At 35.9% G+C, this 60,948-nt stretch overlaps 1 protein-coding gene across 1 annotated transcript; it reads left to right on the top strand.

The window, feature by feature from the left end:
- The first annotated feature begins 6,838 nt into the window (after nt 1-6,838).
- Nucleotides 6,839-38,877, top strand: MYBL1 (MYB proto-oncogene like 1). Its single transcript, XM_054590044.1, has 16 exons — nt 6,839-6,905; nt 18,044-18,149; nt 18,485-18,556; nt 21,228-21,320; nt 22,428-22,648; nt 24,218-24,383; nt 26,747-26,818; nt 27,403-27,507; nt 30,662-30,895; nt 31,949-32,317; nt 34,102-34,244; nt 34,766-34,880; nt 35,699-35,815; nt 35,908-36,012; nt 36,465-36,644; nt 38,743-38,877. The coding sequence occupies exons 1-16, from the start codon at nt 6,886-6,888 to the stop codon at nt 38,869-38,871; spliced, it is 2,247 nt and encodes a 748-aa protein (XP_054446019.1). The 5' UTR covers nt 6,839-6,885; the 3' UTR covers nt 38,872-38,877.
- Nucleotides 38,878-60,948: the final 22,071 nt, after the last annotated feature.

Here is a 60,948-nt window from a genome sequence, read left to right as displayed (position 1 = left end):
GAAAGAAAACATCAGCAAAATGAAAAGGGAGCCAACCCTATGGGAAAATATATTCGCTAATGATACATCAGATAGAGGTTTGATCTCCAAGATACATAAAGAACTCACTCGACTCCACTCCAAGAAGACAAACGATCCAATCAAAAAATGGGCAAAGGACCTGGGCAGATACAAGGAGGAGATACAGAGGGCCCAGAGGCATTTGAAAGGATGCTCTGCATCACTAGCCATCAGAGAAATGCAGATCAAAACCACCATGAGGTACCACCTCACACCGGTCAGAATGGCCATCATAAACAGATCAACAAACAAACAACAGGTGCTGGCGAGGCTGTGGACAAAAGGGAAGCCTAGTCCACTGTTGGTGGTAATGCAGACTGGTATAGCCACTGTGGAAGGCGGTGTGGAGTTTCCTCAAAAAGCTGAAAATGGAACTGCCTTTTGATCCAGTGATTCCTGCTGGTACTATACCCTAAGAACACCAAAACGCCAATACAAAGAACCTATGCACCCCAATGTTCATAGCAGCACAATTTACAATAGCCAAGTGTTGGAAGCAACCTAAGTGTCCATCAGTAGATGATTGGATCAAAAATTATGGTACATATACACAATGGAATACTACGCAGCAGAAAGGAAAAAAGAACTACTAAACTTCGCGACAGTATGGATGAACTGGAGAGCATTATGCTAAGCGAAATAAGCCAGGGGGCGAAAGACAAATACCATATGATCTCACCTATAAGCGGAACCTAACCAACAATACAAAGATGCAAGGAAAATATGACCAGCAACACTGAAAGGAAAAGAAATCAATAGAGACAAGAGGGAAGGAGGGAGGGGTGGGCAGGGAAAGGGAAGGGAAGGGTAAAGTCAAGGAACATATAGCAAGAACTCATGGACAAAACCAAAGGGGAAGAGCTGAGGGAGGGAAGGAGGGAGGGGGCAAGGGAAAGTTTTGAGGGGGACGCAGAGACAAATGTATTTAAAAATAAAGAAAGAAAGAAAGAAAGAAAAAAAATAAAAGGGAGTAATGGAGTCAAATGCTATAGAAAGTTCAGGTAAAATGAAGATTGATTTCTTTCTTCAATGTCCATTGGACTTAACAGGTGAGTTTTTGCAGCCATGATTTCAATGGAATGGTAATAGTAACAGTTAAACTACTAGAGGACAGAAGACTGATTGGGTAGTGAAGTCAAGACAGCTTTGAAGAAGTGTAACTTAAATAGAAGAGGGGAGATAGCAGGTACAAGGTTATGGAAGGGATGGATGGATGAATGGATAAATATATTTTGATCAGTATTTTGAACTCTACTGGAACCAATATCTCTTTTTAAATAATAATATATTCTATTCTCTATACCCTATTAAAATCAAATTCATGGGTAACTTACACAAAATTAAAGCCAATTTGGCCCTAACTGGCGTGGCTCAGTGGACTGCGTGCTGGCCTGCAAACCAAAGGGTTGCCAGTTCAGTTCCTAGTCGGGGCAGATGCCTGAGTTGTGCGGCAGGTCCCCAGTAGGGGAAGCACAAGAGGCAACCACACATTGATGTTTCTCTACCTCTCTTCCTCCCCACCTTTCCCTCTCTCTAAAAATAAATAAAAATCTTTTAAAAATCAACTTAATACTCTACCTATATTATGGAAGAAAAACAAGAGATATACAATAAAATCATTCTCGGGTACAAGTAACCCAACTGACATATACGTAGAATCACTATGGACTCAATAACTACAAATACAACACAGGTATCAGTGGGCTGTATTAGTGTCTTAAAACCTCGAGCTGTGTAATATTCAGTGATGTGATTTTCTAAAATGGGTAACAATTCTTGATTAAGTCTCAACAAAATAAAAATATAATCTCCTGGTTAACATAGCAGCCACATGTTTGGAAATTATGTTTGAAAATGGTACAAAACCCTCACAACACTTGTGCACTTGTGAAAAGGAATTGGTTCTAGGCTTAAACACAGAATCAGGTTTTTCACTTACATAACTGTCTGGTTGAACACTGAATGGAACTCAGGAGAATTCTGCTTTATGCAGGACTGTCTCAAACATTGCCAGAGTCTCATGTTCCAAGAACCAGCACACTGAATGCCAGTACATGACCTTTAATAACCACAAAGTCTCCTAAAATTTCCCAAAGTCACTATTCCCTTTGGGAAAGCCAGGACATGCTAGGCCAGAAGAGGAGAGGCTAGGAAAAAAAAAAAAAGACAGATTATTGTCCCTGATAAAGTTGAAGGTGACAAAATTGAAAGTAGAGGTCTAAAGCTTAGAATTTGAGAAGGCACAGATACATTCATGTCTTGGTGGATGTCACATTTCCTACAAATGAATGATAATCTTGCTTTAAGGATTTTGTGGTAGGCTCATAAATTATTTCTCTGTTTTCAATACCTCAAGTACCCTCTCTCCTAACTTGGAGTACCTACTTTTCATTTTGAACCCTCATGTTAGGAGGCTCATTTGCTGAAAACAAAACAAAACAAAAAAACCCCTCTATTTTAAACACTATGAAAGATCACTTTTTGAAGAGGAAGCACTACTTCTATTATTACAGGCCAAAAATGTGGAACATTTCAGAAGTGTTATTAGTTTCCTATTACTGCTATAACAAATTACCACAAGTTTAGTGACTAAAACAATACAAACTTATTACCCTAAGCTCTAGAGGTCAAGAGTGCAAAAGGATTTCCTCGGGCTTCAATTTTTTTAAACCGAAAGTGTCAGCAGGGCTCTGTTCCTTTCTGGGAGCTCTAGAGAATAATACAGTTCCTTCACTTATCTAGCTCCTAGAGGCTGCCTGAATTCCTTGGCTCATGGCCCTTCCCTCTATTTTCAAAGCTAACAGCATAGCATCTTCAAATCTCAGATTTGAGATTTGATAATCCAAAGGGAATTCTTGATCCAAGTCAAAATCCCTAATTTAATTACATCTGTGAAATTCCACTTACCATTAAAGTAATATATTCATAGGTCTGGGGATTAGGACGTGGCCATCTTTAGGAGCCACCATTCTATGTGCCACAAAAGAGTAGAGCAAGGAATATTTGGCTGAAATAGGAACACTGTGAACATTTTTTCCCCCTTCTACAGTTTCCTTGTAGTTCACCCACTCTTATTTTTACCTTTAAAAGCCAAGCTAAGGATTCTACAGTTGCTTATCTTTAGACAGCCTGATTCCTATTTACATAATTTTCATCAATTTAAAATAGCAACCAAAGGTAGAGATTAGCAAAATACATTTGGAGTGGGGAGAGAGTGGTTAAAGCAGACATTCATGTATCCAAGATATAGTTCTAAACCTGATTTTTTTCCAGATTGAATGCATAATACATGATTTCATAATTCTGCCAAAGGATTATTTACCATTATTGATGTTAAGCATATTATTTATACACACACACATGCACACACACACCACATTGTGCTATTTCCGTCTAGGATTTTCAGAAAATTTTGGAACTTAGTACTCATTTTTCTAAATTAAAAATATAAAATAAATATGAACTTATGCTTTTATAAGAAGTCATATATGACAAAAGTACATAGGATAAAAAGTTAAAGCCTGCCTTGCTCCCACCTCATTCTTTTACAAGTACAAAAGTTGTGAAGATTATTTAAAATAAATACATGTGAAGCACCTAGGAGATTCTATTAGCATAACAGCCATTTGATGGCATTGCCTTAATATTAAATTACATTGCTCTTACTGTCTGCATAATTGTTCTTTCCTGCTGATGAACCATTTAAACTAGTCTCACAATGTGAATGCTTCCAACCTAGGGTTCTAATGAAATACACTAGTATAAGCATTCAAACACATCTTTCTTACTTGTATTGAATTACATTTTTAAGGTAAATCTTAAATCTTAGGTCTGTCAAAGGATATATCCATACTTAGGACTTTTGCTCAGTATTGCTTTCCAAAGGATTATACCAGTTTCAATACTATTATTCAAACCTTTTTGGCAGGATTTAGAAAAATTTTGCTAACTTAGTAGTCATAAAATGGTATTTCAAATCCACTTTAATCTGTACTTTTTGTGTCTTGTAAACATAAATATTTATGTACTTGTTTGTTTGCTTCCCCCCCGCCCCATTCTACAGTTATTGTATTTATTGAGCATCTGCATTTATCACTATTATAGAGACTCGTGTCTCTATAATATAGCAATCAATAGAAGATACAAAAATCTACTTATTGGACTGGTTTTTATAGGTCTGTTAAAAGTATAGTCTTTTAGGTACCATATTAAACTAGCATAAGCTTTTCAAACTAACATAATCAAACCCAGGGAGTATTTGGCCTTCACAGGAGGATCAGAAGTAGGTGCAGCCAAGTGAAAGATGAAGAAGGTGCACCTTCTTGCTCATTTATCTACTAATAATAAAGTTATGTATTTAAAGATTTAGAGTAAGAAGGTAAAATAGTATACATAACTTTAAAATTAGTTTATAATTAAAAACTTGAGAAACATTAATAAGACTATTCAAAACAACTCTCTGGGGTTGAGGAGTAAGACTATCCCTTTAAGTGTTTTCAGTTTTTGGTGATTACAAATAAAAAGTCATTATAAACATTTGCATGGTATGAAACGTGTGTTTGCTTAGTATCTTCATCTTCACCGATTGTATAGTCAGTGGTTTTCCCCCCATTCTAAGAGCTATGTAGCCATATCTCATTGTGGTTTTTATTTGCATTTCTCTAATGACTGATGATGTGGAGCATCTTGGCTTACTTGTCATTTGTGTATCTTTTTTGGTGAAGTGTCTGTTCTAACCCCCCCCACCCCGCACCCCGCTTTGTTTTTTTTTCTCATTAGTGAGTCTTGAGAGTTCTTTATATACTCTGAATATAACTTCTTTATTAAATGTTTTGCTAAAAAAAATACAACCTAACTCCCAGGTTGATATATTTGAATATGTGTATTTAAGCAACTGTGAATAACTTTAACACCACACTTTGTCTTTATAACTGATTTACCTGGATTTTCAGTCTTTCTAATGAACTTTTTCTCTACCTCTAAAATGAGGGGAATTTAGCTGTTAAAATCTAAAATACCTGCCTTCAAGCTCTAAGAAGGTATTCTATATAAAACTGACTTAGCTTAAAATACAGCTGAAATTTTGCTTCCTGTTAGGATATTAAATAAGTGGAGTAATGTATGACTCAGGAGTAAATAAGAAAACACTGTCATTACTTTCTAAATTAGGTTAAATAAAAAGTGAACCAGCAACACAGTAAGGGATGATTTAAAAGAAGAACTGTCTGCCTCCCGTCTCAGAAACCATACCTTGAGAAAAAGGAACTATATAAAAAGGCAGATGTTTTAAATTTTGAAAGTAGTGCAAGCCAGCTCCTCTTAATTCACATTTGCACCTGCATCTCTAATTTGCAAAAAGTGATGCGTAAAATTTCAAAATAGCAAAATGTAAGTCTGTTACAATATTAATGTGTGGTTCAGTGCTCTATGCAGTAGAGCATGTTACCTTGCATATATGGATCCTTTACTATTTCTAATGGTTACTGTAGTTAATCTAACGCCACTTGAATCGAGCCGTTCGTAGGTACTAGGTTTGAAACTTCTAAAGTAGTTGCAACTGCTAAAAGCTCCTCGGGTGCCGCTCCTCCTCCTGCCGTCTCTCCTACTGTTGAACACCGTACTCACTTATCTGGGCGAAATTCCCAGCCCGCCCCAGACTCCCAGCGTCGTTCTTCTGGATCAGGGCTCCTTCCCCGCGCACATCAGTTATTTCCTCCGCTTCGAAGACGTGCCGCCCACCTGGATTATTTCCCTTTTCCGTTCCAAGCACGTCTCCAGCTAAAAATTCTTTTTTCACCTGTCATACTCCTGCTCGTTCATGACATTCAGTTTTCTGCCACAGAGTGTTCGCTACCCCAGTAGTTATGCCATCTGGACAAAAATAGCTCACAGTTTTGCTTAAACAGTAACGGCCGCCCAAATTTGATGGTTAGATTTGTCTCACGTCCAAAGACCGCGCCTCCTATAGTGCGGCTTGATAACATCCGAGGAGTGAGGAGCTGTGGCCACTAGAAGGCTGCAGGGACTTGCCCCAGCGAGCCCGCCCAATCCCCCGGGGGCACCGTCTGCGGACCCCTGGAAGTGTGAAACAAGACTTCCAGACTTGTCTCTCGTCTAGCGCAGGCACTCCTTTTCCCAGCAGGCCCCGCGCGACCCTCGGCGCCCCGCCTCCTCGCGGTGCGGCACTCGGCGCGCTCCGCGGCCTGTCACAGCTAAACTCGCGAGCCCCACCCGCGGTCCTACAGCCTGACTCCCAGCTCCTTCCCGACTCCCGCGAGTTCCAGTCGCGTCTTCCAGCACCCCAGCACCGCCCTCAGTCGCGCGCGCTCTCCCCGCCCCGCCCTCGTCCTCGCGTGCAGCCGCCACAACCAATGAGGTTCGGGGCCGCGTGCGCAGATTCAAACGGCGGCTCTTGAGGGAGGCTAGGCGCGAGATTCGGCGGTGGGCACAAAACCCTGCAGGAGGTTGCGAGCCCTGCAGAGCTGCTTGCTGCGGAGGGAGGGCGGGGGTCGGCGCCCGTGGCTAGGAGGCTGAGAGCCGACGGGAGGGGCCGGCGGAGAGCGGGAGCGCGCCTGCTGACATGTTGGGGGCATCCCTGAACTGGCCGGTCCGGGACTAGGAGCGGTGCTTGCGGGCCGGGGGCGGGTCTCGGTCCGCCTTCAGTCCCTTCGACTTGCCCTGCTGGGGTCGCGTTCCGCACTTGGTGGCCTCGGAGAGGGAGCCGGGGAATCGGCGGGAGGGTCGGGGGAAAAGGAGCATTCGCCTGAGGCTGGAGGAGGCTGAACTGCGTCCCCGCCCAGCTCGCGCCTATGCGGTACTTGAAGGATGGCGAAGAGGTCGCGCAGGTGGGTGACATCCCTTTCGCTCAGGCCTGTCGGCACAGCCTCGGCCCAGATTCCTTTTCCTTTACCGCTGCTTCCCCACTAGGCCGTCCCCGGCCGGGGCAGAGGTTTTCCTTCCCGCTGCTCCAGAGGCGCCTCGGCCCGGCTGGCCGGAGCGCAGGCGTGACGTGTGCAGAGTTGGGGACCACTGTATTTAAGATGCGGAAAGTAATGGATACCCAGGTTACTCCTTCGAGTTGGTTTTTTACATAATCTCTCACAGCCACTTCTTGGTGGGGAGTGTCTGCCAGGTAAGTCTGTGCCCTTTGGGGAATACGCTACGCAGAGAAAAGTGGTACTGTCCTGCCAGGATGACTTGAAAATGGTGTTCAGGGGGACTCACTCTCTGAATCACTACCAGTTAAAATAGGAACTCCGTGGTAAACCTGGGCGGGGACCCCTCTGTCATCCTTGCTCCCTTAATGGTTTGGAAAATCTGCTGAGGAATAGTTGAGAAAGAACCTTTTTGATGTTTTCTGTTATTACCATACTCATGTTCTCAGCTGTGTGTGTGTGTGTGTGTATCTTCTACTGGGAAGCTGTTACACTGTTACTACTAGTAACTTGATCTTAAAATAAAACAATGTATTTGATTCACTTAATATTTTGAGTGTCCATGTTTGGCTCTGACCGTACCGAAGTTCGCACAGAGGTAAGGCACATATTTTTGTTGTTGTTGGAAAACTTGCTAGGATGAATTTATGCCTTTGATTTTTACGTCTATGGCACTGTAGTAGCCTTTCCTAAATTATGTGTAGTAATCACTTAGAAGACAAAGTAACTAGGTTGTCTTTTAATTGCATTATTAATAAACTTGAAACGATGTTTGACACAATATCCAAATGGTTTTATTTCTAGATCTGTAACCTAAAAGCCTTATTTCTTAAGTTGAAATTTAGTATCAGGATTCATTAATTGCAGATTTCTGTTAAAATTGGTAAAATACACATAATATTTGTTGCTTTATACACTTATTAAGTGCCTGCTGTACGTAAATTGTTTTTGCAGAAAGCAGAATAAAATATAATTAAGTCCTTGTTAGCTTATTAGTTTGTAGCAACTACAGTATAGGTAAAACTCTTGTGGTGGAAAAAATTTACATACACATACATATAAACCCACATTTCTAGAACAGGGTTTTCAACCTTGGCACTCTTGATGTTGATATTTTGGAAGGGGACTTATTTGTGCTTTGTTAGATATTTAGCAACATTCCTGGACTAAAAACAATTGACACCAGTAACACTCCACTTACCCCAGTCCTGAAAATCAAAGATCTCCAGACATTGCCAAATGTCTGTTGGAAGGGCCAAATCACTCAGGTAAGAATCACTGCTCTAGAATGTTAAGGACCCAATTAGCCTTTTAAGTTTCAGAAAAGATCAATATTAAGAGCTTCTGTAATTATAATTGCTGAGGTACTGGTTTAAGCCTTTTCTTTTGAATATACACAAATTTTAAAGTATCTTTATTACGCAAAATGAGAACTGACTATATAACATGGCATTAACTAATCAGTACTGATGGTAATCTTATTCAAAATAATTTCTTGGCAAATGCTGTCATCAGTATTTAGTTAGATTTAGGCATGGATGTTTGAATATCAGAACCTTGCCTTTTCCAGTTGGTTTTCTGTGTGTTTCATAATAATAGACTAAGAAGGAAGAAATGATTTCATGATTAACTTACCCATATAAGCTTTCTTTTATTGACAGTACTGTAAGCTTTAAGATCTAAACATTAGCTGTACTGTTGACTTAGTTCTTGTTTGCTGTATAAGTTAATTTAAATATATATTATAGAATGATTTAAAGAGGCATAAGTCTACTGTAATTAAACTGTGAAGTTGCACTCCCTATGGGAGTATTCAGGTAGAGGATGAGGTGAGAAATTATCACCTCTGAATGGTGTATTTTCTCAGGGTCTTCATACTTGAATGTTTTGTGTTCTTAATTATAGTTCTTGTATATGGAAATGTGATTGTTTTTTACCTTAGAAGATAATAGAATGTGAAATGTTTTGATAGAAAAATAATCTAATCATTGGGTAAAGTCTAGTCTCAGCTCTTCTGCCTAAATATCTTAATATTAAATGTGAATATATATAGTTGAAAGAGAAAGGAAATAATTCAGTCACTTGAAGATCTCCTCTAGACAACCATTTAAGTATTTGAGTGAAAATTATACTTTGCAATATACAAGTTTTGCATAAGACTATAGGCATAAATCCTGTAATACACTTTTTCTGTAAGATCTGGCAAAAAAAAACAAAGTAAAACGCTGTTACCTCAGGTGTGAAACAGCTGAAGGATGTTGGCTTTTTTGATGTTTAAGATAGCTATATTTATATATACATAAAGGAAAAGGCTTATTTAGTGTTGCAACTTCAAATAGTTTTAGATACTGCTGAGGGTTTTAATGACATAATTTGCAGGCAATACTATAATTGGTATATATGTTATTAACACATATTTGATTTTTAAACATGTTTATTAATTAATTTTAGTTTTTAAAGATGGTTCTATCCGTAAAAATAAACTTAAAAAATGTCATTTAGAAGCCAGAAGGCCTATTTATGTAGTAACAGATTTAGGTATTTACACTTGAGATGACCTGTGACTACACTAAACTAAAAAGATAAAAGCCAGCTCTTGAATTGGAAGATGTTTTTCAGTGGGATATGTGTGTGTAAGAAGCAACTTTACTATGTTGTCTCCAGCCAAATAAGTGTTATGGGTGAAAGAATACTGAAATATGATAACTGATTTTTAAAATCAGCTTTGTCATTAACTAGCAATGTTGTTTTGGGAAAGCAAGTAAACTCTGTATACCAGTTTTTTTATTTGTTGTTATAATAGGTTTGAATCTTATGGTCTGTAAGGTAACTTCTAGTTTAATCTACATCCTATTTTGAACCCTTTTGTAATATTCTCCTCTCATTTAAAAAATACCCACACACTAAAGGAATAAAATTGAAATGTTCTTACATTGTTTTTGCTTTTGAATAGCTAGATAGAACTTTGTTCAGTATTTACTTCAGTATTGCTATAAATAATGGTCCACAAAAGTCAAATTTGTTTCACCATAATGATGCTAGTTGCAGTCAAGATTTGAGGGGAAAAAAATTCATGTATGCAGTGCATCATATTTACCACTGGGTGGCCTGATTTCACTATATTAAATTAACCTGGTAAATTTTTCTATCTTGAATTCAATTGGACTTTAAAAAATACACTGTTATTCTGTCAAGACAGTATAATAAAGTTGTATTTTTCAATTATGATAAAAATTTCAGACTTGATGCAGTTTTTGGTTAAAATATTAACTTGAAGTGATTTTATATTAGAGGAAATTTAATAAAACTACTGATGTTTTTCCAATTTCAAACCTGTTTTCAAATAAAAATAAATTTTAAAAAATTCTCAAATTCCTCCTTTGGCTACCTCATTTTACTTTTTTTAGGTAGTAAAATTGGTGGCTATAAAATTAAACTTCTCCCAAATGTTTTGTCTTAATATTGCCAAGTGTGAATAGTTTGTCTATTATTTCACAAATGACTGTCACATTCTATTAGCTTACACCCCAGTGTGAAGTTACTCTTAACCATCTTCCTTGCTTAATGAGTCATAGTATTTTTTGTGTGTCTGTGTGTTTCATTTTGCTGTTTCACATCACCCTCATCACTTCATTCATAATAGACAAAACTCTTTTCATTTGAATATAGTACTTAGGTAGTATATGAATAGTTATACTATAAATATTTTCTTTGACTAAAAAAATAAAATGGACAGAATGATTCAGGAAACCAAGGCCTGGATGAAGATTTTGAGATCGAATTCTTCTAGTTTTGATTTGTGACTGCAAATATAATTTTACCTTTTTTTGTTCTCTTCTAGATTAGTAAGGCTAAGCTAGAAATGGTTTATCTACACAATTGGAATTTGATTTTATTTATTACATCTTAGCAGCACCAATTGCTACAACACAGAAATGCTAAAAGATGATGTAAAAATCAGAAAAATAGATCAGATTATAGAGCAGTGGAACTTTTTCATTGTTAAATGGTGAAATTGGAATATTGGTGAGGTTTCTTGTGGGGATTTATCCTTTCCCTTATTCTCAGCCATCTTCCTATTGTGATGTTGATAAGTTTCTAGGGTCTTTTTCTGTCACATTTATTTGAAAGTTATATCATCTTTTCAACAATTACTTAAATAATATAGAAATAACAATGCTAAAACTAAGAAGTAGCTAGGTAGATAGACTCTAGGAAAGTCCCAGTGGTAGAGAGATGATTCTAAGAAATCTGCTCTAATCCTCCCTCACACTCACCCACTCAAAAACCCAGCTTCCTGAACAGTGGCTGAGCTGAATAACTGCCTGAAACTGATGACTGTGCTGATGCAAAACAGAATGAAACCTCACATAGAAATAGAAATTTCTCACAGACCAAATATATGGTTAAAAAAAATAAGGGAATATTTTAAAGTTAAAATGAACAAATTTTCAGGAAAATTACTCTTTTGACTCAAGCAGTATTTTTGGATCATAGCCTTAACTTAAAATAGTTTGATAAGAACCTGAAGGTGAATTTTGTGCAGATTAGATATAATGTAGATGCTTTTGTGACTACTTAAGATTTATATGGGCCAGTACCAAAATAGAAAATTGTTTTTATTTATAAATAACCTAATTTTAAAAACAATCTCCAAATGCTGTTGTGGAAGTTGTTGGGATCCGAGGGAAGGGAAGAAGAGGGAAACCTGTGAAAAGTGCAACTGAGGCCTGTTTGGGATGGCAGAGCAGTAATGTTGCTGGGACAGTTCTAGGAATGGTTAGCAACATTAATAGATACCGCCTCCCTCCAAAAAACCCCTGCTGTAATATGTTTTATACACACCCACACAACCACACACATTACTATATATATATATACATATATATATATATATATATATATATATAGTAATGTTTCAGTAGGTTCTGTTTTATATATTCTACCACTTGGAGGTGCATTTGGATTTTGAAAGCCCTTTTTAACAAATGGGAATGCCTTTCATCTCATCCTAGAGACATTTTCATTTGTTAAAAGAAAAGTTTTCTTTCTCATATCCACTTGTGAGTAATTTCGGAATACAGAGCACTTGGAAAAAGTGAAAGAGTAAGGAACATAATTCATTAATTTTATACATACATATTTGAATGGCAGATACTGTATTTGTGCTGCAAGGTGAACATACTCCGTGTGGTCTTTGCACTCCTGAACTTACTGTTTGGTTGGGAAGGTTGGCAGTTGTAATGGACATCAAAAAGGAAGGGTAGATGCCATGGTTATGTACAAATTGCACAGAAAGATTTCAGTATGGTGTTTTATTTGGTTTAGTAGTTGCCTTTGAAATTTATGAAGTCATTGGATCCTGAACAATGTCCAATTTAACAATTTGTAATCTTGGCTAATTAGGTGATATTTCTGAAAGCTGAAGATGGCTGCAACCTGCAGATATTTTCCTTACCTAACCTTTTGTTTTTATTTTAGGTGTGGTTTAATGAAGCAAGTATATATGGAAGTAGGACTGGCAGATTATTGTTAAAAATAAACATTGGCCTTAGGGAGAGAACATTGGCATATTGAAGTGTGTTGAACTCAAGGAGCACACTATGTGTCTACCTTAGGTAGGGGAATAGGGGATCTTTGTGTCTAGCTTGGTCAGATATGAAGAATTTTGGTCCTATGGAATTAACAAATCAAGGGAAATGAGAAGTTCCAAAGGATTTGTAGACAGTATATATTAAATCTAGATCTTTATATGTCAGTTTTGTGAAATTGAAACTATAGGTACTATTAGGAACTACCTATATGTTCTTAAGTATATATATTATAGTAAGGTTAAACAAATCATCAAACTTTTGCTATTTGAAATAAAAATGAATTTTTGGGAAGTTGAATCTAGTAAAGCAAAATACTTTTGAGTATTGTTAGTCAATCAGCCTATACATATAATAATAATATTGAGTCACCTCTCTATGCCACATTATATAAGGTGTTTATACATTTTTATCATTTATTGTTAGGGTAACACTATAATGTAGGTGGTCACATCTTCATTTTACAAACAGGTAAACTAAAGCCCTGAGAGGCTAATACGTTTATGGACACCAAGGGTGGGTAAGTTAGAACTCGAACTTTGCTCTGATTTCAAAATGTACTTGAGGTTCTCATCTTTGGGATGTTCCAGCTTTTTGTATCTCTTTACCTATTTTTCCCAATATGGTATATTTTGTGGTTAGGTAGTAAGTTTTGGAGCTCAGCCATGCTATATTTGGTGTAACTGTGGGCAAGAAGTTATACTCTTCCCAGTTTTTTTTTTATTTTTTTGCTTTTTAGTTTTTAAAATTATATTTTATTGATTATGCTATTACAGTTGTCCTGACTTTTCCTTCTTTGCCCCTCTCTACCCAGCACCCCCCACTCCCTCAGGCAGTCCCCTCACCATTGTTCGTGTCCATGGGTCATGTGTGTCAGTTCTTTAGCTACTCCATTTCCTATACTTTACTTCACATCCCCATGACTATTCTGTAACTACCTATTTGTACTTCTTAATCCCCTCACCTCTTCACTCACTCTCCCCAACCCCACTCCCATCTGGCAATCATCAAAACGTTCTCAGTATCCATGATTCTGTCTCTGGTCCTCTTGTTTGCTTAGCTTTTTAGATTCAATTTTTGGTAGTTGTTAGGTATTTTTTGCCATTTTATTGTTCATAGTTTTGATATTCTTCTTTTAAATAAGTCCCTTTAATGTTTCATGTAATAATGGTTTGGTGGTGATGAACTCCTTTAGGGTTTTTTTGTTGTTGTTGTTTTTTGTTTTGGTCTGGGAAGCTCTTTAGCTGCTCTTTGATTCTAAATGATATCTTTGCTGGGCAGAGCAATCTTGGCTGTAGGTCCCTGCTTTTCATGACTTTGAATATTTCTTGCCAATCCCTTCTAGCCTGTGAAGTTTCTTTTGAGAAATCAGCTGACAGTCTTTTGGGAACTCCCCTGCTGGTTACTAACTTCTTTTGCTGCTTTTAAGATTCTCCCTTTACCTTTAACCTTTGGCATTTCAACTATGATGTGACTTAGAGTGGGCCTCTTTGCATCCACCTTGTTTGGGACTCTCTGCACTTTCTGGACTTGCATGTCTATTTCCTTTGCCAAATTAGGGGAGTTTTCTTTCATTATTTTTGCAAGTAGATTTCCAAATTTTTGCTCTTTCTCTTCTTTTGCTGGCACCCCTATGATGCAAATGTTGGACATCTTGAAGTTATCCCAAGGGCAGCTTACAGTATCCTCATTTTTTTTTTAATTCTTTCTTCTTCTTGTTCTGAATTGTTTTTTGGTTCCTTATGTTCCTAATCTTTGATTTGATTCTCGGCTTCATTCACCCTACTGTTGTTTCTCTGTAAATTGTTCATTATTTTAATTAGTGAGTCCCTCATTTCTTACTGGATCTTTTTTCTGCTGTTGAGATCCTCACTAAGTTCCTTGAGTGTCCTTAAGACCAGTGTTTTAACTCTGCATCCGATAGATTGCCTATCTCCATTTCATTTATCTCTTTTTCTGGAGTTTTGATCTGTTCTTTCATTTGGCCCATGTTTCTTTGTCTCCTCATTTTGGCAGCCTCCCTGTGTTTGTTTCTCTACTAGGTAGAGCTTCTTTGACTCCATGTCTTGGTAGTGTGGCCTACTGTAGTAGGTGTCCTGTAGGGTCCAGTGGCACAGCCTCCCCTCTCGCCCAAGCTGGGAACTTGAAGTGCGCCCTTTGTGTGGGCTGAGTACACCCTCCTCTTGTAGTTGAGCCTTGGTTGCTGTTGGCAGATCAATGGGAGGGATTTACCCAGGCCAATCAATTGCAAGGACTGGCTGTGACCACTGACCACCAACCTCTGCTCTGTGTGGAGGATCAGCTGTGCAGGGGCAGGGTGGTGGTGCTCTGATGTGGTCTGTAGCTGTCTACTCGGTGCACTGGCCTTGGGGTTTCCCAAGTGGTCCAGGCCATGGTCAGCCCTGACCTGTGTGTTGCCTGGGGCCACCCTGCCTGTATTATACAGCAATCTGAGATGGCTGTCACTTGTACTGGGCTTGGAGATTCCCAGGTGAAGCCAACCTGTGAATCTAGGCTGGCTGCCGTTAGTTCTGGGCGTGGAGTTCACTGAGGCCAGCTGTTGCTTGTTTGATAGGATTTAAGAAGTTGTGAAGTGTAAGCTAAGACCAGCCATTCCTATGGAAAAGCAGCTTGGGTGGGCCTATAAGTTGGGTGGGGCAGAGTCTCTGGGGACCTCCAAGGTGGGTCAAACAGTGTTAGTCAGGTTGATAGAATCTCAGATATGGTACCAGCTTGCTGGCTCTGTGTGGGGAGGGTTTAGAAAATGGACAACAGCCTCTGTTCATTGGCCAGAATTTCCTGACACTGGAACCCTGGGCTGTGGAGCCTGGTGTGGGGCTGGGGCTTATTGCTCCTGAGATAGCTCTCTGAAATTTTTATCCACCACATGTGGGTGAGGGACCAGCCCGTTCTGCATCTGCACCTCTCCTTACCAGCCTGGAAGGATGTGGTATCGTCAATTCCGTAGTTGTCAGACTTCCATTCAGCTCGATTTCTGATGGTTCTGAGTGATGGTGGTTCTATATTTTACTTGTAATTTTGATGTGGTTGTGTGAAGAGAAAGCTATGTCTGCCTGTGTCACCATCTTGACAGGAAGCCCTAAGTTTTCTGTTCTGTAAAATGGGCACAATAATAATAACCCCCTTTTTGAAGTTGTTGTGGGGTTATAGGAAAGAATTTTATAGACTTAGAAAGTTTAAATAGGCCCTGGCTGGTGTGGCTCAGGGGATTGAGTGCTGGACTGTGAAGCAAAGGGTCGCCAGTTCAATTCCCAGTCAGGGCACATGCCTGAGTTGCAGGCCAGGTCCCCAGTAGGGGGCATGCGAGAAGCAACCACACATTGATGTTTCTCTCCCTCTTTCTCCCTCCCTTCCTCTCTCTGTAAAAATAAATTTTAAAAATTTTTAGAAAAGAAAGTTTAAATAAATATTAGCTTATATTATTTTCAGATGCTGATGACTTTAGCCTCCTGGCTACTCAAAATTCCCTAATTCAGCTTATTATAAAGACCTACCCTCTTTTTCTGGGGCTTCTTGCTCTCATGGTTTTAATTGTTCTCTGTATTCTGGTGATTCCCAAAACTGTATGTCTACCCTAGACTTCTTTCCTGAGCAGAAGATCCATGTACCCAGTTGCCTTTTACATCTGGTCTGCAGAGCAAGAATGGCTATTGAACTCTTGTAATGTGGCTCATCCAAATAGTGATGCACTGAAACTGTAAAATACACAACAAATTTTGAAGACTTTAGTAAGAAAAAAAGGAATGTAAAACATTTTATGATTATGTTGATTAAATATTGAAATGATAATTTCTATATATATTGAGTTAAATAATGTTTATTATTAAAATTAATTTCACCTGTTTGTTTTTTTAAAAATGTGGCTTTTAGGAAATTACATATGTGGCTTGCATTATATTTCTTTTTATGGTATGTTCTATATATATCTACATGTATATTTCTCATATGGTTCTTTTTTAAAGATTGTATTTATTTTTAGAGAGGGGAGAAAGGAGGGTGAAAGAGAAGGAGAGAAACATTGATGTGCAGGAGAAGCATTGATTGGTTACCTCACACACACCCCCAACTGGGGCCTGGCCTGCAGCCCACGCATGTCCCTTGACTGGGAATCCAACCTGTGACCTTTCAGTTTGCGAGCCGGTGCTCAGTCCACTGAGCCACACCAGCCAGGGCTCTCATATAGGTCTTAAGTTTTTTGAAATTAGCCAGTACAGAATTGCTTACTCTCCCCATTCCCTTCTCCCTCCCAAAGTTCAGTTTCTCTTCTATTCTTTTACTCAGTGAATTGCTCTATTTATGCTCCCAAAGCCAGAAATTTTGGAGTCATCCTTGGTTCCTCCTTTTCCCATGTTTCTCATATTCATTGGTTGTAAAATCTTTTTATTTCTACTTGTTTAATAACTGTTTCATGTGCCTCTTACCATTGCCATTTTCATTACTTTAGTCAGTTTGTTCTTTAATGATTTGATTTTTTCACATTTAGATCTCTTGTACTCAATATAAAAAAATAGAATTCTACCCTATTATAGTACTATTATGATTTTATTTTAAAAAAATGTAAAATATTTGCTTCATCTGATTTTTTAAATTTTGAAGTAGGACTGGATCTTTATTTTTTTAAAAATAGCTATGCAGTGTCTTACCATTTATTGAAAAGCCCATCTTTACTTTACTGATTTGATATGTTACTGTTAAAATTTACCAAATTCACAAATATATATTTTTTCCTGAATGTTCTACTCTGTTTTATTGATGTGTATTGTATATCTGTACATGTCCCACTGCCATTCTGTTTTATTTGTTGTTTCTCTACAGTGTATTTTGATATTAATTTAGGGGGAACGGGCATCTAGAATGCTGTTTTTCCTAACCAAGAATATGGTCTGGATGTTTTTCCATTTATTCATGTCTTTTGTGTCTCAAGATAGTAATTTGTTTTTATTGTACTTTGATCTTATACATAAGTTATTTCTACATATTTTAGCTTTTGTTGTTGATATTATTAATGGATCATTTCTTCCATTGTGTCTTTTAACTGGCTGTGTTTTGTATTTTATCATTACTGTTGTCAGGCCTTAATAATTTATTACTTGGGTTATTGTAAAAGATTACTAATTGGTCTTCCTTTATTTCCCCACACTCCTGCCAGTGATATCTGAAACACAAGATATTTATCTTTCACTCCTTAAAGTCCATTAACTCTTTAGGATAAATGTCGAATAAAGAATAAAGGTCAAGCTCCTTAGCATGACATAAAGGTTGTCACCTGGACCCTGGTAGTATATCCACCTTTATCTCTGGCGTCAATAACTATAGCTCCTTATTTTATATAATATATGCCTCTTAGTCTGAGTGGTTTCTTCAGTCATACCTGTTCAATGATTAAATTTACAAATCTGAATAAAATTCTTTATTTAACAATTGTGCTTTTTTTAGTGAGGATGAGGATGATGACCTTCAGTATGCTGATCATGATTATGAAGTACCACAACAGAAAGGATTGAAGAAACTCTGGAACAGAGTAAAATGGACAAGAGATGAGGTGATTATCTGATAAGGTTTATTCATTTCATACCTTTATTAATGCTATTATAGATGTGAAAAATATTTAAAAACAAAACAAGGAAAGTTCTCTATTAACTTACACATTAAAATGATCTAACTTATACATTATTTCTCTTCAACTCAAGACATGAATAGTGGATTGATATCGAGACTGATGGGAACAGTATAGTAAATGGGAGAACTTGTAGAGGCTTTAGTCCCTCTAAAAATGGCCACCAGATATGACATGAAAGAATTAGAGGATTATTTATATTCAGGGATAGAGAAATAGGGTGCGGGAAAGCTTTCTAATATTCATACCTATTTTAATAGGATGATAAGTTAAAGAAGTTGGTTGAACAACATGGAACTGATGATTGGACTCTAATTGCCAGTCATCTTCAGGTAAGTGAAGCATTATATTTCTACATAGATTGGATGATTTAGGAAATTGGGTTAAATTTGCTGTTTTTTAAAAATGTGTCTATATTGTTTTAGATTTATGTTTCCTTCCTAAAAACCTCTTATTCTGGTCCTACTGTAGTTGCCAATGGCTTAGAAAATCTGATTTTCTAGTAATTAGTTTATCTACAGGGTCTAAAAAGATATCTAAAACAAAAATGATACTAAGTTTGGTTAGGGCTTTAGAAATAATTGCTGATAAATATTAAAACATTTTGAGAGAAGTTAACTATTTGAATATTTGATAGCTAATTAATAAAATCAGAAAAGTCTCTATGGAAAAGTTTGTCATAAAATGCTTACCTTTTAAGGTGTTAACTGATTTTTTAAATGAAAACTTACTGTTCACCGTATTACTATTTACATATTTTTATTAGCATGTAGTTTTATAATTTACAAAGTATTTTCATATATATGACTTTTATTTGCTCCCTTTGGATTTCAGGAACCATGTTACATATGTTCTTTTCATATTGTTATGATGACTTTTAGTATAACCTTAAAATTGAAACCAAATGATGGAAGGAAAAGTTTTTTAGTCAGTCTGAATTGTGTTCAAATGTCAGCTTTACTAGCTTAGAAAAAAAAATTTTTTTTTTTGCTTAGAAAAATTTTAACTTCTTTGATCTTTGGCTTTCTTATCTATAATATGTAAATAATAGTACTGGTTTTATAGTATTTTTGTGAGAATTAGAAATATAAGATGTTTGGCACAGTTCCAGACATTTAGCAGATGTTCAATAATGGAAGCTAAATCCACAAAGCTATTTACATTAATTTTATCAATTTAACTTCAATGGTATAATAGGACATAAGATAAACAGAGAAATGCTACAAGAACATACAGGAACAACCTGATTATTTTGAAGAAACCAATAGCCTTAAAATGCATCAGCATTAATGTACAGAAGCCAAAAATGAAGCTCCATTTGAATAAAAATGTGAAGTCCGCTAGGCACAAAGACAGAGCTATTAGTAAACAAAGTATTTGTATCTATTATCCCTTTATATACTTCTAAATGATCTATAATCATGTATGAGGTCTGTCCAGAAGAAGTCCAGCCATTGTTAATATAACGAGAATTTTTTGTGCAACATCAATGTAACCTGCCAACGAAGGGGAATGGACTGGAATGTGCATGCATGAACAATGACAACTTTACTGTAGTAGTCAGTGGAAGTGATAGACACAATTGAGTGAGCATGTGTACTTTGTGTCTGTCGCATTCAAAATGACTGAGTGAGCAGAGTATTGAATCTGCATCAAAGATCAAGACCATGTTCAGTGTGTTTTTTTGATTGGGAATGTGTTGTCCGTCATGAGCACACCCATTCAGGCCAAACAATAAGGAGTACTACCTCAATGTTCTCCATCAGTTGAGACATGTAATATGACAAAAACAGCTGCAGCTATGGGCAGCTTCATCATGACAAGTGCCCGTTTGTACATCATGTCTTGTGCAGTTTTTTTGGTGAAACATCATATCACTCAGGTGACTCAGCCTGCCAACAGCCCAGATTTGCCACCCTGTGACTTCTGGCTCTTTCCAAAACAAAAATCACCTTTCAAATGGAGGAGTTTCAGACCATCAACGAGATTCAGTGAGGACCCAAAATGCTCACTTTGAAGGGGACTGAGGCATCATTGTTTTATGTACAATGTTCCTTGTATCTTCTTCAATAAATGTCTCTATTTTTCATATTACATGGTAGGATACATTCTGGACAGACCTCATATATTAACGAACATTTTTGTAAACTGTGAATTGCTAATGAAAACATGCTATTGTTATTATTGTCATCATAAAACATAGGAGTTACTGGGTCATGAATTAACTAAAATAAGGCTTCATTTATTATTAATCATTTTTGGAGTTTGAGATGTTTTTATATAAGCTTTTTCATTTTTCTTTTAAGCTTCAACAATTAAATAATTTAACTGATACATAAGGCACATCTCTTATGTATATATGTTTATTTTTTTCTTGATAACTTGGGAGGGTCATCACTTATAAACAATCTTTAAGTACCATTCAGAAGTCTAGCAGTGTCTTTAGGAGTTTTTTTAATTGTATAGAGTTATGTATTGCTGAGTTATATGAGTTCTTTCATTTGCTTTGTATAGTTTTCTGTTTATTTCCTTTATTTCTCAACCTTATATACATTTTTTTATGGCTAGTTTTTGTATTATAGCTTTGCCACTTGCTGTTTTATAAGGCATAGTGTAGAGACAAATACTTCAATTTCAAGTACATATTGTTTTATTTGTAGTCTTAAGTTGTGCCACTACTTTAATTAAAAAAGAATTCGGCCTGGTGACTGGTGTGGCGAGCCAGGTCCCCAGTTGGGGGCATGTGAGAGGCAACCAATCAATGTTTGTTTCACACATTGCTGTTTCTCTCCCTCTCTTTCTCCCTCCCATCCCCTCTCTCTAAAAATAAACAAATAAATCTGAATTTTAAAAAAGAGTTGGGACATAGGCATGTAAAAGAAATACTACGTATTTAAAGAATACTGCTGGATATATTATTCTTGAAGACTGTGTTTTTAAGGTTGTAAGACATAAATTTTGGAAAACAGTTATTCAATAACAAAATCTTCTAAATTCTTTCAGAATCGTTCTGATTTTCAGTGCCAGCATAGATGGCAGAAAGTTTTAAATCCAGAATTGATAAAGGGTCCCTGGACTAAAGAAGAAGATCAGAGGGTAATATGTTCATATTCTCCCCCTTCCTCCCCGCTGTGTAGGTAGATTAGCTTTTTTTCTTGCTTGTACCTTATTCTGACATATCTGACATTTAGAAGTATACATCTAAATTACTTTGATTTTGTTCTCTGGGTGCTCTTTGCATAAGAATTGTAAGTTGTGTCTTGAAACGTAATTTTTAATGAATTGAGTCAAACCAAGTTTATGTAGAATGAATTATTTGTATAGAATTTCTGAGAGTTTGGTTTGTGAGAGTAAAAAATACTATCAGTTTAGCACCTTGTTTAGAGCTTAGGTTAGTAAAATTTAGGGTTTAGTTTGTTTTTAAAAATTGAGTTAACATTTTAAAAACAATTTTATTTTATCTGATAGCATTATGTGTAAGGAAGTCATTCTCAACTTTCCCTTTTGACCTATAATAGACCCTCAAATAAGATAGATAACAAAGCATTACATTTCCAAAGTGTTGGATAATTTAGCCAAAATAACCCTTTGTATTAAAAAAGTCTGAGAAGAGTGCAATAATTCCTGTCCTCCATTTGGAATTACCCTTTAGTTCATGCCCCTATGGCATAAAAATTGTTAATGTAGTTGGAGAATTAGAGTATTTTTATTTCCATTAAAAAAAAAGTTACTTAATTAAGCTCAGAATTGATTTGATTTACCTGATGGATAATGATAAGTTTTAAAAAGTTTGCGCTTGATCCTTTCAATTTGCGAAAGGAAGAAATCAAAGGACAATAACTGTAGATCCTTCCTATTTCCAAACTGATTTATTTGGCTTTCAGCTGAAGTTTCTGTTTTTGTTTTTGTTTTTTTTAAGATGTAAAACTAGAAAATGCATAAGTTTCAACATTTTCACTGCTATTTTAAATGAAAACTATTTAACTTACAAGTTTAATTAGTACCTTGTATTTTAAATAAGTTTGGGATCAGTTTTTGAACTGGGCAAATACTGAAGCAGCATTTATTGGTAAATTGTTTTTTATTTTTAAGTTGTAGTTATGGCTTGGATTTAATGCATTTTTTAAAAAAGTATTTATGTGTTATGTTTTTATCATTCTGTCAAGGTAATGCTTTTTTAAACTTTGTTTTTCTATTTCTTAGGTTATTGAATTGGTTCAGAAATATGGCCCAAAAAGATGGTCTTTAATTGCAAAACACTTAAAAGGAAGAATAGGCAAGCAGTGTAGAGAAAGATGGCATAATCATCTGAATCCTGAGGTAAAGAAATCTTCCTGGACAGAAGAGGAAGACAGGATCATTTATGAAGCACATAAACGGTTGGGAAATCGTTGGGCAGAGATTGCCAAACTGCTTCCTGGAAGGTGCTTATATAAATGTATATAGATTTTGCTGTATTTAAACTTGATCTTTATTATGTTACTGTTAAATATATTTGCAAGTACCCCATGACTTTTATTTATAATTAAAATTGAGACTATATAATACAAGCAACCCTTTGGGTCTATTTATAATATATCTGTGGTAAGGAATATAATTACTTTTTAATGAAATATTTTATAGTAGTAATTCATGCAATAAAATGATAGGCCTTTGAATTATGAACATTTACCACACTCCCCAAATTATGTTTACATATCAACACCAGTCAGGCAGATGGTCTTTTTTCAAACTTGGTTGGAATGGAATCTGAATTGAAGAGATTTCTTTTGTATTGGATTCTGTGCATAAGCCCCCCAAAAATTAACAAATATACTGGCTGAAATAAACTATGAAATTACATGAGAGAAAATGTAATTCTTAATTAATTATGGTATGATCCAAATCATGAGAGTATCCATGTGGCTAAAGTACAGAATTTCCCTCAGGGGTATTGATATGCTGTGTACACTATATGTTGCACTGGGTAAAATATTTCCTAGTAGTACAATAGACCAACAACCTTGGGAAAATCTATGCCTCACTTAGAAGATACGCATTTTTTAATTTTTGTAATCCCTATCTGTATAATACTTCCTTGTTTAATACAAAAACATAAAATACTTGTGTATATATTCTTAATTAATCTTCATATACTTATGAAATACACAGAGCAAACATTGCTATTTTCATAGATAAGGAAATTAAAGCACAGTGGTAAGTTTTTTTTTTTCAAGTTACTGAACCTGGTCTAGGAACTTTTGATGTTTTTAATATCTTACATCTTTTTACTGTGGTGCATAGAACCTGGCCTAGTACCTTGATATAAATTAGGTTCTAAGTAAATGTTTATAGATTTTATGAAAGATGGAATTTATTCTACAAGTATCTGTAGGTTGAAGATTTATATAAGGGAAACTTAGGTAAAAGGGGAGCCCATGAACTTGCTTCCACAGATATTTTATTCTAAGTAAGTGAAAAGTAATACTGGGATTCTGTAATTTGTGGTTGCTTTTCACAACCATGTTTGCTCCTGGCTTCAGGGTCTTTGTCCTCACTATGCCCTTAATCTGGAGTGCTCTTTTTTTCTGTTCTTGTATGGTTGGTTTACCCTCGTCATTCAGATCTTAGCTTCACTGTCACCTCCCAGAGGTTTTACTGGACTACCTAATCAAAATTGCCCTTTTTACTCAATTTTCTTGACTTAGTTTAATGATCTTCATTGCACTGGTATATTTCTTATTATATACTTTTTCTATTCTTCTCCATTCCTTCTGCCTCACTTCCAATGAGAATGTAAATTCCATAAGAAAGGGACTTTCTTTGTCTTCTTTACTGCTATAGCTCCAGTGCTTAGAACTGTGCCTCATATAGTAGACATACAGTTTGTCTTTTTAATTAAACAAGTATCTAATTTTACATAAATGCTGTAAAATGCACTTTATACATTTTATACAGTATTAAAATTTGTGGGATCCCTTTTTCTTTTAAAATTATAAACTTTCATTTTACAGAACTGATAATTCTATCAAAAACCATTGGAATTCTACTATGCGAAGAAAAGTGGAACAGGAGGGCTACTTACAAGATGGAATAAAGTCTTCATCTAAACTTCAACACAAACCTTGTGCAGCAATGGACCACTTGCAAACCCAGAATCAGTTTTACATACCTGTTCAGGCACATATTTTTAATACGCTTATTATTTCTAAAATTTCTAAGTTGCTATATGGGAAGGTGTTTGATTTCTTAATAGGACAAATACAACATATAGTGAGGGGAATAGACATTTGAATTTCTAAGCTGAAAAAATAGTCCATAACTGCTGTTAAGTAATTAGTGGAGGTTTATCTCTACTTGTTTTGATAAATATTTTGGGAACAAACTCATTAAAATGTTTCCTTTTATAGATATATGTAATTTTTATATATAAAAACTTAGTATGTACCTTTCCTAATACTATCATTTTTTGAATCTTTGTTTATGATTTGAAACTAATGATTAAATCTGCTTTAACATCTATTATAGTTTAAAAAAACTTTTTGTAATTGTAGTATACCTTCTCCCTAAGATGTATGTGTATATAAAATGGTTTAAAGGAGAAAACAGTAAAATAATATCTAAGCCATCATTTTGGAGGGTGTGGTAAATAACTGGTTCTTTGATGGCATTCAGTTTTGCTTCCCCCTACTAACCAGCCAGTTGAGTGACTTCAGTCTTCATGTTCATTAGAGATTACCCAAGTTCATAATGGGGCAACTCTATATTCCTTACAGTGCATTTTCCCACCTGTAAGAAATTAGTTTAGTAGCAGTTTTCATAAGGCTTGTTTTACATTTCCCTGTCTAGCCATCTGTCATGCCATTGTTCATGTTGAGCAATTCTTGGTTCTTGCCACAATGTAAAAATTAAGTCAGGAGTTAATGGTACCTACCAAAAGACAAAATTTGGCTAGGTGTTAAAAATTTATGCTTTGTTTGCCTCAGAATTGATTTTATTCCATTAAATGGACATTTTTAAAGACATAATTTTAAAATAAAGTAATGACATCTTAATTTACGAATCGGAAGACATATGAAGACATTTTAGTTATCTGCTGACACTCAATACCTGCAGGGCTGTCCAACCAGCAATCCGCAGGTCGCATGCAGCCCAGCCAGGATGGCTATGAATGCAGCCTAACATAAAATCTTAAATTTATGTAAAACCTTTTTTTTTGCTCATCAGTGTTCATTAGTATTTGGGTATTTAATGTGTGGCCCAAGACAACTTTTCTTCTAGTGTGGCCCAGAGATGCCAAAAGGTTGGACACCCCTGCTAGGTTTTTATTGTCTGTTACTTTACATTTTTCTTTAGTGTACTATATTTCAGCAGCATAAACGGAAACATTCTTCTGTCTTAGAAAGATTACTTAAATTTATTTTTTTAACTCATAGAAAGATAATTTTAAAAAATTATTTGGGGTCAAGGGAATATTTAACAGTCTTAAAATATATTGGAAAGATAAGGATATTTCTTGTACTTTAAGAATTGTTTCCCTTATGTTTAATAATTCTTGAAAGATTTATATATATTTCTTGTATATTTATAGTTCAATTCATTTAAACCACTAAAAAGATAATTCTGTTTTTTACTTGAAAGAAAAAAAGATTGATTTGAAATCTATCAAATTGTTACAGGTTTTAATGAAAAATGTGAGAAAGCTATATTTCTAATCCATTAGAGTTACCAAGTTGATTGATAACTGATGCTAATCAACTATTGTGAAAATTAAGTCTAAGGTTAGAAGTTATGTGTAATGATTCCACATTAGTGATTTAGGGTAGGCCATTATGGGAAATATACAATATCATATTTAGATTTATATTTTAAGGTTTTAATAAATACCTTCTCATATTTCTTTCTACCACTGCATGCTAAATTTGCATGCAACTCCAAAATTCTTATTACAAATGCTTTAGAAAAGAAGAAGAAAAATTCTTTGTCTATTGTCGAAGTATTAAAAAGTACATGAGTGATTCTGATTTTTTTCTAAGACAAGCACTATAAGGAGCCTCTATTTTCATATCTTTCTACCTAGAGGTTGCCATGGGATGGTGGTAGGTGTAAGAGATGTGAACATTGAAAAATTTGTTTTAGTCTCCATCTCTGTGAGTGCCTTATAAGGACTAGTCTCTTCCTCTGAAAGATAGGAACACAATTACTTTGTCTTCTCCAGGAAATAGAGCAGTCCTAATAGCAGATTTTAAAAAGCACTTTGTGGATATTGTAGTTAATAGATAGAGTGATTGGCTGATAAATCTAAGCCGAGTAATTCTCACATTTCATCTAGAAGATAGATCTTTCCTGTGTTAAGACTTCTAATCAGACCCTGATAAAAGAGATGTACTTAGTAGATAAGAAACTATTGTTGGTGTGAACATTCAAAGTTAACAAAAATACTTTCTGACTTTTTAACATTGATATTTTATCAAGAGTTTTTGTGCTTTGTCTCAGATTTTAAAGTGTTATATGTACAACATTAATGATTTAATTGCTTTTAGATTCCGGCCTATCAGTATGTGTCACCTGAAGGCAATTGTATAGAACATGTTCAGACTTCTGCCTTTATTCAGGTAACCTTTATTTATAATAAAACATAGGAAATGATTTCAAACATTTTTGAAAGTCTAATAGTGACTGTTTCCTCATATGTAAAGCAAAGACATAAACAATACTATCTGTCCCATTTACTTTGAGTATTACAACATTAAAGGAGAATGTTTGTTAAGTGGGTTTGAGAAACATACACTATATAAAGGGAAAGTGGGAGACAATACCAGTAAGGTGGTTCTTTTATTTTCCAACTTAATGTAGTCAGGTTGTAAGTGGACATAATTTTGCTAAATTGGTTAAGAATATGTACTAAGATTTAATCAGTTAAAACATACTCCAGATGCAAATTTTTAAATTGATATAGATGATGAAATATATATTTTTTATGCATTTAAATTTCCCCAATATTTTCTCTCCCATTGTAAATATTACCATCACCTCTTTAGATTCCAGAGGGATTGTGATACTAGATATTTGGGATCTCGTAGTATTAAGCTTTAGAAAAAAATAGATTTTATGTTGTGTAGAAGAAAATAAAAATTAGAGCACTAATAATAATAAATCAATTGTTTAAATAGCCTGTTTTTTATTTAACTTATTTTAGCAACCCTTTGTTGATGAAGATCCTGATAAGGAAAAAAAAATAAAGGAACTTGAGTTGCTTCTTATGTCAGCGGAGAATGAAGTTAGAAGAAAGCGAGTTCCATCGGTAAGAAATTAGGTTAAGTGTTTATATTTTATTGTCAGAATCTTTTATATACTTTTATAATTTTCATTAGCATTGACTTTTGTATGTCAAGAATTAGAAAGCATATTCATTATGACTTCAGATTTTTATATAGACTAAAAATAGTCATTCTGATTTGCAGCTTTAAGGTTCCTGTTTTTTTTTTTATTGTATTTTTTCCATTACCATTTAGTCCTCTTATATCCTCTGTAATCACCACACTGTTGTCCATGTCCATGAGTACTTTTTTCCTTTTTACTCAGTCCATCTACCCCTACCCTCCCCACCCTTAGCTGTCATCCTGCTTTCTATGAGTCTGTCTCTATTTTGTGTGTTAGTTTTTGTTCATTAGATTCCACATATGAGTGAAATCATATGGTATTTGTCTTTCTCTGATTGGCTTATTTCACTCTGCATAATGTTCTCCAGGTCCATCCATACTGTCGCAAAGGGTACTTCTTTTTTACAGTCAAGTAGTATTCCAGTATGTAAATGTCCTTTAGTTCTTTATCCACTCATCTACTGATGGACACTTGGGCTGCTTCCATATCTTGGTGATTGTAAATAATGCTGCAGTGAACATAGGGGTGCTTATGTTCTTTCAAATTAGTCTTTTGGGTTCCTTCAGATATATTCCTAGAAATGGGATTCCTGGGTCAAAAGGCAGATCCATTTTTAATTTTTTGAGGTATCTTCATACTACTTTCCACAGTGGCTGCACCAATCTGCATTCCCACCAACAGTGCAAAAGAGTTCCCCTTTCTCCACATCCTCAGTACTTGTTTGTTGATTTATTGATGATAGCTTTTCAGACCAATGTGAGATGATATCTCATTGTGGTTTAATTTGCATTTCTCTGATGATAATAGTGACGTTTAGCATCTTTTCATGTGTCAATTGGCCATCTGTATGTCCTCTTTGGAGAAGTGTCTATTCAGGTCCTTTGCCCATTTTTAAATTGGCTTGTTTGTTTTTTTCATGTTGAGTGTTGTAAGTTCTTTATAAATTTTTGATATTAACCCCTTATCAGATGTATTGGCAAATATGTTCTCTTATTCTGTGGGTTCTGTTATTTTGTTGATGTTTTCCTTTGCTGTACAAAAAGTTTTTAGTTTGATTTAGTCCAATTTGTTTGTTTTTTCTTTTGTTTTCCTTATCTGGGGAGTTATATCCAATAAAAATGCTATGAGCAATGTCTAAGATTTTGCTGCCTATCTTTTCTTCTATGATTTTTATGGTTTTGGGTCTAACATTTAAGTCTTTAATCCATTTTGAATTTATTCTCATGTGTGATGTAAAAAGGTGGTCTAGTTTCATTTGTCTGTGCATATCTGTTCAATTTCCTGAACACCATTTATCAAATAAACTATCTTTAGCCCATTGTATGTGCTTGCTCCTTCTGTCAAATATTAATTGACTATAAAGGCGTAGGCTTATTTTTGGGCTCTCTATTCTGTTCCATTGGTCAATCCATCAGTTTTTATGCCAGTACCATGCTGTTTTGATTACTATGGCCTTATAATATAGTTTGATATTAGGTAGTGTGATTCCCCCAACTTTGTTCTTCTTCCTCAGGATGACTGTTGCTCTGCAGGATGCAGGACTTCCTGTGGTTACATATAAACTTTTGAAATATTTGTTCTAGTTCTGTGAAATATGAAGTATTTTAATTGGAATTTCATTGAATCTATAGACTGCTTTGGGTAGTATGGACATTTTAATGATGTTAATTTTTCCTATACATGAACACAATATGTGCTTCCCCTTATTTGTATCCTCTTCAATTTCTTCAGTGTATTGTAATTTTCTAAGTGCAGGTCTTTTACATCCTTGGTTAGGTTTATGCCTAGGTATTTTATTCTTTTTGAAGAAATTGTGAATGGGATTATTTTCTTAATCTCCCTTTTTGTTTGTTATTGGCATATAAAAATGCTATGAAGAAAAAGAACATTTAGATTTTATCCTCTCTAAAGAAATTTTTATATGGATGTTGGGTTTTGGTTACCAGGTGTGAAAACTGTTGTCTGAGATTTGGTTGCTGAGAACAACTATTAGTATTAAATTAGGATAAATAGTAATCATTATAGCAAAGTTAAACAGGCTATTGTAGATGGATTAAGAGAAAAAAAAGTTTGTACTTAAGTGAAATTTAAAAATTTTTAAATCCTGAGACTTTTTACATTTAAGGAAGGGTTTTCCTTGGTTTGGGGCTGAATGAGGGATGGGGAACTAATACAGAATTACTAAATAGAATAACTTGAGATCTTTGAATGTTATTATGAGTTAATTGGTGATATCTTTATATTATTTAAAAGAGTATTAATAAAAATGATGCTTGTTAGTTGTAATAGATAAGATATATACCATAGGGAGAGTAGTTTTTGTTTTCAAACTGCAAAAACTATGGGCAAATAGGAAGACCTGAAGAGTACTTATTTTAAAATTAATTTTGGTTTTATTAAGAAGCTACAAATAAATAGTTATGGTTAGAGTCACATAATTAGATCATGTTTAAACCATTTTTTTATTTTTCAGATAGTAAGTAGTTTGTCATTTTTAACTTAGCAGGAAAATATAACTACCAAAAAAAATTGACATTTTGCATTAAAAAGGGGAAAGGTTTTTTTTTTGTTTGTTTTTAAAAGAACTAGCTATCTAAAATCCACTCTCGTAAAGATCTGGTTTGTAAGGAGATTGGAGATTCTAGATTTTAGAGGAAAGTTGCTATACCCAGCAAAATAGCCTCCATACACATATAAAGTATTTATTGTTAACAATTATATGCTAATAATAGCTACTGTTTTACTGAGTATCCATTATGGATGTGTTATATGAATTTTTGGTAATCCTTATATTAACTCTGTGAAGTAGGTGGTTTATTGTTAGGGATTTGGATTCACGTGTATATGATTATAGACCTCTATGATTTGAGAAAGAAGAAATAAAGTCAAGATATGAAATTTAATGAAAAAAATTCAATCAATTTTGAGGAAAGAAAGTATATTTGCTATGATATTTTTTAGCTGAAATGTTGTAAAGTATGTTGTTATAGGAAAAAGAACTCTTACTTAAAATACAAATTTTATGCTTAGGTTGAGAATGACAAATAATATTCAAATTTCTTTTGTACTTTTAGCAGCCTGGAAGCTTTTCTAGCTGGTCTGGTAGTTTCCTCATGGATGACAGCACATCTAATACTCTAAATAGCCTCGAGGAGCACACTAGTGAGTTTTACAGTATGGATGAAAATCAGCCTCTGACTGCTCAGCAGAATTCACCCACAAAGTTCCTGGCCGTTGAGGCAAATGCTGTGCTGTCCTCTCTACAGACCATCCCAGAATTTGCAGAGACTCTAGAACTTATTGAATCTGTAAGTTTGAAATTCTGAGATTATCAAAAGCTTGATCTTAGTTACATGGCTTCATGTTTAGAAACTCAGTTTAATGGGCACTGACCAGTTTTATGTTAAGCATTACTTTGTCATGCTTAATTTCACTCTTATATTTTGCAGTGACTTCTGGAAAAAATATATAAATCTTTCTCAAGTATGTACCTTGTATAGAACTTTTTTTAATTTAAAATTTACCATTTCATTCTTCGTTATACGAGTTGTATGAATATGCTAGAGATAGTTGGGAACTAGAGAAAACTGTAAGGAAAAAAATTAAAATCTTCCATAAATCAAGAATTAATAATCTGAGGTATTTCCTTTCAGGCTATGTTCTATACATATGAAACATACATATTCATATATTTTAAGAGCCCAATATACACTTATGTATCTGTGGATTTCCCCCCCCACATATCATGAGCAGATATGTTTCCTTAACTGTTTTCTTAAACTTGAATTTTAATGGCTTCATAGTGTCCTGTCCTTTGACTGTGACAAAATTTTTTTACCCATTGTACTCTTCTTATTGGTAATGGTGTACAGTTTTTCAGTATTACAAATTGCAGAATGTATTATGTAAATCTTTGTGCAAAATCATTGTTATGTCCTTGGGTTAATGAATTTCTGGATCAAAGTGTATGACTATTTTGAAGATGTCCCCTACACATTACCAAATGATTATGTAGAATTTAATGGTATTTTTCTGATGTAGAATAGAGTGTGAAGTTTTATGATGAATAGTACTCTTTGATAATAACAAAATAATTTGTTCCTTTTATTTATAATATGTTGACAGTAAGCTTTAGCTAGTGAATTAGATGGAATATTATTTTGGACTATTCCAAATTGGAGTCGTGGTAAAACCATAATCTGTTCCTCTCAAATGATCCTGTTTAAAAAAAGATGAAGAAGGAAAGGAAAACCTGTTCCTATTGATAAAAATGAAGTTAATTATCTGTGGAAATCATCCCAAGTTCAAGATCAGATTTAACTAGTTTACGACATTAACTTTAAGAATTTAATTTATTGCAGGATCCTGTAGCATGGAGTGATGTTACCAGTTTCGATCTTACTGATGCTGCTGCTTCTCCTGTCAAGTCCACTCCAGTTAAACTTATGCGAATTCAGCACAATGAAGGTGCCATGGAATGTCAGTTTAACGTCAGCCTGGTACTTGAAGAGAAAAAAAACAGTTGTAATGGTGCAGAAAATGAGGCTGTTCCTTTAACATCCCCAAATGTGGTCAAGTTTAGTACTCCACCAACCATTCTCAGAAAGAAGAGAAGAACACGAGTGGGCCAGTCCCCCAGCAGTGAACTTAGTGATGGTTCATTCAGTGATGGCAGTAATGCAGCATTAAAACACACACCAGTGAAAACACTACCATTTTCTCCTTCACAGGTAGTAGTGTTGTTTCTATTTATCTTTCCAAATATTGATGAGCTACATTAAATTACATCTTTAATATCCTTGCTAGCAGTTCATTGCTTCCATATCATATAAAAATGGATAACATACTTAAAATGAATACATGAACATGCTCAGCTCTGATAAATCAGAATATATCTCCCAAAGTGTAGTAGTGCCATTAGAGTGTCTTATAATTTTTAAATGTGTAGTCCCACATCTTTAATGGGACTCATCAGGAAATAGGCCCAGAAAGGTAAAATGTTTTGCCCAAATTATCTAATGGCAGAGATGAGCTTGATATCAAGTATTCTGACTACCCAATATAGATAGATAGATGATAGAGAGATAGATAGATAGATACTGTTCACTGTAAGAATTTCACGTCAGATTTTTCTAGGGGTATCAAGAACTACGTGCTTTTTCCTATAATAATGTTCCTGGCTGCAGATATTTATATTAGGGCAAACTATACCTCTCTTTTTTAATGAACACTATGTTCTAGGCTGTGTGCTAAACACTTTTCTTATAGCATCTCAGTTAATCCTCTTTCAAAAAATCTTAGGAGGTAGGTGCAATGAAATTCAGAAGTTAAGCAAGTTGTCCTGACATAGGTTAAAAAGTTTTATGGGAGTAGGAGGTTTAATGGTCAAATAAACTTGGAGGGTGCTGAGATATTACTGGAGATATTTTGATGTTAGGAATATGAGGAAGATCTGGCAGGACACAATCACTATGTTTTCTGAAAATTGTGCCTTCCCTGCCCTTCAGGAGCTGTCATTTACGTAGGTTGCAATGTGAATAGTGCGACCCCCCACCCCACCCTTGCCCTCAGTTACACAGATCCTAGAGGAAGAGGAAATGGGCTTGGGCACACTAGCAATTTTCTATTTCTAGAGCTTTACACACTAGCGATTTTTGTTGAAGTGTAAAATCCAAGGTTGAAAAGGTGAGGCATGATTATAAAGACCTTATATCCAATGGCAAAGAGCTTGAATTTTATGCTGTAATTGATGGGCATTGCTGCAGGGTTTTACAAGGGCTTGATTGCTAATCTTAGGGGTAAGTATATTGCCAACATTAGGACTAAAAATGATAGAGCTAGGACTCATTCCAGTTATAAATAGCCTTACAGCAATTTCCACTTCTTCCTACCACTGCCTCTAATCTGTTGGCTTCAAAAATAAATTACTATTTCACAATTGCACATAAGTTAAAATCCAATGAGTAAAGTGTGTCATTTGGAAAATGGACTATACGATACCAATTTTGGCTGCTCAGAGGTTCTGAGCTGTATTATAAGTAAGCACATTTGCCAAAGAGCTGTATTTCTCATCAGCAAAGCATTATTCTGAATCCAAAGTATTCTCATAGGAAAGGACACTGAAGATCATTTACTAATAAACTAATAAAACTTTTTTTCGGCTATACTGTTGTAGAAATCTGTTACATTTAACACAGCAGCTATTTATAGTTTCTAGATTCCTATTTGATAATATACTGTTTTAAAATTTTTTACTGTTTTGTAAATTTTAAATATGCGTTAAGTGACTATTTCTTGAATGCCTGTTCTAATTTCTAGGAAGGCAGTAATGAACAAAACAAAAATTCCTGCCTTCCTGGAGCTAATTTTCATGGAGTGGAGTGTAAATGTGTTATTATTGGCAATCCTTTTCTAAGAGAAATTGGAACATAATTTGAAAATATTATCAGTTTAATTTGTTATGCAGGGATATTGATGCTCTAGAAATTGTCTTTAAACTCTCTTTTGTTTTTAGTTTTTCAACACATGCTCTGGAAATGAACAAGTGAATATAGAAAATCCTTCATTTACATCCACCCCTATTTGTGGGCAGAAAGTTCTCATCACAACTCCTCTTCATAAGGAAACAACCCCCAAAGATCAAAAGGAAAATGTAGGGTAAGTAGGTATTAAATAATTGTGTTTAAAAATAAGCCCAGAAAGCACAATTTCAAGAGTAGATTATTAGTTTTTTGTCCATTTATGCATATATCATAATCCCTATCTACATGGGACTTAGAATTGAAAACAAAATCGTAACCTTATGTTTTATCCCCAGGAGGCTGCAAACCAGCAAAATGCATTTGTTAAAACTTTGAACTCAAGCATAATGATGTTTTTACTGCTTTTTTTCCACATTAGTTCTATTTTCTGTTTTAAGATCCTTGAAATACAGTCAACTAATTATAGCCTTTAATCACATCTACAAAATACACAGGGGAAAATAAAGAACATTGATTGGAATAAGAATTAGTTTAAACAGGCATACTTTACAGTAGGACTGTAATGTTTAAATGAAGTGTATATATATATATATATATATATGCAAGAAAAGTATGTGCTTTTTATCATGACTTTGCCTTCCTTAATTCATATGAAGTCAAATTTTGACTGTAACAAATATCTAAATGATTGAATAGGTTTAGAACACCTACAATTAGAAGATCTATATTGGGTACCACACCAAGAACTCCTACTCCTTTTAAAAATGCACTTGCTGCTCAGGAGAAAAAATACGGTCCCCTTAAAATTGTGGTATGTATATTCTTTTTATTTTTAAGAATTTTCCTAATGTAATAAAAACACAGATTTTGATTTTTATCCTTTATTTTTAATATTTTAAAAAAGATATTCACTGAAACTGATAAAAATTTTATCTCTTGATTTGTAAGTTTGAATTTGTGTTCATCTTTTTTCTTGTAGATAAACCTTGGCTTGGCTTGTTTGAATTTTTACTTTCTATCTTCTAGAGAAGGCAAATCAAGTGTTAGTGGAGCTCTATTTTTAACACTAAAACCACCCTTTTAGTAGCTTCAGTAGTGGTTACCTGTAATGGAATAAAATAACTTTAATATTTTGATATACAAAGCACTTTCTAAATAATATTTTTTAAACTGATCAGGATATCTCTTTAAGGCTTAGTTTCCTCTTCTGTTCAACGGAGATCATAAAACACACCCCAGGGAGTTCTTGGTGAAGATAAAAGAGATAATAGAAGTAAATCCAGTGAGGCTAAGTTTCAAGTACAACATTATGTGCTTTATTAGTTGCTGCTATTAAAATAATTTTAATAATAGTGCTAGCAATAGTCGTTCATGAATAGAGATGGGAAGTGTTTGTTATCTGTGCTTTCACTTACCAAATGTGAAGATAGTGCCACACTTCGGTCAATGCTTGCAATGTGCAATATTATTTTTGCTATAAAACTGGTTAGTTGATTAACTTTTGTATCAAGAGGGACTGGGAGAAAATTAAGCCATTAATGAAAAAGTATAGAAGATGGTTTTCTATATATGGGAAGAAAAGGAGTTGTTTTGAAAGACTTTTAAAAAACCTTTTAAAAAACAATTTAGTCACAGCCACTTGCCTTTTTGGAAGAAGATATTCGGGAAGTTTTAAAAGAAGAAACTGGAACAGACATATTCCTCAAAGAGGAAGATGAACCTGCCTACAAAAGCTGCAAACAAGAGGTGACCTTTTAATATTGTTTATTGTTAATAAAAGCCTTATCATGTCCAAGTGACTTTGCTATAATGTTTTTATTGTAAATTATTCATTCTAGCATACTGGTTCTGTGAAGAAAGTCAGAAAATCACTAGTCTTAGATAATTGGGAAAAAGAAGAACCAGGTACTCAACTATTGACTGAAGACATTTTAGATACACAGGTTTGTAAAGCATTTTTTTTTTAATGGTTGTTTTAAGTCCTAGTAGTTTTTATTTCTTACTCAATGTGTGGTCAATTCATTAGAGATTTATATAAAGTTTCCTTTAGTATTATTCTTCCTAATTCAGAAAGAAGCTATTAACTATTAGGAATATTTTTATTTGCTTCCTTACTTTTTATGTGTGGTTGGTTTTTTTTTTTGAGAGGAGCTGGGTCTTTTATGCATGATGTCAAAAAATGGTAGTCCTTAAAACTTTAAATTTCAGTATTTATCTTTGGCTCATTTCTGATAAATTTAATTTTACTGCATTACTAGAAAGTTTATTGGAGTCAAAAGCTTTCTTGGAGGGAAATGAACCAGGCTTCTCCTACTGCCTACTCAGTAGTCCCTCTATTTGTCTCTGTTTTTGAACTAGTTATTTTATTTTCCTCTTTCTTTTTTTTCTCTCTCAGTCAGAAAATATATTTACAACATCTTTATTAATGATACCATTATTGGAAATACACGACAATAGGTGCAACTTGACTCCTGAAAAACAAGATACAAATTCAACCAACAAAACATATACACTTAATAAAAAGAAACCAAACCCTAACACTCCCAAAGTTGTCACATTGGAAAAGAATCTTCAGGTATGAATTTATAAATTTCTTTTAGTGATTTTTGTTGTTGTTTATTCAATTATCACCTTGGTCTTACTGATCACAAATAATGCTTTTTCTTTTTAAATTTGACATTGACTATAACAGTAACTAAACATTATTTTGTCACTCAAACTAGATTTGGGTTTTGAGTGATTCATTCATCAGGGCACATATAAACTAAACAGTCTGAGTTGTAGCCAGAGACGCCTCTGGTGATTTCCTAGGCACTGTTTCACTTTATTTTTATTTTTCTTAATTATAATGGAATTTATTGGAGTGACATTGGTTTATAAAATTATATAGGTTTCAGATGTACAATTCTATAACACATCATCTATATATTGCATTGTTTGTTCACCACCCCAAGTCAAGCCTCCTCCCATCACCATTTATCCTGCCTTTATCCTCTTCTCCCTCTCCCTAACCCCTTTCCCTGAAGTAATCACATACTGATATTTGTATCTATGAGTTTTGTGTTTGTTTTTTGCTTAGTCCCCTCATCTTTTTCACCCAGCCATCCCCTCTGACAGCTGTCAGTGTATTCTCTATGAGTCTGTCACTGTTTTGCTTGTTAGTTCAGTTTGTTCATTAGATTCCACATATGAGTGAAATCATATGGTATTTGTCTTTCTCTGACTGGCTTATTTCACTTAGCACAAAACTCTCCAGGTCCATCCATGCTGTCACAAAGGGTAAGATTTCCTTCTTTCTTTTTATGGCTGAGAAGTATTCCACTGTGTAAATGTACCACAGCCTTTTTATCCACCTACATACTGATGGGCACTTAGGCTGCTTCCAAATTTTGGCTATTGTAAATAATTCTGCAATGAACATAGGGGTGCATATTATTTCATTTTTAAACTAAAGATATTGCAATCCACTTCTGGAACCTCTTCTCTTATAACAAATAAGTATATCCCTAATTGCTATCTTGAAAGGGTAGGTGGTTAGAAGCAGTTTGTGTTTGATTTTGTTGGCATAATGGTTTCCAGTGAACGTTTGGTTCAGAAGTTGTAGAACAAAATCCTTTTTTCTTTCTGTTGCTCTGCAGCCCTTATGTAGCTGCAAATGAAGGCTGGAAAATTTTTACTATGTTCAGCCCAAAGAATTTGAGAGTTCATTGAGGAGGAAGTTTTCTTTACACCGCAATTACAGCACTAGTGTTTCTTGAAATCATCTTTGGTGATCAAATATTGCCACCTCATCTCTATCTTGAACCACTGCTCTTCAAAGGGCCTTGTAGCATATTCTCTCAATCCATTTAAAATGATTTGATTTTCAAGTGTTTTACAAAACTTTTCAGGAAAATTTATTACATAGTAAGTCATACCTACAATGTAGTAACCCTTATAATAAGGGCAGAAAACAAATGAAACAAATGTAAACTTGACTGTGCTATGACTATATTTCCTAATTTGCAAGACATAAAGCATTTTTAGCTCATTTTTTGATGTTAACATCCTCTCAACCTTTTGTTAAATTTTTAAGCAGTAAAGACTGACATTTCTTTCCACGTTAAGACTGATTTGATTTGAGGGTGGAGAGGAAATTGTGGGGACAAAAATTTTAAACTGCTTCCACAATCTTGTAAACAATATAGAAATCTAAAAAAATGACCTTAAATTTTTCAGTATGTATTTTTTTAATTATGACTTAATAGTCACCACTTTTTTCTTTTTTAAGATTTTACTTATTTTTAGAGAGGGGAAAGGAGGGAGAAAGAGAGAGAGAGAAACACCAGTTTGTGAGAGAAACATCACTCAGTTGCTTCTTGCTTGTGCCCCAGCCATGCATCAGACCCACAGCCCGAGGCATGTGCCCTGACTGAGAATCAAACCAACAGCCATTAGCCTTGCAGGACAATGCTCAACCAACTGAGCTACACCAGTCAGGGCCCAGTATGTGTTTTTAAAACACAGCACCATTTAAAAAGAATCACAATACCATTATCCAAATATTTTTATAACTACTTATCAAATAATCCAATCAGTTAAAATAATTTACTTTTAAAAGTGTAATTTTGAGGTAGTATAGATAATTAAGTATTTTAGTAATTTTAACAATACTATTAATATTTCCTTCCTAGTCAAATTGTGAATGGGAAACAGTGGTTTATGGGAAGACAGAAGACCAACTTATCATGACTGAACAAGCAAGAAAATACTTGAGCAGTTACACAGCTACCGGCAGCACTTCAAGAGCTCTCATACTGTAATTGTTATTAAAACTGATGAAATGCCCCATTCCCTTATTATATTTTATACTAAATTAGGTTGCAATTAAATTTCTGTCAATTAATTGTTTTTAAGGTTTTAATACATCCCTAAAACAGTTTGCATTTTTTTTTCATACTTAGCAGGCAGAAAGTCAGGGGTAGGCAATTTCATAGTTTATTTTTTAAGAGATGAAATTTTTTAAAATTGTTTTTAAAAAACAAGATGAAAAAATTATATTGTAATCTTCATGGATATTCTAAAGTAAACTCACACATTTTCTTCAAAAGATATATGTTGTTACTCTCTTAATGCTGCAGTTTTGTTATAGATAGATTTATGTGTGATTTCTGAAGTTAGTCTATGTATGGGAAGCACACGTGTTTTTATGAAGTACTTTTGCCTGCGTGCTGATTTACTTAGGCTGCCATTTACAAAGAAACACAATGGAAAGGAAGTTAAAGGAAGGATAGAAAGTTGCACTACTAATTTTTGGTATTTTTCAAAAACAATAACTACAGTGTTAAATTATTTATTTGAGCATAGTACTAAAAACAAAAAGCAGGGAAAAAGGGTATTTTCCTTTGTAAAGAGTCAGTATTTTCTTCATAAATCTCAGAAGAGCTGAGAGTTTGTTGAATGTATTGTACAGCATGTAGGAGCAGAAAAACTTTGTAAATTGGAAAGAAGTCTGTTTTTATAATTTATTTTCATTTTTAAAGCTCAAATGTAGATATTTATACCTAGACAGGATGTCTAGAAGCCAGTGTTGTTTCCTGTTATTACAGCTGACATATTAAAGAACAATTTTGACTTTTAAGTATGAAACAGAACTAAGTTATAGCTGCAAAATATACAATATCTATACTGTATGTCACATCTACCTAAATATTGCACTATGCCCTTTAAATCATGTTGGTTATAAAGTAGTTCTAAAAAAGTACTAAATAATAATTTAATATTTTCTTTTAAATTATATGGGGAGGGGTTATATAAATTAATCTGGTGATTTGTATATGTGTTTGAAATTTTTTGCATTTTGTTTAAAAAAATAATATGGTACTTTGGTCCCTAAAAACAGTCTGCACTTAGAAGTTTATTATATATACTCAATGTTTCAGAAGTAGAGAACATTATTTTTTATTTATAAAAATATTTTGTCCTTTTATAAAATTTGTGTTTCTCTACAGGTTACAACAGTTGCTTCAGTTGCCTGTTTTAGGTGTTTGCACTTAACTTTATTTCTTCTTGAAAGAATGTCTTTATTTGCTTTTGTGTAGAGATTTTATGTATTTTTTGAGATATATAATGGTGTGCTGTCAACTTAAACACTGACAGGTAAATAGAATTGTACACTGTAGTTTTAATTTTTATTTATAATTGACACACTCTCTCCCTCTCCACCCCTGAAGTATGCTGCTATAGACGATAGCAGAGTCGGCTTGCTGCTATGAGAGAAGGAAAGAGCGACCACCACTTGCACTGTGTGGAAAGAGAAAACGCAAATGATGGCACGTTCTCAAGTTAACTTAATGGAATCAACCATTACCAGGCAGATTCTTGAAAATACCAAAATACTATGCCTTAAGACAAGAACAGCTTAAGATTTCTGATATCTTTATGTTAATAGAAATGGAAGTACTAAGTATTTTAATGCTGAGCTCTTGAACAGTAGACCTAATAGGGTTTTAAGCTATTTAAATCCACTAGCTCTTTTTTGCATTTTAGATGTAGTGAGAAGTGAAAAAAAAAAAGTATCTGCTACTAAGATTATGCCTTGTTGATAACAAATAGATGAACCAATTGGAATTTTCTTAGCATGGTTGTTAAGTATGTTGATTGCTTCCTAATTAATGAACTTCTCACAGAAATTTCACTTTGTAAAACCAATGATTGTAACAAAATCATACTGGATTATTTCAGTTTCAGTTGCCTTGAACTAATAGCACATAATGGTTCATTTTTTTTTCCTGTTTTGTTTTTTAAAAAAAACCTTTATGTAGCCCTTAGCTGGTTTGGATGTACATAGTCTCCAGTCACCAAAGTATAATATCTTGGGAGAGCTATATTTTTTAAAGCATAATTTCCTTGAGCATGAAATTATCCCAGAAGTAATATATTGCAGATAAGCCTGGGATTATTGGACATAGTACCTGTTTGGGTTGGTATTGGTTGAATCCTTCAGTTAACTGCTTTGTTGCTTTTTGTAAGAACTTTTTAAATCTTAAGCATATCAGGCATCTTAAGTCACCTTTATCTTGTTGTGTTCATTTGAATTTCTTTCAGTATATTATAAAAAAAATGCCTGATATACATATAGCAGCCATACTTGCATGGAAACTGAGTACACATTTATAATACTGTATTTTGTTGTAAGGTTTTCACATTAATACAACAATTACCCTGACTAAATTGAGTTTCTTGATGTATGCAAAAACTTTCCATTGTAAGAGATTCTTGCTTACAGTTTTGACTATTAACATCCAAAATAAAGCATCTGTGTACAAGCTGACTTGGCATTGCTCGTTTCACTTTAGTTTTTTGTTTAATGGTATGCATTGAACCTTAAGGACTTAACCCAAGATTCTGTTCTCAGACCTCTTCTCCTTTAGGACTCTCTTCACAGGTGATTTTATCTGTTAACACAACTTGACATGTTGCACTTTACTCTTGAGCCTCATTGTGAGCCATATTTTCAATTTCCTTTAGATATTTCCATATGGCTCTTCTCAACACCTTAAATGCGTCATGTCCTCTTTTTCTTAACTTAGACCTGCCCTTCCTTTTTACTGCCTCTTAGTGATGTTGCCTTCCCTTCAGTCATCCACTGAGAAGTCTCCTGCCTTCCCTTATCCCTCACATTGAAGTCTGTTGTAAATTCTCAGCCTGCGTAAGGCTACTGCTCTAGTTCCATTCCTTCCTCACTTACGTGGATCATTGCACTGAGTCACTCTGATTGCCATTGTGTAGGAACATCAAGAAACAGTTTGTGACATCTGGGTGTCACCTGGGCAAGGCCAGCTGGTCCCCAGTCAGGTCTATGTATTATTACATTGCCTCAGTAAATTCATCGCCATCTAGATTCTACCTTTAGCTTTCTAGGCACAGAAATCTGATGGATTCCCAACCAAGAAAAGAGTTTACTTCTCAGTAGACTGCTTATATCAAGTGTGTGAGACTGATGCATGAAACCAGAATGCCAGTATAAGTTACAGTGTGAAATATATCTGTTGAGAGGATGAGGCACGATCTCTTATATTAAGCATTAAGAAACACATAGCAAACCCACAGATCTGTCACATTTCTCTTATTCAGAGACCTTCCATAGTTGTCTGTTGCCTAAATAATATTTCTTATGTGCACGCTCCTATCTCCATATCTCCATGCCTGTGTTTGCAATGTTCTCTCTGCATGACTGCTTTTGTCTGCCTAGGCTGTTAAAATCTTAACCTTCAAGTTGCAGATCCATGAGTCATTTCCTGATTATCCTAGTTCTTCCTTAAAACTCTACCTCTAGACTTTGTTTTGAAAAGTAGGGATTACTATTTATAGCTCTGGTGTCTAGCATGGTGCTTAGGAAATCTCAGTAATTGTTAAATTGAAAAATTTTTAAAAATTAGTCATGATCTGGAGAATATTAACCATACTTTATGCAACAGGTTATAAATAGCTTTGGTTTATTATCTGCATGGAACCGATTTTGCTTTATAGTCAGTAAACTATTATTTTGTTAACATCTAGCTCATTTTATAACCATGTAATTTCCTGCCTGATTTATGTACTTATAGAATGATAGGCTTGCCAGCCAAACAGAACTTTAATGTAAAACAGATGGTAGATTTTGAAGAGGTACTTTACTCTCTGAGAGGTGAAAATTTATTTCTAATTAAGTACTAGAGGGTAAAATGAACCAAGTGAAATTCCTTTGGAACATTACACTTTCCCCTTTCCTGCTTTAAAAAAAAAAATGGATATAGTCAAGAAGATGTGAAATTTATCAGTAGAAAATCAAGATGAAATGCACCAGGAAAAAAATTATTTATGGCTGACATGTGTTGGGAAGAAGGTGTTTTTGAAAATTTTGAATTATCTTGGCATTAGCACATTAAAAGTTGTTGAGTTTGAGTAAACTCAGTATTGAAAGCATTCTAGTACACTGTCCTTACTTCTGAAAGTTTCAGACCTGGTGTGCTTATTCAAGTTCCAAGTACAGAATGTGCTAGGTTGTAGTGGATTTTCCTGGCCGGCACAGGGAAAGAGGGAGGGAGATTGACTTTACTCTGATCTTACTACTGTAACTTTGCCAACCCATAGCTCAAAAGATTGGACCAGATCCTGGCATAGTTTCCTAAGCCTCAACACAATTAGCACTTATTTATTCTCTCAACTAGCAACCAAAACTTAACTGAGTGCTTACAGTACCTGGTGCTAGGTCTTGTGGATATTGTGATAAACAAGACATGACCCTTCCCTAAAGAAGCTGATATTCTAGAAAGGCAGATGAATAAATGTGTACCCAGCAATTGTGTATTTTCTCCTTTGGCTGCAAGTGAGATGGCTCAAGTAGCCAAGTTTTCTATTTTTTTTTTCAAGTGAAATGGAGAAAATAGCCAAATTTTCTATTTTATTTAAAGATGCTCGTTTGAGAATAGTGGAATGGTTGGCCACTGCCTGGATAGTGTGGACTTTTCCCTCATATACTATGAAGAATTGGTTAAGCTAGCACCACCTGGGGGTCCTGCAATTTCACAGACTAAAAGAGAATAATGTGGCAGCTGCAGCCATGTATTGTACCAGTCACGTACATTATTTCATTTAATCCTTCCAGCAACTCTATTAGGTAAACATTATTATAATCCACTTTTATGGATGAAAGAGGCTTAGGTTAGAAGGCTTGTTTAAACTCACAGTTCAATGCTGAGCTGGGATTTGTTCAATTGTCTGAGAATTGGGTTGAGTCTTTAAATTTAAAATTAAGCATAGGGCAAAATAGTATTCAGTATATGCTTCCATTTCTATAAAAGTACAAACAGACAAACTATTTATGATATCAGAAGTTAGGATAGTGGTTATGCTGGTGGGAGGGTTTCTGGAAGGAGCCATGAGGGGGGGCTTCTGGGATGCTAGAAAGCTCCATTTCTTGCTGTGGGAGCTGATTTTATAGATGTATTTAAATTTGTACAAATTTAAGTTCTATTATGTGCACTCTTCTGTATGTATGCACATTATGCTGTTATGATAAGTTTTTTAAAATTAAGCCTAGTTGGATAGGAGAGAAAAATAAAAATGGCCTGCCAGAGAAAAACACAACAAAGTATTCCTTGCACTTTTACTTTCATATGGTTACTTGTAAGTCTATGAAGCTAGACTTAGGAACTTCTCACCACTATTCTCTAGCATATGTTGGGCCTGTTTCTTGTAGTAAAGTAAATTTATGCTAAATTTTTACATGAAATAAGTGAATAGTTCGTGGGCTGTATGTGCCAAATATATCAAATTTTATGTGTGAGCTTACTCATTGCATGAACCCTTTACTCAATAATTACAGTTCCAAACTAGATAGTCCTAGTTCTCCATGTATATTCCACAGTTACATCTCTGAACCTTTGCTGTCTCTTGCTTTCACCTTAACGTTCATGTTGTCTCTCCCACCTCACTGAAATCTCCATACTCACCAGATTACCGATTGCCAAATAGTCATCTAACTAATGTGGTCCACTACTTACTTTGCACCTTAGCAACTGCATTTCTTTTTGTTTTTTTCTTTTTTTAATGTTCAGTGATCTCTGAACTTTTTATTGGCTTCCTGCTTCCCAAGGGGTGCCCCACTTCTGCCGCCTTAATGCCCTAGAACTTCGGTGTCGTTGGCCTCAGGCACGCCGTCCACAATCCTGTGGGTAGTGGTCTTTGGATGGATTGTAGGGAGTTGCTGTGGTCCAGGGTGTCAAGTGTTTCTTTATAGTACCATGTGTTACTATCTTGTTTATTTAATACTGACAGTCTCTTAACCGACACTCACTTAATTCATTCATCTGATTGACCCACATTCCTCATTCCCAAATCCTCTGTTCACCCAGGGCTAGTAGGCTATTTGACTTTCTACAGTTTATTGAATACTTTTGCTCAATTAACATTAAGTGCAAATAATGTCAGGTAAGAGGGCTTCTACTACAGTTTTTAAAAGTTTAATAATGTATTTTATTTAACACAATATATCCAAAATATTATCATTTTAACATGATTAGTATACATCATTAATGAGGTATTTTACATTCTTTTTTTTTCTGTTCCAAGTCTTTGAAATCCAATGCGCATCTTACAGCCACATTTCAGGGGCTCCATAGTCACATGGGGGGAGTGGCTACTGTATTGGGCAGTGCAGTTCTAAATGACTAGGGATGCTCAGAGAAAATGCTTTGTAATTCAGAAGAAGTACTACCTATTTCAGGCCAAAACAGAACAATTTAGTAAGTTAACAGTCACTGTAATCCTTTTTTCCCTCCCTCCCTCTCTTTTCCCCTCCTTTCTCTCTGAGTCTTTTGGAGTTCATGAAATTTGATACCAATTCTCCTCACTGACTGTGGGTACTTGCCTGTCACAAGCTTCAGTTTTTTCATTTGTAAAATGGAAGTCTACTACATTCTTTAACTTTCATATTACTCTCTCTCTCAAGGGGTGGTAGGCTTCCTGAGGAAATGTGCCCAGCGTTTAGCACACCTGCTGGAACTATGCAAATCACAAAGGATGCTCCAGTGAGCAAAAACAATCTGCTAACTTGCTTAAACCCTGCGAGGGGAGGTGGACAGAACTCTACATGCTATGAAGGAGAGAAATATGGTCCCATAAGAAGTTGTGGCCAAGGAAACTGATCCATTTACCTCAGGAGAAAGTTATGTCTGAGGTGAGGTTGAACAAATGGATGGGCATGAGGTAAATAGGTAGAGAGGGCTGTGGAACAGCAGGTAAAGGCCCCATGGAGGGAGCAAGCATTGCATATTCAAACACCTAGAGGCCAGGTGGCTGAAGTGGTGAGACTGGTGGAGAAGGAGGACAGTGCAGAGAAGGCTCCCAAAGAAGAAGGGACAGACCTTGTTGGACATGTATTCTCTAGAAAGCAGACCCTGCAATGGAGATCAGCGTACAGGAAATGTACCTGGGAGTGCTCTTGTAATCCACACCTAAGGAAGGAGAGGGAGCAGGACCGGGCAGAGGAATAAGGTGGGTGGCAGTGCAATATTGACAAAGAGCTTGGCCGACCCCATAGACTCCACAGGGAGCTCTGAGGCTCATTCAGGTTGTCCCTAGTCAGGTGAGGAGATGGGTCTTTATAGCCGAGGGTCTATCATTGCAAGTGGGCTGCCCCAGGAAAGGGGCCTGCCCTTGGGTGAGGACTCTCCTAGTAATTCTTTGACTTCAGTTTCTTTGTGGAGTAAGAGGCAGGGTTGTCTGCTGAGAGAGAATAAGAGGAACTGTTATTGTGAGAGGCACTGTCAGAGCTCTGAAGAGATTAAAGAATTTCTGAAATAATCCTTGAGAAGAAGGGGGAAAGGAATTGATTTGATCAGAACAGTAGAAATGCCAAGCAGCAGTGGCTTTAGGTTGGCAAGCAGGAGTTCAGACTTCTGCTTAAGTCCCTAAAGGCATTTTTTGTGTGTGTTAATTCAGCCCCACTTGTTTCCTCAGCTGGGTGCATGACCACCAGCTGGGGCCCTGCACCAATACACAATGATACACACCTTCTGTCACCTTGGTGTCCAACACCTGGACCCATTAATCTGGCGCACCAGTGGAGGCGGCAGATAACATATTCATTTGCCAAATAGATGGGACAAAAAGGACTGAGGGGCAAGGGAATATTATAAAGAAAGATGGTTCATGGGGTAAGGGGGGAAAACCTCAGATAACCTCAACAGGAAGTCACTTTGCCTCTTCAGAATTCTCATCACACTTTATCTGCCCTTCAACTGTGGTCATTATTACTTCTGGTTTTTGTTGTAACTTTTTTGCTTCCTTAGGTCCCCTTCTAGATTTGTAGTCCTCTGAAGAGTCCCAGCTCCCAATGGGCCCTCAACAAATAATTTTCTAAGTGTTCTGGAATGTTGTCTTCTGGTGTTTGACTCATCTATACTGACTCATCTGCACAGAATTTATTTATAGCTTAACCAAGTGTTTGATAGGAGAGCTGGGATCCACACCCTAGGTTCCTTATTCATTCATTCATTCAACAACATTGATCATGTCCTATCATAAACTAGTAGGGGTAGATCAGATCTGCTTCAGTCTCATGGGATTTAACATTTGGTGGAGAGAAAGACACACTCTGCAGTAAATATGTAACTACAAACCATGATAAACATTCTGAAGGAAAGGAATACCATGTTTTAGGGACATCTACCCTGTAACAAAAGGATCAACTAGGTGGGCGGTCAGGCAGAGAAGGTTTCCCTATGGCAATGATGCTTGAGCAAACCCCTGCAGAAGGAGTCAAGAGGAAGGGGAATAAAATATAAGAATATGAACAAAACAAGGCTAAGATTATTTATTGGCTCACATATGCTTCCCAGGCTCTATGCTGAACACACCTGTGGGATGCTGAACACAGTCCGTGCTACATCTCAACAGGGCAGGCTCTCTAAATTTCTCCTGCAGTACATTCTAAGATCAGAGGCCACAGCTGCAGGAGGCGTAGGCTGCATGACTGGACATAACCTCTACATCTTTTAAAGTTTCAGGACAGCACAAGGACTACAGCATCTTGTTTGGGGAGTGTTGGAGAGTGTGAGCTCTTAGGACAAGCCCTTTGATCTCCTGGTTCTCAATGACCACCTGTAGCTACTTCTGGGAGGACCTTCCTCTACAAACATTTACAATATGTCACTATAACTACATTGCACCTAGAAAAATCAAACCCAACATATACTATTAGGGCTCTCTCAGTCATTGTAACTGTCAAAATACTGCATTTCCTATTGTCACTAAGTTCTATAACACTCTAGAGTTCATTAAATTAGTATTTTTTAAAAACCTTAAAATGACTTGAAAAGCATATAAAAGCACATATTGGGTGCTTTTCTTATTCTATCTTAAAATAAAGAGTCGAGAGGCACCAAAAACACACAGTGGCTAAAAGAAAGCCTCTTTAATAAATGGTGCTGGGAAAATTGGAAAGCCAATGCAAAAGAATGAAACTTGATTACAGTTTGTCCCCATGTATAGAAATTAACTGAAAATAGATCAAAGACCTAAATATAAGATATGAAACAATAAATTACATAGAAGAAAACATAGGTACTACACTTACGGACCTTGGTCTTAGAGAACATTTTACGAATTTGACCCCACGGCAAGGGAAGTAAAGGCAAAAATAAAGGAATAGATATAGAGCAAACTAAAAAGCTTCTGCACAGCAAAAGAAACCACCAACAAGCAAAAAGACAGCCAGCCCCATGGGAGATGATATTTGCAAAAAACGGCTCCGACAAGGGGCTAATATCAAAAATATAGAAGTAATTTATACAATTCAACACGAAAGAAGCAATCCAATTAAAAAATGAGCATAGTACCTGAACAGATACCTCTCCCAAAAAGACATACAAATAGACAACAGATATATGAAAAGTTGTTCAACTTCACTAGCTAGTAGAGAAATGCAAATCAAAACTATTGTACAATGATCCCTGGCCAGGTAGCTTAGTTGGTTAGAGCATTGTTCTGATATGCCAAGGTTGTGGGCACAAGAATCAACCGAGGAATGCATAAGGAAGTGGAACAACAAATTGATGTTTCTCTCTCTCCCCCCTTCATCAATTAAGAAACTACAATGAGATACCACCTCACGTCTGTTAGAATGGCTATAATCAATAACACAGGTAATAAGTGTTGGAGAGGTTGTGGAGAAAAAGGAAAGAAGCCTCATTCAACTGTTGGTGGGAATGTAAACAGGTACAGCCACTATGGAAAACAGTATGGAGTTTTCTCAAAAAATTTAGAGTTAACATATGACCCAGAAGTCCCTCTTCTGGGTGTCTGCCCAAAAAACTTGAAATTTATTTGCAAAGATATATGCAGCATTATTCATGGTGACCAAGGCAAAGAGACAACCAAAGTGTCCTTCGATAGATGATTGGATAAAGAAGTAGTACATACATACTATAGAATACTATTCAGCCATAAGAAAAGATGAAATATTGCCATTTGTGACAACATGGATGGACCTAAAGAATATTATGCTAAGTGAAATAAGTCAGTCAGAAAAAGTGAAGAACCATGTGATTTCACTTATTTGTGAGATGTAAAACTGAAATTCATAGACACAAACAACAGTATGGTGGTTACCAGAAGGAAGGAGGTGGGGTACAGTTAAGAGTAAAGGAGGCCAAATGTATGGTGATGGAAGATGATTTGACTTTGAGTGGTGGGCACACAATACAATATACAGATCGTGTATTGCAGAAATGTACACTTGAAACCTATGTGATCTTATTAACCGATGTCACCCCAATAAATGTAGACTTTAGTAATAAAAAAAGTCTACACTGGATTATATTCATGGATTTTCCCTAAACTTTTAACTTTCACTTTTAACTTTCATATTGGTCGGTTTCTTTCTTGTTATTCCTGCTCACGGAATATCAGCTCATTTTATTTAGGTCACTAAGCTCATTTACTTTGGATTATAGACATTCAAAGTAGAAAGATCTTGGACATCTTTCTGTAAAATGAGAATTATTGCTGCTGTAACAAATTACCACAAATTTAGTGGCTTCAAACAACACAAATTTATTACCAGAGTCTGGAAGTCAGAAATTTGAATTCAGCTTCAATGAATTAAAATCAAGCTGTCAGCAGGCTTGCGTTTCTTCTGGAGGCTCTGGGGGAGAACCCATTTCCTGCCATGTCCAGCTCCTAGAGACTGCTTGCATCCTTGACTTACGGTCTATTCTTCCACCTTTAAAGCCAGGAATGGTTGGCAGAGTCTTGCTACACCTCTCTGACATTCCTCTTTTAAATTGATTCTCCCTCTCATTGCTTTGTGATCGCATTGAGCCCACCCAGGTAATCCAGACTAATCTCCCCGCTGTGAAGATTCTTAATTTAGTCATACCTGACAAGTTCTTTTTCTTTTTTTTTCTTTTCTTTTTTTTTTTTTTACCAGGTAATAGAACATGTTTATAGGTTCTGGGGATTCACATGTCAACAACTTTGAGGGTCAGTTTTCACCCTCCTTCATTAAGCTATTATGAGAATGCGAATTATTGCACTTGTGGCAGATATATAGTCCATGGACTAATTTTGAATAATGGAGTAAATATAACATTAATTACACAGTGCTCAGAAATTACAGTCAATGAAAAGAAGCTATCCAGGTAGCCTTTTATAAGATGGACTTTATCTTAAACGCTCCTTTTTATTACATTATTACTCTTATTACATCATTCTTAATTTTTTTTTAGGATGCAAGAGGCTTTCTCTGCCATTCATTCATTTATATAACAAATATATATCCATATATATGTATGAGGGGAAGCATTCTTCCCAGGCATAAGGTTGGGCACACTCTCCTTACTAGAAAACACCATTTATTGAGCTACACTGATGTTACAAAAAAAAGAAGAAGAAGAAAGAAAGAAAAGAAAAAAATCAGCTGAGCTTTGAGCAATAGTAGGCATTGGTACAAATTTCTCATGCTTTTGGACTGGGATGTAAATAGGTAGATCAAATATCTTAACAGAGATAGAATAATGAAATTTATCGTAGGATCAAAGTTGTTAAATCCAAGCAGATATACTTTTTGCCACTTTCATAAATTTAATTTAAATTTGAGGTCAATTCTATCTCTGACAGAATGCTAAACACTTTTACTATTTAAGGAGATTTTCAATTATCTCTAAGTATTTAAACATAAATTCTTTTTTAAATATAAAAGGATGCTATAGACTCAGTAAGAGAAATTTTGGCAAGTAATAGCTGTGCCTCACTACCCAGTCTTAATTGGTTTCTGGTTACTTCTCTCCAGCACTCAGAGGTCGTAGGTGGCCCATTTTCCTGCCCCTTTGCCCCAGATCTGCTTTTGAGATGGTGCCAAGCCGCCTTTTCAGGTTCATCTCTCCTACCCACCTTGCAGCTCTCCCTTTCCATTCCTTCTTCCAATACTACATTGAGTAGAGTAAGGTAACTGAGCTGAGGCGGAGTGGTGGTTGTAATTGCAGAAGCATTTCTTTCACAAAGCCAGGACTAAAACTGATGTTAATTGTTTAAAATGGAATGAAGGAATAAATTCTCGCCTGTTGGTGTATTGGCACCTTTTCCCAGGTCATGTATTATTTTGCAGTTACCTAATTAGTCCTTTTTTGTCAAAGGTGGTGAGACATCAGGTAAAATGCAGCCACATGAAAATGGTCCTGGGAGGGGAATAAACTGAAATAAATGACTTGGGGACAACCCTCAGTGGTCACCTTCAACTTTTCATAACATTTTGGAGAAGCTGCCGCAAAGTTATCTTTGTTGGCGAGGAAGCAGTCACAGGAAATAGCTAATTGACACTTTTGTGGGTTATTCGCCAAATAAAAAAGATTGTGGGGGAGTCCCAGTGGTATGAAGGAAGACATTTACGTGTTGCCGAAACTGAATTTCCCTGTAGTAATTTGTAAAAGCCAAACCACTGATGAATATAGGCCACCGGAGAGGCCAGCCCTGAGCAGTGTGCGCCTCCAGTGGGGCGTGAAACAGACACTTCTCCAGGCTTTTGTCTCATAAGCAGACCAGCTTGGGTAGGAAATTCATCTGAGACTGCTGTGAATTAGAAACTACAAAGTTATTAATGGCCCGTCTGCTCACAGGACAGAGTCATTCAAGCTCATAGTCCTCTAACCTTTTTCTAATTGCTTCAGTGCATCCAAAAAAAAAAAAAAAAAGATTTTATTAGGCATTGTTTTCAGAAGACATAATTAAGGGGGAGACCCAGATAAAGCGTGGCTTTACCTAATTCCTATTTTAACTATACATTGCTAGAGAAGGGTTTGCAAAAACTAACAAAAGCTACTAGTCTAAAAATTCATTAAAACTGACATAAGAATGAAGGCATAGATTGTTTTTTAAAAAGAAAGACAACATCTAATCGGAGGGGAAATAGTCTCTATGAGGAGCCGGAGCAGTTCTAGGCATCGTGTTAGGGAATAACAGCCAACCTTGTGTGCCCAATGGGTTCCAATACTGATTTCTGCATTGTTTCATTGGGTCCTCACAGCAGGCTTTTTAGGTAGCCATTATGATTTATTTTATAGATGAGCAAACTGATGACCAAAGAAATCATGCCACCTGCCCAAGAGCATACTGGCAAAGGTGTATTTAATATAAAGCAAATGAAGCTATAACTTCAGTGCTTCCACTTGCACAGACCCCTCTGAGTTCCAGAGTCGCATGGTGCGTGGTGAGGAGGGGTAACCAGATTTCAGCCAGGAAGTGTTTCTGGTAAATTGCCTAGAGACATCTCAGAAGACAAGGTCAAAATCTACAAATCTCCAGACATGTGTTGCTATTTCCTTTTTTATTCCACAGAAATATTCATTCTGCTCTCAATTATGTATACTGTAATTAGGAAAGAGGGGCCTCCCCAAATTGTAAAAGCTTTGGCCCCATAAAGCCTGCCTTTGCAGGTAGGTAATAAATGGTTGAGCTATGTTTTGAACTTGGACCTTCTAATTCCAAGACCTGTTCTATGTTCAAACTATGTTGAAACACAAAAAAGTTTAAATAGAACATCAGGTGAAAAAATACAAGCTGGGTATGAGGACTATAATTGTAATAACATAAAACATTTGCCTTTGATAAAAGACAGAAAAGAAACATTTTTAAGCTAGCAGTGGTTGTGTTAGAATTTGTGGAGTATGAGAGTTTTTTGCTAAATTTTCTGAAATATTGTTACTTTAATAGTATAAGTCAAACTAGAAATACAAAAAGAATTACTTATATTTGAATTTTTTTACTGGTTTGGCATATTACAATATTAGTTGTTCAAGTTTTAAGTATTTGTAGAACAAAGACAAATTACCAATAATTGAACTTATGAATTCAAATAAATTCCAGTAAATTGTTAATTTTTTCTTAAAACATAGGTAGCTGATGTATGTTATCTTGGAAGAAGTAACATTGAATTTTATTTCCAAATACCACTAGGTTGCATTTGTTTTGCAGCATTTCCTGACTTCCATTGTGCTTAAATGAGTTTTCTCATTCATAAAGTGGATGTCACATTGCTTATCACTCCTCCACATCTAGTTTCTGGAGGTCATCAAATTGGATAGAGGGTCAGAAGTCTAGCATCCTTATCCTAGATCTGACACTTCTCTAAGTCAGTTAACTTAACCTCTCTGAACTTCTGTCCCTCTTTAATAAGATGGGAACAGGCTTATTTCTGCATTAGGATGAAATGAGATAACGAATGTGTATGTGTCTATCAACTCTGGAGTTGCCTACAAAGGCAAAGCATTCTTGTTGCCCCAAAGGACCAACTATTGTATTATTAGATCAGAAACACAATACATTCTAAATAGAAACTCCGCCAAAATTTCCAGAATAGGCTGACCAACTAGCAATGGTAAGGCTGTGATGATGAGGTCAGGAAACTACATGTTCTCATCCACCTCTGTGGTTCAATCATGAGTACAGTGTTTGCAGTATAGCAGGTGCTCAATTAAATATTAGCTGAATTAATGTACACATGCATATAAGGAAGAACAATTAAAGTTTGATCTATTCCATCTTGAGCTCCAATACTGGATGGTAATTTTGATCAACTATGATGAAGGAATTGCATTTTAGGCAGAATATCAAGAATGAGTACAGGTTGGAGAATGGGAAATTAAGGACATTCAAGGGAATGACAAGTGACCCATTTTAGTTAAAACGTGGAGTGAATAGTAAGAAATAATAATATAGTGAAAATGCACATTAAGGCCAGATCCTGAAGAGCCTTTAAAACCCTGGTAAGAGGTTAACATTTGTCCTGAAGGAGTTCAAGAGCTGATATGTCTCTGAGCATAAACAAAGAATTATTTTTACAAGCTAGAGCATACATGAGAATAAAATATGAGTATGCATTTCATTAGTCCCATTGAACAATGGGAAAATTTGTTCTGGCAACATGATGAGATAGGCCACCAAAGTATGGTTCTCTCAGTGACCGTTGGCCTGAAGCAGTAATGCAGTTAGTAATTAAAGCTTATTCCCATTCAATCAATTAACAAATATTAATTCAGTACCTTCTGTGTACAAGACCCTGTATGGGCCATGTGTAATAATCACAGATGTGCAAGACAAAAGCAAAGATTCATTTTGTTTAAAGCTTCCCTAGAGAGATGGACACATAACATGCTAAAAGTTTATCAAAAACAAATGGCAGTCCCTTCTGTGTACCAAAGCAAGAGATATAGACAAAGTGTTTTAAGAGTTCTGGGAAGATTAGTGCTGGACTAGAAAAATAAATTGCTAAAGATAATATTATTGGGACTATTAGTGTATTAGTCTGCTCAAGTTGCTATGACAAACTACCATAGAGAGGGCAGCTTCAGCAACAGAAATTTTTTTTCTCAACAGTTTTGGAGACTGAAAAATCCAAGATCAAGCTGCCTACAAATTCAGTTTCTGGTGAGGGCTTGTTCCTGGTTTCTAGAAGGCCATCTTCTGGTTGGCTGCATCATCATCTGTTCTCAGAGGGAGAGAGAGAGAAAGAGCAAGCAAGCTCTGGTGTGTCTTCTTGTAAGAACCTCTCTCTTACTGATTAGGATCTCACCCTTATGACCTCATTTAACCTGAATTACTTCTTTAGGGCTCCATCTCCAAATAGAGTCACCATGGGGCTTAGAGTTTCAACATATGAATTTTTAAAAGACACATTCAGCCATAATAATTAGGAACAAATAAAATTTATAGATTATATAATAACATTGTACCAATGTTACATTTTATGATTTTGATCATTATATTCTGGCTATATAAGTGAATATTTTTGTTCTAGCAAATACTGAAGTACTTAGGGATAAAGGAACATGATGTCTGCAACTCTCTAGATAGTGCAAGAAAAATGTGTGTGTGTGTGTGTGTGTGTGTGTGTAAGGGAAAGAGAGAATGGTAAAGCAAGTGGGGGCTAAAATGTCACCAATTGGTGAGCCTCATTCAAAGGGTTATGTGAAAGCTCCTTGTACTACTTTTTTGTTGTTGTTGTTGTTTTGAAATCTTTTCAAAATGAAAAGTTAACAGAAAGGTTTCAGGAATCCAAAGCAGGCTGGGATTGTGCAAGAGCTAGGAACAAATATTTTCTTCTCTGTTTTTCCCAGACATTGTGCCCCTAGCCTAGTTCAGCACCCTGTGGCTCTGAAGACCTGTGCTTTGGGCCCACGCCTTAGTTCCTTTGTAGAGACTGCATGGTATTCATCTCTGTCCCCTCCCAGCCCCTAAGGACATAAGGAGGGCAGTGCACTTGTAGATAGTTGATAAACCTCATCTAACCAAACTAACTTGGTAAGTGTAATTTATACTTTTATATTTGGTTTCCTGTTCACTTACCAAAGGAGAATCTGTATCATGTCACCAAGGAGTCATAAATGACTTTGAAGAATAGATACGATAACACCTAAATTTACTGCCATTGCTGAGTACTTTAGATCTAGCGATTTGTGCCATTACTCTCACTATGACTTCTTACATTGTTGTAAAGGTGAATGTTTTCTCAGGTTTGCCAGAGAATGAGTGACACAGAAAAGGGTTTCCTTAGGCGATAATACAGACAAGGGCAGCGGCGGGGAGGGGGCCAGGATAAGAACATGGAATCTCCGGAATTTGTGAGATCATTGCAGATTTTATTACATTCAGTTTGGGATTGTTTTTAAATCAGTATTTAGATCTGGGTTAAGAATTAGAAACAAAATTTTTTTCTAATTTCATTGTTTATATGAAAGTCAGCTCTACCAACGATATATTTGATAAGGGGTTAATACCCAAAATTTATAAAGAACTCATACAACTCAACACCAAAAAAACCTCACAAATAATCCAATTAAAACATGGACAAAGGGGAGCATCTGAGATCTTGCTCCTCACCACTGTCTTCAGGGTTCAAATTGATTCTTATAAAAAAACAATGGGCAAAGAACCTGAATAGACATTTCTCCAAAGAGGACATACAGATGGCCAATAGACATACGAAAAGATGCTCAATGTCACTAATCGTCACATAAATTCAAATTAAAACCACAGTGGGATATCACCTCACACCTGTCAGAATGGCTACCATCGATAAATCAAATCAAGTGTTTGCCAGGATGTATAGAAAAGGGAACTCTTGTGCACTGTTGGTGGGAATGCAGATTGGTACAGCCACTGTAGAAAGCAGTATGGAGTTACTTCAAAGAATTAAAACTGGAACTGACTTATGACCCAGCATTTTCACTTCTGGGAATATATCTGAAGAAACCTGACATACTAATTCAAAAGAACATACTCACCCCTATATTCATTAGAGTGCTATTTTCAACAGCCAAGATAGAAGCAGTCCAAGTGCCCATCAGTAGATGAGTGGATAAAAAAAAGCTGTGGTAAGTTTATACAAAGGAATACTACTTGGCTGTAAAAAAGTAAGGAAATGTTACCTTTTGTGACAGTATGGATGAGCCTGGAGAGTAATATGCTAAGTGAAATAAGCCAGTCAGAGAAAAACAAATACCATATGATTTCACTCATATGTCGAATATGATGAGCAAAATAAAACTGACAAGAAAAACAGTGACAGACTCCTAGATAGAGAGAACAGACTGACAACTGTCAGAAGGGAGGGGGTTGAGGGGCTGGGTAAAAATCGTGAAGAGATTAAGCAAAAACAAAACCCCAAACCCATACACACAGACAATAGCATGGCGATTACCAGAGACAAAAGCGGGTTGGGGGATATAGAAGAAGGCAAAGGGGGTGTAAATGGTGATGGAAGGAGACTTGATTTTGGATTGTGAACACAATGCAATATACAGATAATGTATTAGAGAATTGTACACTTGAAAGCTATACAACCAATATCATCCCATTAAATTCAATAAAAATTTAAAAAGTCAATTCTATTTTAGGTGATGATATACTCTAATTCAAGGAAAGCAGGTGGACATAGTTTTTAAGTAAAATAAAATTCAATAAATTTATAGAATAGTCATTTAATTTGAGAACATGTTCTTCCTTATTGCGGGTGTTCCAATAATAATCTGTTTTTTAAAGGAGGATATCCTTACTTGACAAAATATACCAGACTACAAACTAGCATTTCTCCAAACACCCAATATTTTTGAAATCTTATGGGTTCATGAAATCTAAAAGTTTGGGATCCACTCTTGGGACCCTTGGGTAAGAAATTCCATCTTGATAGCTTTTTGCTGGAGGGTTCTAGAAAGATTTTTCTCTTTTCCAGGCACTTTGTAGTGTTGATATTCTTGACTATGTTTTGGGCCCAGCGAACACAGACACCAAGCTGGTTAAGAAGTTAGGATTTAGCCCTTGCTGCAATTAAGTTTTCTTGGTACATTGATATCAGAAATTCCACTCATATTTGTTGGAGGGATAGTTGATTTTACAATGTTAAATGTATAAAAACATGAAAGTGGTAGGTTTCAGTGCAACCATGAAGGTATTCTTTTAGGTTTTGTTGTGAAAGAGAAGTTAATCAGTAATTTTCAGCTCGGAATCCTCATATAGACTGAAGATCTGCTGTAAAGAATGTAAGGGGCCCATGGGAAAACAAGGTCCATTGCCTTCCCAGCAGCTGCATGGATTTTCTTCCCCGATAATCCAGAAAAAAAAAAAGGCTTTAAATGACAAGGCAGGGTGTCTATTAGTAATAACCACAAAGCGTGAGTAGCTGGCTGAGGAGCGATGCTTGGGTGAGAGTGAGGAGGGGAGCCCTGGAGACAGAACTCCGGGTTGTGTAATTCAGTCAACAGATGTCAGCGATCATCTTTCTCCTCCTGTACAAGGAGAGAGCTATCTTCTCATCTATGATTATACCTCTCCCCACTTTTCATGAAAATATAAGATGGAATGTGTTTGGAAAAAATACTAAAGTACTGTCACGCTCGAGAATGTGATCATTATTTTATAATTCACACTTATTGTCTTAAGTGTTGAGATGAAGTCATGTCCTGAAGCATAACTTATTACTAAAAAAATTAGGAGAGAGAGAATTGTGTGTATTAGGGACTGTATATTTGGGGATGAAATTGAATTAATTAAAGGCTGATTTTAATAGAAAGCTCAAGATATGCATAATTTTCCATTATGTAAATAAAATTAATTTAATTTTTGTTGTATTGGTTGGTTGCACAACTCTGAATTTACTTGAAATTATTGAGCTGACACTTAAAACACGCACATTTTATGGTATGTAAATTATACCTCAAAAAAGCTATTAGCAATTAATTCAGTTTTGTTTAGTGTGTATAACCAATAAAATAGTGACAAAACAAGAAAATAAGAGCAATACATTCTAAAAGATATACTCAGTTTACACTCACATGCAATACTGCAGTGCTGTGGAGGGAATGTCAAAAGTGAGAATCTGATACTGAACCACATGAAAATATGAAAAAGTTTGGAATTTTCAGTTTGCGGACTGTTCTGAATGTTTCAACCCAGGTAACTGCCCTCTGTCTGTGCTCAATGTCCATTGGGTTCTGAGGTGCTGATGGGAGTTTACAGGGAACAGTGACTCAGAGGTCTTTGTTGACTTGATGGTCGCTGTTAACTGCAGTGACCATATCATTTATCATCTAACCTAAGGACAGCTGGGAACTTGAAATGTGTTCTTATTACTAATTACACTGGGACAATAATTAAAAGCAAATCATATGCAAAGTCCCTGGAGCTCTTATCATGTGTCTAATAAAACAACAAATAATTATATAACTCTTGGTTAATTTTATAACTCTTGGTTGATATTACAAGCAGAATTTGTAACTATGTTTACTTTTGTGAGCTTTGATTACCTAAATTCTGAAATGAAGAAATTTCTTCCTCTTTCCTATCTCTTTCCCTCTCTTCCTCTTTCTTCCCTTCCTCACTTTCTTCCTTCAACACATATTTATTGAGTTCCTACTACTTTCTTAAAGTTCTGTCCTAACAATTCAGGAGATAAAGATAAAGATAACCTATTTGTAGCTCTCAAGGGACTCCTAGTTTAATTTTAGAAACAGATACTAGTACTTAATTACAATTCAAGTACCTCGTGAGGGCGCCTCTTTCAGCTTTCTGCAGGGCGCGACCCCTAAGTTAAGTCACAACAGATTTTCCCCAGCGGTGGAAGCAGCTCTGCGCAGCAAAATGTTCCACGGTGAGAAAATCTCTGCAGGGCAGCTTTCCCGAAGGCCTCTGCTCATCTCCTCCATCACCCTGGGCAGTTATCCTGACTCACAGAGCACCAGAGGATGGCTACAGCAAACACAAGGGTGCCGACTGTTGTGTACATCGATGCCACAATCCCATGCCCGTGGACAACTGAGCCTGCCCTCTCTGAGGACATCTTTCTGACATTCTCTCTCCTCAGACTTCCATTCACTCTGTTTGCTCCTTTTTTTTTTTTTTTAACGTAGTGACAATCGGCCTAGAAATACCTCATGTCCCCCACCCAAGCTGCCTGCCCAGCACCCACTTGTCGGACTCGTGTTCTCCTCTCGGAGGGTGAACTGTTCAGCCTGCTCCTGGCCCGCCCCTCCCTGGAGCAGTCCAAGCCTGTTACCCGCCAAGCTTGCTGCACTTGAAATTCTCCCTCCTCTCCCAGCATCCCTTGTTCCTAGATCATTCTTATTGTATTTCCCACCTTAGAAAAAATTCCACTCTTGATGGACATGAATGCCCTCACCTTCCTTTTATCTGCTGCTCATTACAGCAAAACTCCATTTCCTCACCTTCCCTCTTATTCTGATAACATTTCCTCTTGCCAGACCAATGCCCAGTTTGCTGTCCTAGTTTTATGATGCGAGCTCTTAGGGACATGTGATGAACCACTTCCATCTGAACCATTTCTTACACTTGGCCTCTGGGGTCCTTCTGGTTTTTCTCCTGGTTTTCCTTCCTTACTGGCTGCCCTTCCATGGTTCTCTCTCCTGTCTCCTCCTCCTCTGGTGCCCAAGTATTAGATGGAGTCCCCAGGCCTCTGTCTTGGACCTCGTTCCCTCCTTTGTATTTTCTCTCAGATGACCTCATCTAGTCCATGATTTGAAATAATACCTATAAGCAAAAGAGAGAGCATTCATTTTTAATTTCATTTTCATTATCAAGTAATGCACATTCTATTATAGAAAATGTGTAAAAATAAGGAAATATAGATAATCAAAATCAGGAAGATGAAATCAGCATAAACTTAATACACAGAATTAGTTAACATCTTGGTGCATATTCTTTTTCTTCATACACATATATACATACATATATATATACACGTTTATATATATAACAATCGAATCACCTGGCACATACCATTTTGTAACTTGCTTTTTAAATTTAAGAATGTTTTTGTGGATATCCTTTGCTGCCAACATACATAGGTCTTGAGCATCATCTTTAATCACTGCACAGTATTTGATAATGTGGATATTTCCACAATCTATATAACCCAAGTTGTTCTGAATTGCTAGAGCTGCTTCCAAAATTTTGTTATTACACAGAAAGATGGTGCTGCAAAACCCTGGTAGCCCTCTCATTAGGCCCTTTTGAATTGGTGACAGCTCTGTCACTGGGCTCTTCTGAATTTCAGCCCGGGACATGTTTTTAGGAGCTGGGAGCTGCTGAATCACAGGCCTAGTGTGTTCTAATACATACTGCCAACCCTGGCAGGTCCTAAGGCTCCAACATCCGCTTTCTCTGGCTGAGGGCCAGTCCATCAACATCGCCTGTCAGTCCTAAGCTAACAAAACGTCCTTGGTGTCCACCTTGGAGAGCTGAGGCCCCTGGCCCTGCACCCTGGGCCAGGCCTTTGTCCTCTTTCCCTGAGTGACCGCAGATGGCCTTAGTCCAGGTGCCTGCCAGCATGTGCCCTACCAGGCCTGGCA

This window comes from Pteronotus mesoamericanus, unplaced genomic scaffold (assembly GCF_021234165.1).
Source record: "Pteronotus mesoamericanus isolate MK-2021 breed Mesoamerican mustached bat unplaced genomic scaffold, CSHL_Meso_final scaffold_174, whole genome shotgun sequence".
NCBI classification, from domain to species: Eukaryota; Metazoa; Chordata; class Mammalia; order Chiroptera; family Mormoopidae; genus Pteronotus; species Pteronotus mesoamericanus.
Note: the sequence above shows the minus strand (reverse complement) of the source record. Positions and strands in the feature narration are given on the sequence as shown.

What these genes read in the sequence shown, in the direction of transcription:
- MYBL1 (XM_054590044.1), top strand. Translation starts at nt 6,886, where the DNA reads ATGGCGAAGAGGTCGCGCAG. An exon ending in ATGGCGAAGAGGTCGCGCAG is followed by an intron (nt 6,906 to 18,043) that starts GTGGGTGACATC and finishes TGCTTTTTTTAG; the next exon opens with TGAGGATGAGGATGATGACC. An exon ending in TAATTGCCAGTCATCTTCAG is followed by an intron (nt 18,557 to 21,227) that starts GTAAGTGAAGCA and finishes AAATTCTTTCAG; the next exon opens with AATCGTTCTGATTTTCAGTG.